This window comes from Humulus lupulus, chromosome 6 (genome assembly GCF_963169125.1).
Source record: "Humulus lupulus chromosome 6, drHumLupu1.1, whole genome shotgun sequence".
In the NCBI taxonomy this organism is placed as follows: Eukaryota; Viridiplantae; Streptophyta; class Magnoliopsida; order Rosales; family Cannabaceae; genus Humulus; species Humulus lupulus.
The window spans coordinates 69,346,172-69,418,260 of NC_084798.1; positions in this window are offsets into that span (position 1 = coordinate 69,346,172).

Sequence of the window (72,089 nt, forward strand, 5' to 3'; positions counted from 1 at the left end):
ATATTCCTCGCTAACACTAATAAGATTGATAAGGACATATATTCTAATGCAATCCAAATTAGCGGGGATTCAACAAATAAAATTCTTCGAAAAATCGAAGGGGCTAAATGAAAGTAAGGCCAAAGGATAAAACAAAATTAAAAAAAACAGGTCAAATCAACCCCGTAAAGTACTATATGTATTTTCTTAAAATAAAATGTGATGATCTCATTATCTTCTTAACCATAAGTGTTCTAAATATAGAATTCCTATTAAAAAAATACTTCAAATAATAATTGATTATTGTGATTTGATTTACTTATTTGGAAAGATAGATAATAATTTTTTGCTGGCTAAGATATCATAATATTGTTGTTGAAACTCCCATATCATATTTATCACAACTTGTTTCACCTCTTCGATTTTGGACCATTATAGTTTTATATATACCTTGAGTATAAGACAAGACGCTATATATTTCAACCATGCATTATACAAACTGCCAATGTAACTTAACATGCTACTACAGCCATTGAAGCTGGTCCAAGGTTCTTTCTCCCTGGAGTCCCTACCATCACATGTGATGGCACCCATAAATAAATGTCCTTATTAAACATTTCCAGTATCAAATTTATTTGGGATGAAAATAAATGTGTACATGGTATTGGGGCCAATCCCATGTGATATATCTGCAATCTTTTATCCCCTTCTCTCCATGATTATAGAGAAGTCTTATTATAACTTATTAGATTAGTTTCTGAAAATCACTAGGAACTTGTGTCTTGTTAAAAATAATATTGATTGAACCAAGGAAGGAGATAAATCAAATAATTGACACAAATAAAAGTCTCAATCTAACCTAGATTATGTTAAAAGAAAAGAAAAGAAGAGAAGAGAAAAAAAAAAAAAAAAGAACCATTAAATGCCCATGTGTACCCTGTTTGGTGGCCATGCCATGATCCACAAAGGTTCCACTGTCCAGTATAATTCATAAGAGCAATAGCAATAATGAAATAGACATATAACAATGGCATGTACCCGTATACTTCTTTTCCATTTCTTTTTGGAGACAAAAAGACATCAAATTGATAGTGAAATGACCCTGTTATGGCTATACCATTCATCTTCCTAAATGATTAGGTATAAATACATTACTACAATCCGTGATTCAAAGGGCAAATTTGGAAGCCAAGTGCGAAGTGTTTCTTGTATTATTGAAGAAATAAAAAAACAAAAAGGGTTCTTTGGCTTAGAAATTATGGGCCACATTAAATAAATGGGCACCCTATAAATAATTGTGAAAAAAAAGTGTTTGATAAAAATGATTGGAGGAAGAGGATAAGATAGGCAGATGTGGATGACTTTATAACTAGGAACCTAAACAGAGATTGCTTAGAATTGAGGAAGCAATGCAAAGGCCGGTCCATGTTATTTTCATGTGAGTAATGTCCCCTTCCCATGTGCATTTAATTCAATGTCTACTCTCTTTTTAGTGGCTGCCATTTCTCACCACCTTTTTTATTTGGCTCTTGTGCTGTATTTTTTTTTTAATGAGGACTAATTTTGTCCTTGAAGAAAGTCACACATTTTTCTTTACTTTACATTATTTGGGATTGAATTTTCCTTTTTATGACTAGGCAACTTCATGATCCCATACTTATACAATTATAAATGTACATTGTGAAAAGAAGGGAACCACTCAAAAGAGGTAAAGAATTGTGAAAAGAAGTGATGAAGAAGTTGTATTTATAAGTTATATGTATATATATACCTATATATGTACTTATGCATTAAAGGCATATAGGACCAGATCTATATGTAGATGCAATAGTTTGTTTTGTTAGTCCAAATAATTAAAATGAAAGAAAAATGTAGCACTACCAGAAAATTTGATTGCTGAAAAAAGGGAAAGAGATTTCAATTACTAATTTAATAAAATTTGTTGCTACGATCAAATATTTGAATTAATTTCAAGATAGTATCATCTTTAAGATTGTGATACATTACAATTTTAGGAGATTATAACATTCCTATTTCAAAGAGGTAGATTATTCATGGGACAATGGTACAATGATGAAATTTTCAACTTATTGCTTAAAAAATTAGTAAATTCACCAAGAAATTATTATATATACATTTTTTTTTCGTTTGTCGCTAGCATTAACAATTATATATTAAATTATATTGACTAGAGCTAGAGATAGCATCCATTCCGAGTGGGTCAAAATATATGAATAGAGTAAGGTTCATATTACTTTCTGATAATTAGGATGTGGATACCCAACACTTCTAGCTTAAGTGGTTGGGCCTCATGGTTCAAACTAAACCCTTTAATTATGTTGTATATATATATATATATATATATTTATCATATATAATATTATTTATTGTATCCTTTTGTGGTGGTGTGTTGTCTTCCTCTGTGGTCGTGTATCTAGTCCTCTTTGGCGCAGGTGAAGAACTCAAATCTTGGCTGTAATTCCGAGTCTCGATATAATCATCACCAGGTCTCATTGTCTGCCTTGGATACATACCTGCTGATTGAATCTGCAGTCAATAACTTGACCCATTAAACATGATGAGCATATTCAAAAGCTTTCCCCACGAGAACAATCTTATCATACCACATTCACAACCCACTGCAGTGCTAAAAACATGCCCATGACATTCATACATCAATTCATAACCCCTGCTCTTCCAACATACATACCATGCCTCAAACTTCAGCATGCAAATAACATATTTATATATTCACTGAGCAGGTAATCATATAATCATATCAATAATCAAGAGTCAGACTCTATCAGAATCTCGTGTTTCTTAATATAATATGCACGTAAAGCATGTACATTCTATTTAAGCAGTTAAGCACATAGCCACATAAATAGTTACCACACCTTGAGTGAAGCTTGTCTTTAGTGACGAGTATACATGCTTAACTTGTCTACAAGAAACCTTAACCTTGGCTCACTCTGATACCAAGTTCTAACGCCCTACTACCTAGGGATCGTTATGTTGTGCATTTTAAATAGTGCTAAACTCACTAACCGAGTCATTTTACCATAATCGTGTAACTAAATGTGATTAACGGGTTAGGGTTAAAAAATTTGGTTAAAGATACAACGTTTCACTAAAAGGTTTACTATATACATTGGGATCCCAAAATATATTTTAAAGGTTAATTACAATAAAATATTTACAACCAGTCGACCTAAGCGGCCAATAGGGTTTAACCCTAATTACTCTTTAAACCCTCGGCTGTGGTGGTCGAGCAGCTGCATATGTACATATCATCACCTAAGCTCTCCAACTCAAGGATAGTCCAGCTTTCTTTTGCCTTTACCTACACCACATAGCACCCGTGAGCTGAGAATCAGCAAGAAAACTTAAACATGCTGATAAGCAGGTAATAGCATGTTACTAAATCATAATAAGCATGCCTAGCAGTAATAGCCCTATTCATGCATGCATGCAAGTCAAAATAAATGAATATGGGCCCTACCCCCTGTATAGATGACTATCAAGTCAAACTGGGGATTTTCTCCCTGAATAGATGACTAACGAGTCTATCTCTAGGGATCTGCTCCCTGAGTAGATGGCCAATGTGTCCATCTCTAGGGATACACTCCCTGAATAGATGGCTAATGAGTCCATCTCTAGGGATTTGCTCCCTGAATGGATGGCTAATGAGTCTGTCTCTGGGAATCCACTCCCTAAATAGATGGCTAATGAGTCCATCTCTGGGGATCTGCTCCATGAATAGATGGCTAATGAGTCCATCTATGGGGATCTGCTCCCTAAGCCATGTGACGTTTCAGTCACCTGAGCCTTTTGGTCTTGACTCTAAGTAACTAGCCTTTAGACCAGACAAGTGCTTTTAGTTTTCTTCGACCTTGGGGTTCGGTCAAGCATTTAATGCTCATGTTGATTAGATCTAATCATTTTGGCTTTGCGTTCAATATGCTTACGCCACTCTTGACTCAGTGGTCAATTCAATACGACCAGTGCTGTTTCTGACTAATGAGTCAGTACCACTCACAAGTAAGCAATGCACCCAGGCATATATCATATGTCAAATATCCAAATATAAGGCATTCAACATGCCTACTTAACATTCCCTAGCATAATTATGATCATGCACATTTACAGAGATTCAAGCTCTGATCAATTCATATTCAATATTCATGCCATGCCCTAATCACATGTATCATATGCATCATATACTGGGAACAGTTTTCTTACCTTTGGTCCAAGCACAAGTTACCAATAAATGACCCTCAAGCACGATCCTGTTTCCAAGCCCCTAGCAATAACCTAGTCACAACCATAATATAAAACCTCATAAAAAATTAGTAAATAAATACTTCCAAACCCAAACCTAGCCTCCAAGACGTCGAATCCTACTCAACTAGGTAGTAGGATCGATCCTAGGCCCTTAGAGTTAAGTTCCCACAATTAAAAACCAAATCTAGGCAAAAATGCACAATCCGGTCGCGACTTGCCCCAAGTCAGAGAGCCCTTGCCTGGGCTCTGGATGTGGGCCGCGACTTGGCCCCTCTTGGATTGCGGCGCTCCCCCCCAGGCTTACTCTTCCTGGCTTCTGGTTCATCCTAATCGCGGCTTGCTAGAACAAGGTCGCGACTTGACCACGAAACCAACCATTTCCTACAATTTTCCCACTTAAAACCTACCCAAACATATCCAAATCTCAAAATAAAAGTTCCCAAACATTCTAATTATCCAACACCAATAAAACCCAAGCTTCAATTCATCCAAAAACTTATCAAAACGTAAAATCCAATCAAAGCCTAAAAACTTAGAACTTAAAACTTGGATTACCTTCGATTGAGTCGTTTCCCTACTAAATCCTCCTGCTAATAAGCTTCTAGTCTTTCGTAGAATCGCTATGCCTCGATCCTGGCTTAAATTTGAGTCCTAAAACCCGAGTTTCTTTTGAAAATGCGAACCAGTGTCGAAAAGGGAACAGGAGGGAGAGAGAACGTTCTGTTATAATTCTGATAGGTTACTTCAAGCTTAAGTAACCTCAAGCAATTCCTAATGGTCGGGGTCCCGAAAACGCCCCTTGGGGTAAAATAGTCAAAACTTCAAACATTTCCCCCTGATCTCACTAACTCCCAATTTATCATCAAATATTTATTCCCATTACCCAATATCCTGGTAATGTGCTAAATACCCCTTAACTCACTCCAAGTCAAGTATGGATCCCGTTGTGACTTTTCCATTGGCTTGCGTCCTAGGATCGTCTCGTGCTGAGTAACCCAAGCATAACTAAATAATAATGAAGTACCACACACACACCACACATATACCAAATATACCCATAAATTGGTCCACATGCATATTTAATACACTTAAACATGCATATCAAGTCATATTATAATATTATTCACATATTCACATAATGATACACACATATATATATATCATATAATCACATAATTCCAAAATTCGCCATCCTGGCCCCGTAATCAAGGCCCTAAGCCTTATTAAGAAATTTGGGACGTTACAGCTTAACTCGTTAAGTGAGTCATTTGGACTCAATAGTGTGATAAAAGTAAAATAGAGGTTTAAGTGCTAAAAAGTTTGGTCAAAAAGTTTAAACTTTTCATTAAAATTTTAAATATTTACAAGGGATCCCAAAATGGTTTATACAATTTGTAATTACATTTAACGTTCTAAAAATAGTCGGCTTAAGCGACAAAAATTGACTTTTACTCGAAGTCCCTCGAATATCTTGACCCTGATAACCGAGGAGGGTAATTACATGAACATGTATGCGACGCTCCAAAGCCATCCAACTCATGGCTGGTCGATTTTTCCCTTGCCCTTACCTGTACCATAGAGCACCTATGAGCCAAGACCCAATAAGAAAACCCAACACGGCATAATAAATATCCAATTAAACATAAACAATCTATAGCATTCTTCGCAAATAATATACAAGCTCATTTCAAAATATAAACAATTTACATGACCTATGCTGAGTGAGGCGCTTTACTGGGGTGCCAAACTTACAGCTTGTGTCGGGTGAGTGTGTAAAACACCTCCATAGTGACCATGCCATCATGGCCTACATTCTGCATGATTATTGCCGAATACGGCCCATGTCGATCAACCATAGGCCTTGGAAGCTCCTTGAAGAGAAAACGAGTGCCCTCAACGTCCCCAGTGAAAGTGAGATCCATGTGTGGGTTGTTAAGCCAGGCAACATAGAAGGCATCCTCGACTAGGGTGCGGGATTTCTTCTCAAGATCAACCACTTTCTTGTGAAGAAGTTCCATCTCTCGAGAAGTTTTCTTCTCACGATCCTCTGCGGCTCGAGCCTTTTCGCATGCCTTGAAATTTTCATCCTCTTGATCAAAAGCTTTCTTAACGGCCTTTACAGTCTCTTGTCGGGTCAGGTAGCTTCCTCCTTGGATTTTCGGGCCTCCTCCTAGGCTTCAATGGCCTTGTCTGTAGCCTCCCACGCTTTCTCTTGAGATTTTTCCACTGCAGCCTTGGCCTCCTTAGCCATTTTGGTCATGGAATCCTCTAGATCCTGAGAGCGAGCCTTCTCCTCCTCCAATGCTTTATGCAGACAGGCCAGCTCCTCCGAGGGGCCCCAGCTGTCCTGGCTCCACTTGAGCTCATAGGACTTCTCCATAATGAAATTTCCAAGCCACTGGGTCACTAGAGCCATCTGAAAGAAAACATAGGACAAATCAGTGGATGGAAAAAGTCACAACACAATTTTTAAAAAAAAAGTTAAAAGGCTTACCCTCACTGAGGTATATCGGAGGGTGGAGACATGAGAAGCCTCATTGTCATCACCCAACTGAGTGAAGCTTCGAGTAGTTAACTCGCACATCGTGGAGCTAACTGCCTGCAAAAGTTTCGCCTCCAGTGGAGCCATAACCTCGCCGAGATTCTTGGTGAATAGAGTCTCCAACTCTGCCCAACCAATGGAGCTTGAGTTGATGAAGAGTCCCCGTGGTCTCGTGGAGGTACTGATTGACCTTTTCCATGCCTGCATCAAAGTGTTGCACCATGGCCAAATACCACTCCAGGAGATCCCCTTCGTACTTCTCTGGATAAACCAGCAAGCAAGGACGTGCACCAACTGAACTTTCCACAGCAAGAGTTCCAACATCCTCGGGATCTCGACTGCCCCTAAATCTCCTGCACCTCCGGAAGGAGAGGGTGACGATGGTACTTCGAGCACGGTCCTCCACCATAGTTTCCTCAACTTGTACTAAGGATATCCATTTTTGTTTTGAGGGAGGAGAAGGTTCCACCCCTTCGTGGAGCCTTTGGGATGATCCAAGCCCCGACCTACTGGCCTCCCAGCACATTGCCTGACAGCACCAATTACTTCAACCTAACACATGTGACCTGCAAGGAGAAACAAAAGTGTTAGTACCAAAATAATCAATAAAAAAATATCAAAGAACGTCGAGAGCACATGAGCTTCTCGGGAAGCCCCACCCCTAGACTGCTCCCCCTGATGGATTATTGAACGTGCAAACTCCCTCACTAGCCTCCCCATCTCTTGAGTTGTTTTCATGTCGTATTGGCAGAACCATTTCGCCTGTAAGGATGTCACGTCATCTACTGGCATAAAACCTTGATGATGTAACTTTCTCTTCGGGTGGTGGAGATACGGGCCAATTAGGTCTTGATAGTCCAGATACTCCTCTTGAGTCTAGGGACAATTCGAGGTGAAATCACACCGAAGGAGTAACAGAGAAACCCAAATGTACTTGGGACTTACCCCATCTCTTACATTCTTGTCAACAGTATTCAAGGTAAGAGTTGAAACCATGATTAATAAATGAAATGACATATTTGGAAGAAATTTGTTCTTCAAGGAAAATATGTAATTGAGATTAATTAATCAATTATTATTTTTTGAAATTATATAAATAAATAATTAATTATAATTTTCAAAATTATGATTAATTAGTAATTATAATTTTTGAAATTAATAAATAATAAAAACAATTCATTTATTTATTTAAAAAATGTGAAAAATAAATCTGATAATTCAAACTGGATTTGAATTGGTTTAAAATTTATTCAGATATTTAAAATATATTATCTGATAAGGTTGGTTATCAATTTTTAGATATTTGATCAATTTTGAATAAATATATTATTAAATAAATAAAATGGTTAAGACACATGCCCTGGAAAGGACATGTGTCACACGTTGTGACTGGCCTGTAAAAAGAGTTTTCCTAGAGACTTCCAAGTTTTTCACAAAATTTTCACATAGTGAGAAAATATATTGTATCTTTTCTCTAAGCCTAAAAACCAATCACATGACTACTCCCAAGATCTCGTGTGTTGAGTACATCTAACGAATTACTAAAAATTCTCACTGTTACTCTACGTGCCCACACAGGTCTTGAGATGTAGAGAACACTTTGGAAGATCGTGGTTTAAGTACCTGCTGATTGCTTGGATTGGATGTTTGTTAATTAAAATACTAAAAGATTGCAAGGACTCTTGATAGATTTCAACTATTATGTTCTTCTTCTTTATCTATGTTTTGATTAATGTATGTATAATAATGCATCTGTTATTTAAAGTTTGTTTAAATAAATTTTGTTGATACCTCTCGAGCCCACCACCTCGTGTGTAACGTCCTCCTAATCCAGGACCATTACACTGTGTACTTTAAATTGTGTCAGACTTGCTAATCAAATCATTTGGCTTAAAACGTGTAACTATGGTTAATGTCAAGGGTTAAGGTTCAAAAATTTGGTAAAAGAAACCAAGGACTTATTTTTAAAAAGTTTCATACATTTGTGGGATCCCAAAATATTACAACTGAATTCTTAAAAAGGTGTATGTATATCAAAAATTACATCCAGCTGATTGGTGGTGAAAAATGCATATTTATTGATTTTAATGGCCAAAATAAATTAAGTTGAATTAATATTTTCATTGAATTAATATAATTTATATTATAAATGAAAATGTTTGATTATGATTTAATTTATGTTATTTTGTAGGAATCAAAGATGCATTTTGTCATAAAGAAAAGAATGAAGAAATAAATAAATAAAGTTGAAGAAAGGAGGAAAAGTTGGCATTTTTGCAAAATTAAAGTCTAAAATTCGGCCCAAATAGCCCAAGCCCAGCAAAATATGTCTCTTTTTCTCCTTGCCCAGCCGCCACCTGGCGACCCCCTGCTGCGCCACCTGTCCGCGTCCCAGCCGAGCTGCCTGATCCTGATGTGCTCCTTGTGACCACCAGCCCAAAGCCTCCTTCAGCCACGCATCAAGCCTCCAGCAGCCTCTCAAGGCCAGGCCCATTAGCTTTCCCCTCCTCCTTCAGCATCTCTCCTCCAGCAGCCTCACCCCAACACAGCTCAGGCCCAACACACAATCCAGCCTTCCCTCCTTCCCCCAGCGTCAACCTTTCCAGCAAGCCCAACAATCTTCAACCCACTGCCCATGTGGTGCACTCCCATTGGCTGGGAGTGGGTCAAAACCCACTTCTGCCATAGCCACCTTCAACTCATATTTTGTGGGTATTGGGCCTTGCAAAATTACCATTTTGAGCTTTAAAGCTCATCTTTTTTGGTGCTTTTGAAAAATGGTATTTGGACCATACACCAAAATAACTAGGTTAATATTTATAATACGATTTGATTTTCAAAATCATATTTTATTATTAATATTTCATATTTATTTTGTAAACCCCATTTTATTGTTTAATTTATTTTTAGTCCTTTTCTCCATCTATAAATAGGGACTCTTCTTTCACATTTTGTATGTAATTTTTAGGTAGCAAAACTCTACCAAATTTTATTCTCATCTCTCATATTTTCTCTCTAGAATTTCATGAGGATGTCTAGCATAATAGGCTAACCTTCTTAGGAAGGTTAGGATGATCCTATATGCACTATGACTTTGTTTGGTATTTTTGATTCACCATGTGCTTAAAGTTTATATATTTGAGTGATTTATTTTCTTTCATCTCTACTTCTTCATCTCTATTTCTTCATCTTGTTATCTATATTTATGTTTACTAATAGTATATAGATTTTGTCAAGCACTTTCTATGTATTATCAAATTAGTGAAAATAATATAGATAATATATTTATCATTTTCTCCATCTCATTCATATATATTTACTTTTGCTAAAATCTATATAGAATTAGTCATGCTCTTTCTATGTATTTTATAAATAGTAAAAGTAATATTTATGTTAGGTTTTATGTCCAATCTTTTATTGCATTATTGCCAATGGTATAATGTCATTTTTAGATTTATCATAAGATTTATGTCATCTTTCCATGGTAAAGAATAATAATCACTTAAATACATTTTTGTAAAACATATTTGTGCTTCAATGTTAAATTTTCCAAATGAATAGTTGGGATGTGAACTTCTCATTTGTGTAACTTTTGCGAATCAAAGATCCAAATAAATAAGTATGCATATTGGTGACTCTTGATCCTTCCTACTTGTTACCTATTGTTACATCACACTTTATTCTATCTTTATTTCTAATCTTTAAATTTCAAAAATAACAAAAATATCACTTGTTCTTTTTTCCTCACATTATTTATCTCTAAACTTTATTTATTGATTAACTTTATTTCATTGCCTCCTTGTGGAATCGACCGCCCGATCTATACTACAACCACCGCTAAGTGGAAGTCACGTTTGGGCGTTAAACACCAGCCGACCTAAGCGGCAAAAACATGGCTACAACCCTAGTTCCCCTAAGATATCCTTGACAGTGGTGGACAAGCAGCCGCATATGTACACGCCGCCACCATAGCTCCCCCAACTCATGGCTGGTCAAGCTTTCCCTTCCCCTTACCTGCACTACAAAGCACCCGTGAGCCAAGGCCCAGCCAGAAAACTCAACATATGCATAAACAAAAAGATACAAATTCCCAGATTCTTATCTAGCATGACCAGCAATAGTAGACTACATATATAGTTGTTCAGTTACAAACAAATGGTCATTGGACCAATTTGGGGTCGATGCCCTAAATAGTTGACCATAGAGCCAATCCCAGGGCCTATGCCCTAGCCATGTGCTCATAGAGTCACCTGGGGCCCTCTACCCTTAGCCCTGAGTAACTAGCCATAGAGCTAGCCCAACACCTTTGGTTTTCCAATGACCATACAGTCGGCCAACGTAATAGTACGTTGCTAGTTTAGGCCTAAGCCTTTCGACCAGCGCTCAGCGCGCTTTTGCCATCCTTGACTAATAAGTCAAGCCCTGATCCAGGAATACAAACCTCGACACAGAAGAAGATATGGATAGGCATTTCCCAACACAATAAGCACGCATGCATGATAATCACATAACACCTTCAAATTTCCATACTCATAATACTAATTATACTAATTTAACGGGCATCAGGCCCTAACCACAGAATTCATAAAACAATCATGAAACATTTAAGTAGGAATAGAATACTCAAGTAGGATCAACCAATATGTGTAACAGTAGCTTAAACATAAATGTTCTCAGGGACCCAAACCCTAATCATAATTATTAATAACAGTCGGGCTAAGCCCTAATCACATATAACACATATTGGGTGCAATTTTCTTACCTCAGGTCCGAGTATAGTGTAATATAAGGATGACCCTCGAGCATGATCCTGGTTTAGATCCCCTAGCGATAACCTAGTCACAACTATAATATAGGATTCCATAAATAACGAGAAAATAAAGGCTTCTGTACCGATTCCTAGCCTCCGAGGCCTCGACTTCCACTAAACTAGGTAGTGGAATCGATCCCGAGCCCTAAGGAAAAGATTCCCATTTTTAAAAACTCCTCAAGGCTAGAAATGCCCAGGCGGGCCGCGACCTGACCCCGAGGGTCGCAGCGTGCGCCTCCTATCCAAGAGCCTCCCCCTCTGTCAAAGGGACGCGAGCCACAACTTGCCCTTGAGGGTCGTGGTGCACCTCCCAGACAAAGACCTCCCAAGGCCTGAGTTCAAGCTGAGTCGCGGCCCCTCAGGAATAGAGCTGCAAATTGGCCCTACGAACCCAATTTTTCACACTTCCCAACAGCCAAATTCAATCCAAACTAACCCAATTTCACCCCAAAACCATAATTCAATTACCACAATAGTTCTAACATCTTCCCAGTAGCAAAACCCCCACAAAAATCCAGTCTTACAACTCATCAAAACACCAATTATATTCTTAAACTAAAAGTTCAAGAACACTCTCTAAATTAGCCAAGCAAACACATAATTTCAACTACAATAGAAAGTTTGAGTGATTACCTTAGCTGTGAATGAAGACCCTCTAACCACAAGCTATCCAAATCTCAACTCCAAGCCTTGAATTCTTTAGTTTCTAGCCAAAAATCCCCTTGGTTCTTCAAAGGTTAGCTTAGTAAAGCCTAGAGAAGATGAGAGGAAGAGAGAGAAAGGGTTGGTTAGTGTTTTTGTTGTTTTTGTTTAGTGACTTAAGCTAATCCTGAGGCTCGGGGTACCAAAAATGTCTCCGAGAGAAAAATGGTCAAATTCCCCGGTATTCCCTCTTAAACTCCCTAACTCCAAATATATCTTCAATTATTCTTTTCCAGTACCCAATAACTCAATTAAATGCCAAATACCCAAATTACCCCCTGATTTGCCCTGAGTCGAGTATTGGGTCCCTTTGTGACTTTCCCGCTAGCTTGCTCCCTAGGATTGTCTCGTGCCGAGTAACTCAAATAAACCTACATAATAATGTGATCTCACACATATATCTCGTATATGGACATAAATATACAATTATGCCCGCAATGGGCCAAATTATCAAGATTGCCCTTCTAATAAGAAACAGGCCCACTTTCATATTTAATACTCCTAAACATGCACCACAAGTTATATTTCACATAATTCACATAATCACAATCAAATATATCAAATAAACATTTAACTCCATATATTGCCATCTTGGCCCCCTAATCAAGGCCCTAAGCCTTATTAGGTAATTTTGGGATGTTACAACTATCCCTTCTTTATAGAAATTTCGTCCTCGAAATTTTACCTGAACAGCTCGGGATACTGAGTCTGCATATCTGCCTCCAGCTCCTAGGTCGCTTCCTCGTCCTTGTTGTTCCTTCATAATACCTTAACTAAAGGTATAGTCTTGTTCCTCAGGAGCTTGTCCTTTCTGTCTAAAATCTGAACTAGTTGTTCTTCATAGGACAAGTCTGCCTCCAGTTCCAGATCCTCATAACTCAGTACATAAGTTCCATCTGACACATACTTCCTCAACATAGAAATATGGAATACATTGTGCACACTAGATAATGCAGGGGGTAAGGCCAACCTATAGGCCACTTGCTTGATCCTCTCCAGGATATCAAACGGTCCCACAAACCTAGGGCTTAGCTTTCCCTTCTTCCTGAACCTCTTCACTCCTGAATCACGTAAAAAGAGTTGTGTTCTTGTGAATGCATTTCATATTTTGGTTTATTATTAAGCATTAATCAATCCTTATTATTTCTTCAATACACTGTAGGTGAAAAACCACGTCAACAGTTTGGTGCTTTCATTGAGAGGACAAAATTAGTGCTTTCATCAAAATCTAGTAAAATCTCATCATGGTGGTCACGCACTCAATGCACGACAATGAGATAGAATAGCCTGGTGGGCAGGAGGCCCATTATACCGCTGTTTCAAACGAGCATGGCCCTGAAGTTTAGCAACGTCTGGGAAAACAACCGGTGGGTCATAGAGATATTGGGAGTTTGGTGTCATTGCCACCGAATCCAAACCCAGACTACTTTACTGCAGTTGAGTTTGAAAATATGCAGTTAAGAAGCCATCTGGCTAAGGCAAATAGGCAGATTGAGGAGGTCTTGGCTAAGTTATTCCCTCTTGCAACCGACGTTAATGTTGGAAAGAGGCAAAGTGGGTCTCATAAGTCCCACAGGAATAACCTATCCAAACCAAGTCGGTCAGTTAGAACTGTACCCCAAATTCTATGCCTACGGCGTGAGATCGTCAAAATGCCCAACCTAGTGGACCTCATAGGGGTCATCAGCACGTCAGTCGATTGGTTAGAACCATGACCCCAAGTTCTATGCCTCTGTCACACACGCCTGGGAATACCCATGGAAACCCACGAGGAAGGGCTAGAATAGGCTCACAGAGGCAGAATGTTCCAGCTAACCCTCCTGCGTCATGATCAGATCGTCAGGCGCAGAGAGCTAGAAATAATGGGGCAGAGCAGAGGCGGGCTAATTTAGTTCGCCCTAATGGGACAAGGATTGCCTCATCAGTGAGGCATCCCCCTTCACCTATTAGACATTCAATGCCACCTCGGCCTACGCAGGACATTCCTGCTTATGGAGACAGTAGGAGAAACCCTCCTCCACTTGCCAATACCTATGTCCCATGGACATGTGTTGAAAATCCAGATCCTTGGCCTCAATTACGAGTTGTAAGCTTCGCAAATGGAAGTTATTGGACTGAAAGTCATCAAAGTGGTAGGTTTGAGGGCAATCTAAGAAATAATCTAAGTTCGGCACAAAGCCTTCGATATGATTCACAACCTGATTTGCGTGATTGCTTGAATTCGCAGAGAAGAAATTCAGCTCAAGATGAAGGTGTTAGTCAGATTCGTCAAGTGGGAGGTCCTTCCGAAGTACGTGATAATGGGAATGCCCCACAAAACTAAGCTCGAGATTGGAGGGACAACAACCCGTCAAACTACGATAGGATGTGAGCTGTTGAACAACCCCAAAATAACCTAAGGACTAGGGATCAAACCCTTGAGAGGTTGGCTCAGATGGCGGAGCTAATGAAGAAACTTCTATCTGAAAAAGACAAAGATGATTGTGACTCAGAGGATGACCTCGAGCTTTTCGCTCTAAATATTGCGGCGGCGGGATGTTTAACACCATGATGATGACCCACAACGTCGGACCCAATTGAAGATGCATTTTATTCCCCTCAACTCTGATCGGGCCAGCTAGTGGTTTAAACAGTACAAGAGGCATTCAATTAGCTTGTGGAAGAAGTTTTCTGTTGATTTCAAGAGAGCATTCAGGGCTTCCCAAACAACTTGAATTAAGGCTGATTCATTGGCTAATGTAGAGCAACAACCTGGCGAACCGTTGAAGGCACATTTAAGTAGGTTTGTCAATGTCACTGCGCGAGTAGAGATGCCAACGATAGCGCCAAGCTCATGGCAATGAGGATAGGAATCCTTGTTGGAGGACACTTGTGGCAAGAATTACAGAGAAAATGAGTTAATAGTGTGGATGAGTTCTTGGCACGAGCTCAAAGATGGGTTAACTTGGATGAGGTGTGAGCTTCTGTAGCAGGAACCAGCTAAGTCCCTGTCCAACTCGTTGGAGTGGTAACGGATGTTGCAGCTATGAATCAATCTGTTACCCAGAATAACCAAGGGGGAATAATAAAAGGAAGGGAAATGGTGAGGGCGACCAGAGCGGAACAAAGAAAAATACGTCCAAGGAAAAATTCAAGCCTATTTATGCAATCTATACCGACTTCACGGATACTAGGGAGCGCATCTTCCTAGCCAATTTTACTCGTCTTCCATGGAAGAAGCCAGAACCATTGAAAAACCAAAGAGCGAAGAGAGATCCTTCAAGGTTCTGCCAGCTTCACAATGATATCGGTCACAACACTGATGACTGTAGACAGCTGAATGATGATATCGAGACCCTAATTAGGGCATGACCTTTGGCCCAGTACGCCCGAAACTGAGTGGTCCCTAGTTAGCCTGCTGGAAAAATCCTCCGTCAGCTCCTGAAGCTCCAATGAATCAAGTCGGAGTTCAAGCAAATCTTGACACCCCTCCTCCGATAATAGGGGGAGATATAGCCACCATTTCGGGAGGACCCCATCTGGCAGGCACCAGCAGGGGTGCCCAGAAGAGGTACATTAACGAACTAAAATCCCATAATGGAGTGGAGTTCATCCCAGAATTGCGGTAATCAAAACAACAACGATTGGAAAAACAAACAATCATATTTACAGGAGAGGATGCTAGTCACGTCCAGTTCCCAGATAATGATCCTTTGGTCATAACCATTCAGCTTGCTAATCAAAGAGTACGGAGGACACTGGTAGATAATGGGAGTTCTGTGAATCTACTTTTTAGGCCTACCTTGGAAAAAATGGGGTTGTCTGTAACAGAACTGAAGGCGAACTCAATGATTCCATACAGATTCTCTGGCGAAGGATCAGCAACCATTGGGAAGATCGAGTTAGTGGTAACATTGGAAGAAGGCTCGCGAATTGTCTCCAAGTTACTCAAGTTCGTTATGATTGACTGTCCAGCTGTATACAATGCAATTTTGGCCCGACCTGCATTGATGCCATTTGAAGCCATAACCTCTATTCGCCACCTAGCAATCAAGTTCCCCTCAGCTGCGGGGATATGCAACGTCAAAGGTGATCAGCTCACTGCCAGGGAATGTTATATCATTTCTATGAAGGGAAAATCACAACCCGGGCAGCAAGCTATGGCCATAAGTGACGGAGGTGAGGAGTCCCAGGAAGTGGAAGACACTTGTGTGACGGACGAACCTCAAGAAGTAAAGGATAGCGACGCCGTCCCACATGATGACATTGACCCATGAATGGGCGAGGATAGGTCAGAGCTCCAGGCCATTGTGGAGCTCGAGGAAGTAAGTATAGACCCCAAAGAAGCTTCAAGAGTTGTTAAGATTGGAAAAAATCTTGATGATAAAAGGAAGAAGGAGCTGATCAATTTCTTTCAAGAGAACCTGGATGTCTTCGCCTGGTCACGTGAAGACATGGTGGGAATAAGCCCGAGTGTAATTTGGACAAGAATGTGCCTACAAAATCCCAAAAACAAAGGCGTTTGGGAACAGTCCTAGCTGAAGCACTAGGGGAAGAAGTGGCCCGACTGTTAATGTGTGGGTTTATTTGTGAAGCAAAATACCCAATCTGGGTTGTCAATCTCGTGCTGGTTCCAAAGCCAAATGGGAAATGGAGGACCTGCATCGATTTCTCCGACCTGAACAAAGCTTGCCCCAAGGATTGCTTCCCACTGCCAATGATTGATCAGTTGGTAGATGCCACGGAAGGTCACGAGCTGATGTCCTTCATGGACTCGTATTCTAGATATAACCTGATTGCGATGAATCCTGCGGACCAAGAACATACTAGCTTCATAACCCTGACTAACACATACTGTTATAAGGTCATGCCCTTTGAACTAAAAAATGTTAGAGCTGCATATCATTGATTAGTCAACAAAATGTTTATGGATCAAATTGGGAGAAATACGTAAGTGTATGTCGATGATATGCTTGTCAAATCAAAGATTGCCGATAACTATGTATCTGATCTGAAAGAATGTTTTGAGATTTTAAGGAGGTATGATATGAGGCTGAATCCCCAGAAGTGTACTTTCAAAGTAGCATTAGGAAATTTTTTGGGATTCATAGTCAATACAAGAGGAATAGAGGCGAATCCTGATAAAATCAGATCATGTTAGAAATTCCCTCGCCTAGGTCGTGTAAAGAAGTTCAAAGCTTGACGGGAAAGGTGGCAGCCCTGAAGCGTTTTATTTCAAAATCCACAGACAAGTGCTTGCCATTCTACAACTTGCTCAGAGGAAACAAGAAATTTGAATGGACTGAGGAGTGAGAGTAGGCATTCCTCAACCTAAAAACACACTTGGCCAAGCCCCCAGTATTGTCTAGGTCGATGTCGGGAGTGTTGGTTTTTATTGATCAAATCAGAGATTATGCGCAGCGGAACAACAATAAAATTGTCAGATTAATCCCATAAGATTTCTAGATCTACTTCTTCACACTCATATATATATTGAATCAAGGACAAGAATAGAAACATTACCTCAGGTCCTTCCTTGCTGCTATCTTTTCGTATGGCTGAATCCTTGAGATCTCACACCAAGATCTTCCAAAATGTTCTCAGTCACCCAAAGAACGAGTGTGGGCTCGCTATACAAATAATAGGCAATAACTATTTATCAGATATTCTCAACACATGAGATCTGATAAAGTTTGGACCTAGGTTTTGTGAAGAACAATGACCTTTGTTTTGTCACGGATCTTTTTCTCTGAGAGAATCCTAGATATTTTTCTATCCCTGAAAACTTACGTTCTGTGAAAACTGATATCCAATATTTAATAATATCCAATATATTAAAATATTTGTTATTTTAAACAAATTCAAAATAACTGATCAGTTATCAGATTTTTGTTTAAATAATAATATTTAAATCAAATCAAAATATCTCATTATTTATTTAATAATTAAATAACTAAAATTGTGGAATCAAGAGACCAAGTCTATCTCTTATGCGTGTAGCACAGTGCATGTGCACTGTGCCACACGTGTACCACATGCATGTGCATGCATGTGATTTTTCCCAATTTTTATTATTATTTAAATACCAAAAATCCCAGAAATAAATTAATTCAAAATTAATTATATTTTTTTTAAATCAAATAATTAATTAATTCTTAATTAATTAATTACACATAATTAAACAATAATTATGTTTGATACATAGAAAATATATTTTACTTATCACATAAGTCCTTTTTGCCCATTTTTGTATTTGCCTTTGACAGTGATTGTTTGAGCCATTCTGGGGACCATGGACCTATAACATTAAGCTCCAATAAATTGAAACTAAATAATTAAACTCTTTAATTATAATAGTTAATTTATTAATTCTGATATTACTCCACTATAAATTCAGAATTGCACTCTTTATGTTATAGATATACTTTTACAGAAATCTTTTTCTTAAGTCGTCCATTGATATAACCATCTTACAATAGTTCAACCCTCTAATTAATTAGTTCATAAATTAGAATGGAAGAATTACCATTTAACCTTTCTAATTTACTTCTTATTCCTTAAGTACCATTAATTCACTAGTGAATAATTAATCTATAATCTAATTATAGATTTGAGCTCAAAATCATTCAGTTCCAGAATTAACCCTTAAGGGAACTAATATACGATCCATTAGGAAAGATTAGATTCCGTGTTGTTGATACATCTTCCCAGCCATCCATGATATTAAATCTCCAAAACAAAAGTCATTAGCCTCATTCTTTGAAGAGACCTTAACGAGTGAATCAAAAGATTTAATAAACATGAACAGGAGTTCATGAACACTCAGGATTTAGGTTGATCTATAAATGATCATCTGTTGTGATATGAATTACAAGTCTTTATTGTTAAATGGTTTTTGGATAAAGACTTTAATTCACATCGATCCATGTCATATATAATCATATTATATAAAGCACCTTTACCGAGATGTCTTACCACATCAATAATCCGAATCTAGATTATTTGTATCATTATGATACTCAGTAAACCGTACTTACAAATCCAATTAAATAATTCCATAACTTTAATTTGTCGTTGTTGACCATTTTTATTCATTCATGTGATCTTAATTCTCTCGTACTAATACAAGATCACATCCTCAATAATGAATATGGAATTTTTCTGATATTTACAAAATTATTCAAACAATAATTTAACAATCTAAATATGACAATAATAATAAACCATTGTATTTATTTATTCACAGAAAAAACAAATGTCTTTACATGCTTTTAGGACACACTCCTAACAATCTCCCACTTGTACTTAAAGCAAGTGAGGCATTTCTCTCAATCTCGTATTACGTACATGACCCTCGAATTGCTTTGCTGGAAGCGTCTTCGTGAATGGGTCCGCCAGGTTGTGTTCTGATGCGATTTTCAGAATGGTCACATCTCCTCTATGTACGATTTCTCTGACTAAGTGGTATTTGCGCACTATATGCTTTCCCCTCTTGTGGCTTCTTGGTTCTTTAGAATTGGCCACTGCTCCACTGTTATCACAGTATAGAACAAGTGGTTTCTCCACTTTTGGAACTACTTCCAAATCTGTGTAGAACTTTTTCAGCCAAACTGCTTCCTTAGCTGCTTCACAAGCTGCTATGTATTCAGCTTCCATGGTTGAATCAGCTATACTGGATTGCTTAATGCTTCTCCAGACAACTGCTCCACCACCAAGAGTGAATACTGACCCAGAAGTAGATTTTCTACTATCCTTTTCAGATTGAAAATCTGAGTCAGTGTATCCAGTAGGTTCGAGGTCACTACCCGAATATACTAGCATATAGTCTCTCGTTCTCCTGAGATACTTGAGAATATGTTTCACCGCAATCCAGTGTTCCAAACCTGGATTTGATTGATAACGACTGACAATTCCTACTGCATAACATATGTCAGGTCTAGTACATAACATTGCATACATTAGGCTCCCTACAGCTGATGCATAGGGATACTTCTCATGTCCTCTTGCTCTTGTAGTGTCTTTGGACACTGATCTTTGCAAAGAGAAATTCCATGTCTGGTTGGTAATTGACCCTTTTTGGAATTCTCCATAGAGAATCTTTCAAGCACTTTATCTATATAATTTGCTTGTGAAAGTGCTAGGAGCTTGTTCTTTCTATCTCTTAGAATTTTAATGCCTAGAACATAGCTCGCTTCTCCCAAATCTTTCATTTGGAATTTGTCAGCCAACCATTTCTTTACATTTGATAATGTCTCTACATCATTCCCAATAAGTAGGATATCATCAACGTAAAGAACTAAGAAAACCACAATTTTTCCTTTGATGTATTTATAAACACATGCTTCGTCAACATTTTGTTCGAAACCATATGTTTTAATAGTTTCATCAAATGTTAAGTTCCAAGATCTTGATGCTTGTTTCAATCCATATATGGATTTCAACAATTTGCATACCTTTTTATCTTGATCCTTCTTTATGAACCCTTCTGGTTGTTCCATATAAATGGTTTCATCAAGGTGGCCATTCAGAAAAGCTGTCTTGACGTCCATTTGCCATATCTCATAATTATAAATGGCAGCTATGGATAAGAGTATGCGAATGGACTTAAGCATGGCCACAGGAGAAAATGTTTCTTCATAGTCCACACCCTCTCTTTGTGTGTAGCCTTTGGCCACAAGCCTTTCTTTATAGGTTTCTACCTTTCCATCTGCACCCCTTTTCTTCTTGTAGATCCATTTGCATCCAATGGCATTAACATTGTCAGGCAGATCTACAAGTTCCCAGACTGAATTGGAATACATTGATTCCATTTCTTGATTCATGGCTTCTTGCCACTTATCAACATCAAGGTCTTCCATTGCTTCTTTAAAAGTCAATGGATCGTCCTTTTCAGTATCTGATACAAGAACGTGTGCCTCATGTTCGTAGCGAATAGGTTGTCTCACAAACCTCCCACTAAGACGTTGCTCTGGTTTTTCCTTTTTAGGAATTGTGGTTTCTTTGGTTGTGTTATCATTAACTGATGAAGAGGATGGATATGAAATATTATCTGTCATTAGTTCCTGTAAAACTACTTTGCTCCGAGGTTTAAAATCATTCATATAGTCCTGTTCTAAAAAGGTTGCATTTGTCGAAACAAATACCTTTTGATCACTTGGGCTATAGAAATATCCACCTCTTGTTTCTGGAGCATAGCCCACGAATATACACACTTCAGACCTAGAATCCTGTTTTCCAGATTTAGGTCTTAGCACATGAGCAGGACAACCCCAAATACGGAAATGTCGTAAACTAGGTTTACTTCCATTCCATAGTTCCAGAGGTGTCTTTGTAACAGCTTTGGACGGGACTACATTCAAAATGTAGTTAGTCGTTTGTAGTGCATATCCCCAAAACGATAAGGCAAGTGAAGAGTAGCTTAACATAGACCTGACCATGTCTAACAGAGTCCGGTTTCTTCTCTCTGAAACTCCGTTTTGTTGTGGCGTTCCAGGTGCTGTGAGTTGGGATAGAATTCCATGCTCCAGCAAGAAATCTTTGAATTCAGAATCCAAATATTCACCACCACGATCAGATCGAAGTGTTTTTAAAGATTTTCCTAATTGCTTCTCAGCTAAAGCTTTGAAGTCTTTAAACCTTTCAAAGGTTTCTGACTTCTTAAGCATTAGGTACACATGACCGTATCTAGAATAGTCGTCAGTAAATGTGACAAAATATTCATAACCACCACGAGCTTGAATGTTAATTGGACCACATACATCACTATGTATTAGCTCTAGTGGTTCTTTGGCTCTATTTCCCTTCGAAGTGAAAGGTCGTTTAGTCAATTTACCTTCTAAACAGGATTCACAAACCGGTAGGGTTCCAACTGTTAGTTCCCTTAGAGGTCCTTCTTTAGTTAACCGGTTTATCCTATCTAGACTGATATGACCTAATCTTAAGTGCCATAGATACGTGTCATTTTATTTAGAAACCTTCTGTCTTTTGTTACTTTTCGGAACGGCTACTTTAAATAATTCAGAATTATTGAGCGATTTTTCTATTGGATCAAGCATGTACAGTCCGTCCTTTTGTTTTGCATGACAAATATTGTTCCCATTCCTTGAAATAAAAATCATATTATTATTAAAAGAAATGTTAAAATTTTGTTCATGTAACAAAGATAAAGAAATAATGTTTCTAGTAATTTCAGGAATAAATAGCACATTATTCAAAACTAAAAAATTGTTCTTAAAATTCAAACGGACTGTTCCACATGCTTTGGCTGAAACAAGCGCTCCACTTCCCACTCTTATAGTCATCTCTCCTTGCTCCAACTGCCTTGCGGACTCAAGCATCTGCAAACAAGAACAAACATGGTTAGTGGAACCAGAATCAACTATCCATGATAATTTATCTTGTTCCACCATACAACCTTCGAGTACAAGTAAATCTGATTTACCTTTCTTTTTCTCTTTTAGCTCGGCGAGATACTTTGGGCAGTTTCTCTTCCAATGACCATCAACATTACAATGGAAACATTTTCCTTTGGGTGTCTTTTGTTTGGGGTCATTGTTCTTTTTGTTCTCGGGCGCTTTGGATGACTTCTTTGCCTTTTTCGGATTGTCCTTTTTAGGTTTGCTGTCATTGTTATTGCCTTTTCTTTTCTTCTTTGAAGAAGATGGTTTTGCTTCAGCAACATTTTCTTCAGCCTGACTTGAGATGGTCTTATTCAAAGACTCAAAAGTTTGTAATTCATTCAGCAATTGTGTCATGTTATAATCTAATTTGTTCATGACATAATTTGTTGTGAATGCAGAAAAGGCAGGAGTTAAAGACTCAAGTATAATGCTTACTTGTGTCTTTTCATCCATGACTGCTCCATGCGTCTCAGCTTCATGAAGTACACTGATCATGTTCAAAACATGCTCACACACAGATTGACCTTTCTTCATCTTAGCATTCATGTAGGTTCTAGTAGCCTCATGACGGCTTTGCTCAGATGGGCGTCCAAACATTTCCTTAAGAGATTCTAGTATCTCAAAAGCAGTTTCCATGGATTCATGCTTTGTTCGTAAGACATCACTCATGCTTACAAGCATATAGCATTTAGCTTTGTTATTGGATTGAATCCATGCATCAAATTTGTCCCGAACATGTTTTGGGGCATTTGCGCCAGGTTCTTCAGGACATTCCTCATTTAGGACAAACTTGTGGTTTTCACTAACCAACAACAGATTCATATTTGATTTCCATTTTATGAAGTTATCACCAGTTAATTTTTCTTGTGCAATCAAAGCAGTGATGGGATTTCCAAAGATAGACATATTCTGAATAAAATAAAAAAATACAAATATATTATTATTATATTTAGAAAAATAAATATCAAAGTTTCGGAAATTAAACGTGATGCATGAGCACAATTAAAACACATAAAATAAAGATTAATTTCCACGATAAAATTTTCTAACAATTAAAGTGCCGCCTTAGGGTCGGTCAAATTAATTTTAGAGAATTTATAAGACATTTTTATCATTATTGTTTAATACTTAAAATAACTCTTTATTTTCTCTTTTAAACATTAATGTACCGCTTTGTTTGGTCAAGTTATGATTATCCACTCTCAAGCTTAATCATAACTTTGTGAGTGTAACCCATTATTTCGGAGTTCATGACTTAACTTAGGACATGCCGCCTTAGGGTCGGTCAAGCCTAAAATACATCATTAGTTCCTATCTATATAAGAAATATAACCTTGCTATTGATATGTCCAGACACCTTCCTTAGGGGGACGAAAACAAAGCCGTCGCGAGGCGCTATTCATATCTCACGGTGTTATATTAATAATGGAGACCATGGGTTATGTTTGAGATATCAACCCTCTCCCACTCACTATTTTGAAATAAGTGTTTTTAACCTAATTAATTCCAAATTAATTATAGTTTCTTTAAACTTTATGAACACAATTAAAATTGGAAAGAAAGCGAGTTTCTAGGTCCATGTCCAATTTTAAATTACCAATCATGTTCATCTAAACTTTACTAAAACACTTTTTAAAATAAAGTTGGTTTAAAGAAATTAAGTCATAAAGACTTAAAAAAATTGGTGTGATATTTTACCAAGTTTTCAAAATAAAACTAAGTAATTTACATGCAATTGATTTCACAAAACAATTCATATAAACATATAGGACAATCCTAATAATCATGTTTCTACTGATGAGATGCATGATTATAACTGTGTGGGTTTTTATGTATGGCATACAATGCATGAACATGTTATCAATCACATTAACCACATGAAAATAATTATTTAAATAAATAAATAAGCAATAAATGTTGAACCGGGTGCTTTTGGGTATTTCTAATTTTACAACCACTTTATAAAATTAAAATAAATAAAATAAAATGCCTTGATCTCCATCGGGCTTCTTTACTTTACTGTCGGTAGGATTTGTGGCATTGTTGGTCCAGAACAATAATAAGAAAAAAAAATTCAAACTATTTTTGATTAATTAAAACAAACTTTTAAATAATCAATAATTTTCTTTTTCTTTTTAATTAAAACAACTTTTAATTAAATCTGAAATGAATTTAAATTAAAATCTGTTATTTTGTAAAAAATAAATTTTAAATAAGATATTCAAAAAAGTTTGTTAAGACAACAAAAATATCTCATTATTTAAATATCAAATTTCAAAAATAGGATATTTAAACATTTTAAAATTTTAAAAAATAACAGATTAATTTCAGAAAAAAAAAAAAAAATTCTGGACCGACAGGCGGGGACACACGGCGTCAAAACGGGGTCGCCGGGCTCGGACCGTACGGATCCGTACGGACACGTCCGTACGACGTCGGGCAGCGGCTCGGAGGTTGGCCTCGGAGGTGCGGTGGCTGATTTCTGAATTCCGGGCTCCGTTCTGACTTTTGTGTGATCGGAATTACAATTTTATGGTATCAAAAACCAAATAAAATTACATAAATCCTATGCCCTTTAATGGCTTACACAATGATCTAATCATAAACAAATCCTAACCCAAAAACACCATACAATTAACGATTCAACATTCCCACGCATTCAATCACATTAAGCCATCCATTCATAAATAAATGCATAAAATTAAACCCACACAGATTCAATACATATATATGTGAAGATGGCTCTGGTACCATTTGTTGGTTTTTATTGATCAAATAAGAGATTATGCGCAGCGGAACAACAATAAAATTGTCAGATTAATCCCATAAGATTTCTAGATCTACTTCTTCACACTCATATATATATTGAATCAAGGACAAGAATAGAAACATTACCTCAGGTCCTTCCTTGCTGCTATCTTTTCGTATGGCTGAATCCTTGAGATCTCACACCAAGATCTTCCAAAATGTTCTCAGTCACCCAAAGAACGAGTGTGGGCTCGCTATACAAATAATAGGCAATAACTATTTATCAGATATTCTCAACACATGAGATCTGATAAAGTTTGGACCTAGGTTTTGTGAAGAACAATGACCTTTGTTTTGTCACGGATCTTTTTCTCTGAGAGAATCCTAGATATTTTTCTATCCCTGAAAACTTACGTTCTGTGAAAACTGATATCCAATATTTAATAATATCCAATATATTAAAATATTTGTTATTTTAAACAAATTCAAAATAACTGATCAGTTATCAGATTTTTGTTTAAATAATAATATTTAAATCAAATCAAAATATCTCATTATTTATTTAATAATTAAATAACTAAAATTGTGGAATCAAGAGACCAAGTCTATCTCTTATGCGTGTAGCACAGTGCATGTGCACTGTGCCACACGTGTACCACATGCATGTGCATGCATGTGATTTTTCCCAATTTTTATTATTATTTAAATACCAAAAATCCCAGAAATAAATTAATTCAAAATTAATTATATTTTTTTTAAATCAAATAATTAATTAATTCTTAATTAATTAATTACACATAATTAAACAATAATTATGTTTGATACATAGAAAATATATTTTACTTATCACATAAGTCCTTTTTGCCCATTTTTGTATTTGCCTTTGACAGTGATTGTTTGAGCCATTCTGGGGACCATGGACCTATAACATTAAGCTCCAATAAATTGAAACTAAATAATTAAACTCTTTAATTATAATAGTTAATTTATTAATTATGATATTACTCCACTATAAATTCAGAATTGCACTCTTTATGTTATAGATATACTTTTACAGAAATCTTTTTCTTAAGTCGTCCATTGATATAACCATCTTACAATAGTTCAACCCTCTAATTAATTAGTTCATAAATTAGAATGGAAGAATTACCATTTAACCTTTCTAATTTACTTCTTATTCCTTAAGTACCATTAATTCACTAGTGAATAATTAATCTATAATCTAATTATAGATTTGAGCTCAAAATCATTCAGTTCCAGAATTAACCCTTAAGGGAACTAATATACGATCCGTTAGGAAAGATTAGATTCCGTGTTGTTGATACATCTTCCCAGCCATCCATGATATTAAATCTCCAAAACAAAAGTCATTAGCCTCATTCTTTGAAGAGACCTTAACGAGTGAATCAAAAGATTTAATAAACATGAACAGGAGTTCATGAACACTCAGGATTTAGGTTGATCTATAAATGATCATCTGTTGTGATATGAATTACAAGTCTTTATTGTTAAATGGTTTTTGGATAAAGACTTTAATTCACATCGATCCATGTCATATATAATCATATTATATAAAGCACCTTTACCGAGATGTCTTACCACATCAATAATCCGAATCTAGATTATTTGTATCATTATGATACTCAGTAAACCGTACTTACAAATCCAATTAAATAATTCCATAACTTTAATTTGTCGTTGTTGACCATTTTTATTCATTCATGTGATCTTAATTCTCTCGTACTAATACAAGATCACATCCTCAATAATGAATATGGAATTTTTCTGATATTTACAAAATTATTCAAACAATAATTTAACAATCTAAATATGACAATAATAATAAACCATTGTATTTATTTATTCACAGAAAAAACAAATGTCTTTACATGCTTTTAGGACACACTCCTAACAGGGAGAACCTCTTTTCCTTTATTTGGCCGTGACAGAAAATGCAGTCAGTGCCATGTTAGTTCAAGAAGAAGACCGTGTTCCAAAACCAGTGTATTATGTAAGCAAGAGACTTCTCAGAGCTCAATCACGGTATCCACTGATGGAAAAGATGGCGTTCTGCCTTAAATTGGCTTCCAGGAAGCTCCGACCATATTTCCAGTCCCATTCAATCTACGTCATGACTGACAAACCTTTAACGCAGGTATTACGAAAACTTGAAACGACATGACGTCTTTTAAAATGGGCAGTTGAGCTCAGCCAATTCGAGATATTGTACGTACCATGGACCTCAATTAAAAGTTAAGCCCTTGCTTATTTTGTGGCTGAATGCACCAGATTTCAAGAGAAGCTTTAGAAGGAACCAGTGCAAGAGTTGTGGAAAATATTCGTAGATGGATCATCGAACGAGAACGGATCAGAAGCTGGGATCATATTAATCTCCCCAGAAGGGCATTGATTCCATACAACTCTGAGATTCAGTGCGAAGCATCTAACAACGAAGCCGAATATGAGGCCTTACTGGCTGGACTGTGAGTGGCGAAGGAACTAAAAGCGAAGGCCGTTCAGTGTTATAGCAATTCTCAGTCCGTGGTTAATCAGGTGTTGGGGGAGTATCAAGCTTGAGGCACCAGGATGGCAGCTTACCTAGCTAAGGTGAAGGGGGAGCTATCCAAATTTGAATACACTATTGTCGAACAGATACCTCACGAGCAAAACTTTAATGCTGATGCTTTGGCAAGGCTTGCCACCACCAAGGAAGTTGAGACTTGAATGTAGTGCCATTAAAGTTCTTGGAGAGTCCGAGTGTGATAGAAAAAATGGTAGAGGTCAAGATGATTGACACAAGGCTGACCTGGATGACCCCCATAATCGAATACCTCACAACGGGAAAGCTACCTGAGGAAAGAAAGGAGGCATGAAACATACTCTATCAAGCTCCGAGGTATGTGATAGTGGATGGTACATTATATCGACGCGGGCATTCATTGCCTCTCCTACGATGTGTTCTGCCCGAGGAGGCCAAAACCATTTTGCAAGAAGTGCATGAAGGCTTTTGTGGAGATCATGCTGGGGGAAAAACCTAGCATTGAAAATATTGAGGCAGGGCTATTTTTGGCCCACTTTAACGAAATAATCCATCTCGTATGTTCAGAAATGCGAAAAATGCCAGCACTTCGCCACAGTTGCTCAAGCTGCTCCAGTCGAGCTAACGATGATCTCATCCCTGTGGTCATTTGTAGTCTGGGGAATCGACCTAATAGGACCTTACTGATGGGCAAGGGAGGAGTTCGTTACGCGGTAGTGACAATCGATTATTTCATGAAGTAGGTAGAGACCGAGCCTTGGGAAACCATCACTTCAAAGAGGGTCCTAGACTTCGTGGTTAAGAATATTGTATGTCGATTTGGGCTTCCTGAAAGATCGTGACGAACAATGGGACCTAGTTTGACAGTGATCTCTTCACTAACTTCTGTGAAAAATATAGCATTTTTAAGAGTTTCTCCTCAGTAGCATATCCACAGGCCAATGGGCAGGTCGAGGTTGTGAAGAAAACCCTAAAGGTGAGCCTTAAGAAGAGGGTAGACGAGGCAAAAGGAGTATGACCCAAACTGCTCTTGCAAGTACTTTGGGCATACCAATCTTCTCACCGAACCTCCACGGGAAACTCTCCATTCTCCTTAACTTTTGGAAGTGAGGTCGTCCTTCCAATCGAAGCTATGGTAACCACTCACAGGAAAAAGACATTTAGCCAGGAACGGAATGACGAATTACTTAACGCATCTCTCGACTTGATTGATGAGAAACGAGAGGATTCGCAGTTACAGCTCACCCATTATCAACAAAAAATCACTCGTTACTATAATTCTAAAGTCAAGAGACGAATTTTTGGATTAGGCGACCTGGTTCTCTGAAGGGTCTTTCTGGCGAATAAGGATCCCAAGGACGACGTTTTAGGCCCGAACTGGGAAGGAGCATATCAGATCGTTGAAGTTGTGCGTGAAGGAACCTTCAAGATAGCTCGGATGAATGAGGAGATAGTCCCACAGATCTGGAACGCCATGCATTTAAAAAAGTATTATCAACAGTATGGTCATCCATGTAAGGCTTAATTATAAAAGCCATTTAATTAAATGATAGATGGATTATTAAATAATTTTTCTTTCTAAGATGGTTTTAAATAATTTTTCTTGTTATGGTTGTATTAGCTCGTGCATTGATGTTTGTAAAAGCAACCAAGAAAGTATCTACATTCTGGTTACTTGGGGGGGGGGGGCATATAACCTGAGGTGGATCAGAATAAGATTACTTAAAACCCTGAATACAACCAAGTACAAAACTACCATGGATACAACCAGGTCAAAAACTTAGAAGCTTAGAAAATTGATTATTCGATGGCCTTTTAAGAGCTTGAGATGTCAATAAACCTAGCACGAACTAAGTTTGAATCACTTAAAACCCTGGATGCAACCAGGTCCAAAACTTAGAAGCTTGGAAAATTAAAAATTTGATGGCCTTTTTAAGAGCTCGAGATGTCAATAAACCTAGCATAAACTCAGTTTTAATCATTTAAAACCCTGGATACAACCAGGTACAAAACTTTTAAAGTTGGGAAAGTTGTTTTTAAATCAAAGGCTTTTTAAAGCTTGAGTTATCAATAAACCAAACACGAACTAATTTTAAAATATTTAAAATCCCGGATATAACTGGGTCCAAGGCCTGATTCTTAACAGGTATGATATAAATCAAAACATAAAGTTTGGATATAACCGATCTTAAAATATCTATCCCGATCTAAAAATGGATTCCTATAAACTCGAGTGTACGAGTCTAAGGAGTCATAAACATGAGAGATAATAAAGGGAAGATGAATAAATAAAAGAGATTAGATATATAAATTGAAAATTAAATTGTCTCGAGGAGAAAAACCTCGAATTGAACCTAAGGGCAATTGTTTACAAATAAATAAAAAAAAAACAAAAAGAAAAAGATTGTCACTGAGCTCCTCCAGGCTGCTCTGAGGATGTGACCTCATCGCCTTTCTGCTCGCCCGCCGCATAAGCATCCCTCATTTCTGATGGTTCTAGCAAGATCTGAGCCTTGAATTTTTCATGGTACGGTTCCCACAACGCGGGAGCCATGAAAGAAAAGTTACCATCCTGGTAAAAGGCCCAGCAATGGTAAAACATATCTTCCATGGACGACAATGAGGCCGCCTTTTCTTCTTTGACTGCAGCCTCGACCTCGAGTAGCTTTGCCTTGGCTTCATCAACCTCAGCCTGGAGTTGTGCAATTTGATCTTGGAGAGCAGCCAAGGAAATCTTTGCAGCTTGCTCACTTTCTTGGGACGAGGCGAGGGCAAACTTGGCGTCATACTCACACTTTTGAGTAGCCGCAAAGGCAGCTTTGGCGGCTTGCTCGCTTTCTTGGGCAGCTGTTAGGGTGGTCTTAGTGGCATTTATTTTGACCTGGAGCTCATCATTTTTTGCCCTAGCCCAGGCAATGCTGCGATGTTGAGCCAGGGCAGACTGCAAAATAACAAGGCAAGTTAGATGTATCTTTTGACACGATAAAAAGAAAGATGTCACCAAGGAATGATAACTTACTGTAAGGGCATCCCCAAGGCTGACTCCAGGACATTTTCCGGGCTCCGCTCCTCGAATGTCCTTAAGTCCCACGAGCTGGCCTTATAAGTGTACCCCACCATGTGGCTCGCCGTCTTGTACAGGATCCCCCAAAAAGCTTCAGGGATCCTCTCTAGATCTTGGGGATCCACTGGTATTCAGACGGTCGCAGCTGGGGCAGGAGGAGCTGGAGGAAAAGCTTGTATTACTTGATCTTGAGAAGGCGCGAACTGAGGTGGAGGAGGTGGAGGAGGAATCCTCCTCTGAGTAACGAAAGACATCGGAGCTATCAAGCTTGTGCCTTTTCCCTTAGCAGGAGATTTGGAGACATTTCCCGCAGCCGGAGGGGCATTCTTTGTAAGTCCGGGCCTCTTCACGACAGGGCCCGAGCCAGTTCTCTCGACCTGGAAAGCGGTATGGAGGTCAGGAGCTCCAGTTTGTTCCATCTCTTCGCTTGAAAAAAACAAAAAGGGACTAGATCACAAATAAAGTAAAAAACATACATAAAGAAAATAAATAAAGATCCTACCCTCCAGGCTGGGGGAGGATTATATTATCACGACCTCTGGCCTTGGGATTACTGGAGGAGAAGGAAAGTCTACAACTAGTATTTCTTGGATCCTAGGAGGTTTAGGTTTCGGTTCTACCTCAGGGCTAGACTCGTCAACGTAATGCTTAAATCTAGGGGCAAAGGCGCTCTGGAGAAAAGAAGGCCATGATCTACAGTTTGTTCCGTACTCCTCAAAGAAGGCAGGCCTAAAATTTAAGGTGCTATCTACAACAATGGTGCCTTTAGGGTAACTATTGTCACGAGGCACCACCAAGTGGTCTACACACTGGAGCAGGGAGATATTATGGTATGGGTTGTGGGGATGACGGTGGACAAGCTGATTTGGGTTAAATATAACTAACCTAAAATCGACAACAACCTTATCTAGTTCCCTATAAGGATATGGGTTACCTTGGATAGAGGGGTCGGCTGCTGCTCCTGACGCAACTCACTCTCAATTGGGTTCCTGAATAGCCTCGATAACCTACCTCTTTTGCACAAGAGGCACCTCGTCCTCTTCCTCATCCTCACCTTCGATGGCCGGCAAGGCCTCTTCTTGAGAGCGAGGGAGCTCGTGGACTACCGGAAGAGTAGCTCGGGTCCTTAAGGCAAACGTCTGGCCTTCACCAATCAACTTACATGCCAGCATTGTGACGTCATTCACGATTTGGCGGTAATCCTTCTCACTGGGGGCGGCCCAGATAATTTCTTGTACTGACCCCCAAGGGTCACGGACTTCGCCGTCCTTGCGAATATGGCTGAATGAGAAATAAACTCAGTTAATACAAGTACAAGGGAAATATCTCAGAAAGAATAAAATTTCACGAGTTGAGGTCAGAGAATAAAGAACTTACGAGGACCACAGAAGTATTTGTGTTCATAGTTTCGAAACCCGTTCGACATAAAGAATAAGTCTTTATAGTCATTGGGGTGGTTTGGGAGCTCGATGACCGGAGCAGAATTCAGGAATCTAGTGAGGTAGTAGAACCTGTCACCTCGACCTCTTTGCTCTGGGCTGGCCTTGAGGTAGAAGAAGTATAAAATATCTGCTGGAGTGGGGACCTCCCACTCATGATTCAAAAATATCTGCTGGAGTGGGGACATCATGAAATTTAGAAAATCCTCAAATTATTGATCCAAGGGAAGGAAGGCACTTGCCTTCAAGTGTTCATCACTTCAGGCCACGAAATCGTCCTAGAGAGGGGAGCAGCTCCGTTCCTCTTAAAATGCACGTCGGGAAATGAGGACTCCGGTCCTGACCTCGATGTTGTGGCTCAGCATAATCTTGTTTATCCTCCTCTGGGTCATGATCTTGGAGACGATTCTTTCCACCTCAAAGTAGGCGTTGGGGTCAACCGCTACTTCCTTTTCCACCACTAGATCAAAGTGGGGAATGGGAGACTCAGGGGTTCCCTCCTTCCCCTTTTTTGTTTGTTGAGAGGACGAGCTGGGTGCATTCTTCTTGGGAGCCATCAGATTGCCTAATGAATAGAATGACCTAATTAGTGGGCGACCTAAGAGTTTTTAAAGGTTATAGTGCAGAAGTACGAAAGGGAATGGATTACTTTTGATGTACGAGCTGAGTTAGCCTCGGCCCGATCGTGTGATGTCACGCTCTACCCTAAGTTACTCGCCTCAGTTTCCTAATAGACCCTGATGTTTAGGGATCTGTGTGTCAGAATATCAGACCACTACTTTCTTGGGGAGGTGGTTTATGCAAAACCACCCAAGAAGCGTGACCCCTAAGCAACCTAGTTTGAACCCTAAAAACTTTTCATCTTCTATATCCTGAATGGGTATTTTCTAAATTCGCCATGAGTTACCCAACTTTACCCAGAAATTACCCAGTTTTATGAATGTCGTAGTTCTAAGGATATTTTAGGACCTATTCATTGGATCTAAGTTGAAGCCTATTTGCTAAAAACATTTGTGAAATAATCTAATGTTGACTATGGTGAAGTGCGAATGAGCATGGTGAAGAAAAAAAAGAAGACTAGTAAAAGAAAATTTTCTTAAAAACCAAAAGATGAAGTACTTACAGTATGATCTTCGATGAAAGGAGGTAGATTTTGCAGGGGAAAGCTCTTGGAAGACTCCTAAGTAATTGAGTGCAACAATTGGTTTTTGGGATTTTTTTAGAAAGAAGGAGGACTCGGAGATACAGAAGAGAGAAACACATGGAAAAATTTCAAATGAAAGGTGGTGAAACTTGAAAATTGCCTACCTTATTTATACATAAACGACAAATTAATTTGGGCTATCCGATTTGGTTAGTACAAGATCCAAAGGCCATGGTTAGAAAGACAAAATGATGGCAAAAAGGTGACAAGATAATTATTATAGGCCTCGAAACTCGAACAGACGCCAATTGTGGTATACCACGTGTCCAATACTCGAGTAGTGGGCAGGCATGGTTTAATGCAGCAGAAGTCTAAAAGTCCCTATTGTGAGGGTCAGAAGGTGACGTCATGAACCACAGGCAAGGACTTGGGAGGCAAATGTTGTACCCTAATTTTAGCACGAGTCCTTCACTCAGCTCGGGTATAGTTGGCAAATAAATATACAGAGAAATAACCAAGGAAATAATATTTGTTTATTATCCATGTAAGCAACTCCAGTTTCACATGAGCACGTGTGGTGGTAGGCATCCTGGGTCTAACCCGAGCTATAGACATGAAGGTTGTGAAGCACGAGCTCATGATATTCAAATGGTTGTCGAAGAACGAGCTCAGATAGATATCCAGCTCGTGATAATTCAATTATATTGCATACCTGGGGATCTCCAGAGTCTCGGGTACTTTTATACGATTATTTATGACCAGCCTGTCATATGTAATGTCCCAAATATTAGGAGACCATTTATGTTGTGATCAAATTATATCCCAGTATAAACGGGAATTGTTTGTATTAAATGTAATAAATTTGTAAATCTGTGATTGACTCACGCGGTTACCCAAACCTGTCCATGGAATTTCTCTATAAATACTGAGAATAATGGATAGGGAAAGGGATGATTATTCTATAATACTGAAACTCTGCCAAAATAGAGAGAGAAGCATCAATAATATAAACTCGTGGACTAGGTGGATTTTCACCACTGAACCACGTAAAAAGATTTGTGTTCTTGTGAATGCATTTCATATTTCGGTTTATTATTAAGCATTAATCAATCCTTATTATTTCTTTAATACACTGTTGGCGAAAAACTGCGTGAACAATCTGGATAGTCCTCTCAGAATGAGGATGATAAGTTGTAGTAAACTTCAGCAGTGTACCCATCGCCCTTTGCAAACTTCCCCAAAACTTGGAAGTAAAGATAGGATCTCTATCAGACACGATAGACCTCGGAGTCCTATGAAGGTGAACTATATCTCTCACACTGATATCTGCATACTGGTCAACCATGTAATTTGTCGTCACTGATAGAAAATGAGGTGATTTCGTATATCGATCCATGATGACCCAAATAGAATCATGCTGGCCCACTGTCCTGGGAAACCCTACCACGAAATCCATCGTGATATCCTCCCATTTCCAATCTGGAATATCCAGAGGCTGTAACAACCCTGCCAGCCTTTGATGCTCAACCTTGACCTGCTGACAGGTCAGGCACCTTGCCACATACTCAGTCACGTCCCTCTTTGTAACGCCCTACTTCCATAGAGTCGTGAATAAGTGAGTTTTAAGCATGCAATTAACTCGTTAATCAAGGATTTAAGACAAAAGTGTAGCTAAACAATAAACAAAGTCACATAAGTTAAAAATATATCCATTCATTGAAGAGTATAAAGTGTTTAACATTTGGGATCCCAAAATACTGTTTAGAAATATTTACAACTCAAAAATATAACTAAAGTCAGCTAAACGACAAAATTTACGTTTAATACAAACATCTCCCAAAAATACCCTTGGCCGTGGCAGCCAGGCAGGCCAAACATGTACGCGTCGCCTCACACTCTCCATACTCATGGTTGGTCGACTTTCCCCTTGCCCTTACCTGCACCATAGAGCACCCGTGAGCTAAAGCCCAGTAAGAAAACTCGCACAAGCAAATAACATATGCATATCAATCATTCAACATATAATCAAGCCGCCAACAGGCTAAACACATACGGCCATGCCGTCCCAGGTGCTTTACCAGGCCCTTGGTTCGTGGTCTACACCGTGAAAATATCCCAGGTATCCTATAGGATCTCGCCCTGGCAACTCGCACTCTGCGTGCTAAACGCTGCTCCCAGCCCCCTTTTCGTACTCGGCCTTGCCGTACTCGGCCTTCATCGTTCTCGGCCCTCACCATTCCCGACCCTCGCCTTTCCCGGCCCTCGCCGTTCTCAACCTTCGTCGTTCTTGACTCTTGCTGTTTACACACATATATGCACACATAGCATAACTAAACAAATACTTAAACATGTATAAACAAAATCGATGGGGCTATGCCCTGCAACACAATCATATAGAGTCGTGCCCTGCAACACAAGCTATAGAGCCTTGCCCTGCTATACGGGTACAAAAATTTTCTTACCTGTGTCCCGAGCTTTCCAAATATTGATGTCCCGTGCACAGTCCCCTAGTCCGAGCCTCGTTGAAACCCTAGTCACAACGCATCAACAACATCCATCCATCAAGTTCTAATATATTAAATAGCTTTGGATCATAATTCTAGTCTCCTGGACCTTGAGTTCTATCATTCCGAGTGATAAAATCCATCCTGAGCCTTAACTTTTGGATTCCCGAGCCTAAAACCTCCTTGAAGCTCAAAAACATACTAAGTGTCGCGGCCCCATGAACCCATGCCGTGACCCACCTCAACCAGAAACCCCCAACCCCAAAACAGGGCAGGCGCGCTGCGGCCCAAGCTATGGTGTGTCGCGGCCCGCCCTTCATCCAGGCCTCAAATTGTTCTAGAGGGTCACGACTCAGCAAGAACAATACCGCAGCCCAACCCTTCGAACCCAGAAAAATCCTCCATTTTCTCCACCAAAACCAAGCCAATTTACCCCAAAATCAACCCAACAATCCAAATCATTCATCACAGAAGTTCTACTACAGTCTCAGCAACAAAACCTAACAAGAATTAACCCCAAACCTCATCTAAAACTCAAGAATGATTTCTCACTTAGCTCACATGCATAACTCTGAAATATCAGTAAAAATTCAACATAATTCATCAAGTTAAGAGCTTACCTTTGCTTAATTGAATCTCTGAGTTAATCTCCTAAGCTCCAAGCTTCAATCCCCCCAAGCTCCAGCCTTGAGTTCTGAATTTCCTAGCTTAATCTCCTCAAAGTTCCCCTTGGTAAGGTTGAGAGAAAACAAGAGCGAGAGAGAGAGAGAAAAGATAGTTTTTTGGGTCGGTTCCTTGGTTTCTCAGTGTTTCCTCAATTTTATTTTATTTAACTTAAGTTTCTAAGGTTACCTCAAAGGCTCGGGGTACCAAAATGTCCCAGAGGAAAAAATGGTAAATTTCCCCACTATTCCCTCCTAAACATTATATTTTCAAATATATCTCAAAATATTTATTTTCATAACCCGATAACCCCATAAAACATCTAATGCTTGAAATACCCCTCGACTCGCCCCGAGTCGGATATTCGACCTCGTTGTGACTTTCTAGCCAACCGCTCCCTAGGACTGTCTCGGATCGTGCAACACAGATATATCACAATATATTACAATAATTACATGTATGCCCTCAATGGGCTAAAATCACAAACATTCTCCTAACAACCAAACGGGGCCCACATGCATATTTAATTCACCTATACATGCATTTCTAATCACATACTCATCAAAATTCACATATTATAATAATAAGCCACTTATTGCCCTCCAGACACGCTAATCAAGGCCCTAAGCCTTATTAGCAAATTTGGGACACTACAACTTCATCCCATGCCACCAATATAAAGCTTTCAGATCCTAATACATCTTTGTGGTGTCCGGATGTAGAGAATAAGAGGTGGTATTAGATTCATCCATAATCTCTCGCCTAATCCCGGTGTCCATCCAATTGCAAATCCGATCCTTGTACCACAATAAGCCCATACTTGACACCGTATAGTCCTTACCTATTCCAGGTAGGACATCTCCTCTAATCTGCCCCAACTGCAGGTCTTCTAGCTGCTTCTCCTTGATTCTCTCCAAAAGAGTAGACTATAAAGTGATGTTGGCCAACTAGCCTACCACTAACGTAATTCTTGCTCTAGTCATGTCATCAGCCAACCTCCTCGATATCTGCATGGCACTATATAACTGTCTTGGACCCTTCCGACTTAAGGCATCTACTACCACGTTGGCTTTCCTAGGGTGATAGATGATCTCACAATCATAATCATTTATCAGCTCTAACAAACACCTCTGCCTCATGTTCAGATGCTTTTGTGTGAAGAAGTATTTCAGACTCTTATGATCAATATATATCTCACACTTCTCACCATACAAGTAGTCCTGCCACACCTTCAGGGCAAAAGCAACAGTTGCAAGTTCTAAGTCATGTGTGAGGTACCTTTGCTCATATTCCTTCAACTGACGCAATGCATAGGCAATCACCTTCCCTGCCTACATAAGTACATAACCCAGACCCTGCCTCGAAGCATCACAATAGCTACAAACTTGTCCTGATCTATTGGAAGGCTCAAAACCAGAGTGGTGATCAAACTCTTCTTGAGCTTCTGGAAGCTATCTTCACACCTGTCTGACCATTCAAATTTCTAATTCTTGTGTGTTAACTCTGTCAGCGGTGATGCAATCTTGGAGAACCCCTTCACGAAGCGTCTATAATACCCTACCAATCCCAAGAAAGTCTTGATCTCTGAAACATTCTTCGGTCTTGCCCAATCTCTGACCGCCTTGATCTTTGCTGGATCCGCCTTTATTCCACCCTTACTGACTATGTGACATAAGAAAGTCACTTGTGGCAACCACAAAACTCGCATTTCTTGAACTTTGCATACAACCTGTGTTCTCTTAACCTCTGTAGCACCAATCTGAGATGTTGTTCATGTTCTGTCTCCGTCTGAGAGTATATCAATATATCGTCAATAAAGACAATCACAAACTGATCCAAGTAATCTTTGAACACCCTGTTCATCAAATCCATGAATGTTGCTGGGGCATTAGTCAACCCAAAAGATATCACCAAAAACTCATAATGCCCGTACCTAGTACGAAAAGCTGTCTTCGGTATATCTTCCTCCCTGATCCTCAGCTAGTGATAACCAGATCAAAGATCTGTCTTAGAGAATATCGTTCTACCCTACAACTGATCAAACAAATCATCAATCCTTGGTAGAGGATATCTGTTCTTGATAGTCAACTTGTTCAGTTCTCTATAGTCGATACACATCCTCAAAGAACCGTCATTTTTCTTAACAAATAGAACTGGTGCACCCCATGGCGAGAAATTGGGCATGATAAAGCCCAAGTCTAATAACTCCTGTAGTTGAACCTTCAGTTCCTTCAGCTCAGCTGGAGCCATCCTATAAGGTGCCCTAGACAATGGCTCTGTCCCTGACGCAAATTCAATTACAAAATCAATCTCCTTGTGTGGAGGTAACCCTGGCAGTTTCTCTGGAAATTCGTCTAGAAACTCACAGACTAATCGGGTCTGTTCTGGTCCCACTGGCATGACTTGAGTGGTATCCACCACACTAGCTAAGAACCCTATGCATCCACCATGCAATAGGTCTCTAGCTCTAATACTGATATAATAGGTATACGGGGTTTCCTTGAATTCATAGGCTTGACCCAATGTTAATTTGTCTTTTAAAATTGAGGAAATTACATATTTTACGGGTTTTTTTTACCAAGTTTACAAAAATATGACTCTTTTTTTCAAAAAAACTTATTTCATGGTTTTTTTAAGAATATAAAAAAATATGGATTTAGTTTCCCATATTTTTGTGTAAAAGTTGGTTTTTGTCATAATTTTACTCTTAATTAAGTTTATTTAATTTAAGAGGTTATTGTAGTCATTTCAGTATTTTTTATTGGGTAATTCTATTTACACTCCAAGAATATATATATATATATATATATAGGCACTCCATTAATTAAATAAAATTAATTTTTAAAATACTTTTTAACATTCTTTAATTTTTTTTATTTTTGTTAATCTCAATAATTTTATTCAACTTGTAGAAATCAAAATCTTACTTTAACAAGTTTTAATATATATTTTTGTTTTAATTATTTAAAATATATATTATTTATATGTATTTTTTAGAATACGAAAAAGAAAAAAAATAGAAAAATGTGATAATAAGTTGAAAAAAATATATATTACATATTATATTTTTATATAAAAAAAAGGGTGTCTTAATTAAAGTTTGAGGTGCAAATATAATACCCATTTTTATTTGATTAATTTTATATTAAGTTTATTATACAATATTAGTTTAGTATTTTAAAAAGGGAACTTAATCTATTTTATTATTTTTGTATTATTTAATATTTATTTTTCATAATTTAATGTTACAATTCAAAATCACAAATACAATTTCACTTTACCATTTTCAGTTTTCATCTCTTCAACTTCTCTTCTCTATGATGTCTTCTTTCTCCTCGCTCTTTCGTCGAAGCTTTTTGGAGAGAGCCTCCTATTTAGCCATCTCGCCTTCAACTCAAATTATTTCATTATTTATTATTGTACCTTTTTTTTACTATATTTAAAAAAAAATCAAATCAATTTTTTGTTCCAACCTTTCTCCTTTGTTTTTTTTAAAGATCATGTAACGTCCCAAATTACCTAATAAGACTTAGGGCCTTGATTAGGGAGTCAGGATGGCGATATATGGAATTATACGCTTATATGATATATTTGTGTATGATTATGTGATTATGTGAGTTATATGATAATATAACTAGTTATGCATGTTTATGAGTATTAAATATGCATGTGGGCCCATTTATTATTAGAAGGGCAGTTTTTGTAATTTGGCCCGTTATGGGCATAATTGTATATATGTGCATATATATGAGAGACCACATTATTATCTGAGTTTATTTGGGTTAATCGACACTAGATGATCCTAGGGAGCAAGTTAGCAGGAAAGTCACAATGGGACACAATACTTGACTCGGGGCAAGTCAATGGGGTATTTTAGGTATTTAGCTTAGTATCAAGTTAATGGGTAAAGGGAATGAATAATTGAGGATATATTTGGAGTTAGTGATATTAGAAGGGAATACTGGTGATTTTGACCATTTTTCCCTAGGGGACGATTTTGGTACCATGAACCTCGGGATTATCTTAAGTAACTTAAGCCTTATAAAAAACAAACAAAAACACTCAAACACTTTGTTAGCAGCAACTCCCAACCGACACACTCTCTTTCTCTTATTCTGTAACCAGCCGAATTTACTGTTAAGGTTATGTGCCTGGATCACAGTGCCTTGAGGGCATAATGGGATATACATATTGAATTAATTGAATAAATGTGTGACTATGTGGCATGCATGATTTATATGATAATATGGATTTAAGTGTATGTTTTTGTGTATTAAATATGCATGCAGGCCCATTATTGATAGTAAGGACATATCTGTAATATTGGCCCGTTGTGGGCATAAATATGACTATATGTGTATAAATTATTGAGACCACATTATTATGTAGATATATTTGCAGTATATGGCTTGAGGCGATCCTAGTGAGCGGATTGGCAGAATAGTCACAATGGGATTTAATACTCGGCTCGAGGTGAGCCTAGGAAGTTTAATGTATATTTGGGATTTATTGAGTAAAGGGCAAGTACTTGATAATTAGTTTGACATGTCGAGATTAATTGGGGATTTGTAGGATGACTCGAGGAATTAGCGGGAAACAGGGAAATGACCGTTTTACCCTTGAGAACAATTAGAGGGCTAAGCTATCTTGAGGGGTATTTTAGTCTTTAGGTTGAAGTGTATATTCAACTGAGGTTCCAGGAAACAACCAAAATTGTTGGGAATACTCTAAAACACTTTCCCCTTATCTCTCATACATGTTATCTCTCATACATGAACTCTCTCACCCTCTCTAGAGCCTATGAAGACTTTGAAGTTTTGAAGGGAAAAGTCAATGAATCAAGCTTGTGGACTGGGGAAATGAAGCTAGAAACAACTAAGCAATCTCTGAGGATTTAAGCTTTAAATTGAGGTAAGGATTATGTTTGGTTTCTGTTGAGAATTCAGGTTATTAGGATGAATTTGTTAGGTTTTGAGTGATGATTGATTGATAATTTAGGATGGTAAATCTAGTAGGATTTTGAGTGTTTTTATGCTTAAGCTATGTTGTTAAGAGTCCTAGACTTGATTCTGGGTTTTGGATGAAAGTTTCAAGAGTTATTTATTGATTGGAGTTGGGAAAAGGTTGAGGAAACCTAGGGAGTTGTAGGTTCACGGGGGCGCGCTGCGACCCAGTTCATGGGTGTTATGGTCCGTGTGCCCTAGAAGGCCCTAGGAGCTTTCTGTTCTGCAAGCGCCCCGCCTCCCCCTGAGACAAGAGGCAAATGCCTTTGAATTGGGGCGCGCTGCGGCCCTTAGGGACAATTTGTGGCCCACTTAGGCAGCCCTAACTAGCATTGGTCTTAATGCTCAGGGTCGCTCGGGGATCTAAACCTAAGTACTCGAGACGATTTTTACTACCCGGTTTAGTAGAAATTGAGGTCCTAGAGGCTTGTATATTATTCCAAAGCTTTTAATTGGTTTAGGATCTTAATATTTATCCATTACCGCATTGTGACTAGGTTATATTGCAAGGGTTCAGAACTAGGGATCGTGCTCAGGGCTGTCATACGCTTGTTGCTCGGGACCTGTGGTAAGAAAACTGCAACCGAGTTATGATGGGGGCTTAAACCCCCTTACATGAATATACCTATATCTGGAATATATGGATGGGCATGCTTTGTATACACTGCCATTGATTATGTGTTGTGCATTGTGTATTGTGAATATATATATATATGTTTGCAAACCGGTCTAAGGGTGCCGGGGGCCGATAGTAAGCGTGCTGAACACAGTCCGACCTAAGGATGCCGGGGTCGGCTAAGAGACCAGGGGACTCAGCCTAAGGGCGTTGGGGCTGGGTATTATACGATAAACAAAAGTGTAGCTCACACTTAATCATTTTTATTGACTGATGAGCTTGATTTACATACATGACTGAATTAAATATTACTACTGGTTGGTTATTTATATCCTATTGTTAATTGAGTTTGATTATTAATATTTGCTATTTTTATACTATTGCTTAGTTATGCATGCTATTTTAAGTTTTCTTGCCGAGCCTTGGCTTACGGGTGCTATGTGGTCCAGGTAAGGAAAGAGATAGTGGGACCAGCCATGAGTTGGAGAGCTTCAGGGGCGGTGTGTACATATGCGGCCTGCTCGATCGCCACGGTAGAGATAGCTTGGGAGAAACTAGGGTTAAACCCTCTTTTGCCGCTTAGGATGGCCAAATTGTATTCTATTTGTCTTTTATGAGTCTGTAAACTGATTTTTGGAATCCCGTGTATTAACTTAATATTTTAATGAAAAATAACCATTTTGTAAATAAAAAAATTTAATACTTGACCTTGATTTAGTCTTTAATTACACATTTGGGTTCAAATGGCTTGCTTAGCAAGTCAATCACTATTTTAAACACACAGTGTAACAGTCTTGGTTATCCAGGGTGTTACATATTCTCTCTTAACTTTTCTAAGGGAATTATCTTAGAATTAAGGAGAAATTTTTGGCTGAAGCTTGAGAGATAAAAGGCCTAACTTGAGATTGGATTAGCTACAGCTAGGGAGACTTAAATAACAGCTGAGGTAAGGTTCTAACCTTTGTTTTTAGTGAATTCTGTTAGAGTTTTTGATGTTATTTAGCTTGTAGCTCAAAGTTTGGATTAATGAGTTTTGATGAGTTTTTCATCCAGTTTATAGTTGGGTTTTGTTGTTGGGAAGGTATTAAATCTGTTATGAGAATTGAATTGTTGTTTTAGGGTGGAATTTGGGTGGTTTTGATTGAGTTTGGCTGGAGAAAAATGGAGAAATTCTGGGTTCGCAGGGTTAGGTCGCTGCGACCCAACCGAACCCAGGGCCCTTGGGGACTTCTGTCTGGAAGGCGTGCCGCGACCCTCAAGGGCAGGTAGCGGCCCATTTCCCATTTCCAAGAAGAAAGGGGCCTCTGACTTAGGGGGCGCACCGCGACCCTCAAGGGCAAGTCGGCCCGCCTAGGTTGTTTTGACCACCGTGGGTTTCTAACGATAGGAATTTAAACCTAAGGGCTTGGGATCGATTCTTCTACCCGGTTTAGAAGAATTCGAGGTCCCAGAGGCTAGACTCGATCTGAAAGCCTTTATTTGCTCGTTATTGATGAAATCCTAAATTATGGTTGTGACTAGGTTATCACTAGAGGGCTCAGAACCGGGATCGTGCTTGAGGGTCATTCTTATTTTACACTATACTCGGACCTGTGGTAAGAAAACTGCACCCAATATATATGTGATTATGGCTTGGCCCGACTGTTAATTATAATTATGAATTGGGCTCGCCTCCCTGAGAATGAACATGTTTGAGTTATCGTTTCACTTGTTGAGTAAACATACTTGAATATTTTGTACCAGACTAAGTGTTACATGATTGTTCGCATGGTTTGCGTAGCTAGGGCTTGGCCCGTTAAGGAGCATGGTTATTACTATGTTTGCGATTACTTGATGATGTTATGTTATTAATATGTATGCATACTTGTATTGTCTAAAGTATGCTTATCTATATCTGTTTTCGTATCTGTATCCGAATACCTGGTTCAGGGCTTGACTTATTAGTCAAGGACGACAATAGGCCCAAATCAGCAACTTACTATTACGTTGGTCAACCTATTGATCATTGGAAAACAAAAGTGTTTGGATAGGTCTATGGCTAGTTACCCAGAGCTAAAGGCGAGGGCCCCAGGTGACTCTATGGTCACATAGCTAGGGCAAAGGGCCCCGGGGTTGACTATATGGTCAACTATTTAGGGCAGCGGCCTTGAAATGGTCCAATGACCATTTATTTGTAATTGTAGGCCTGTATGAGTAGGTTAGTACTACTTGGCACGTTATATAAGTATATGGAAATCTGTATTTTTTGTTCATGCACATGTTTAAGCTTTCTTGCTGAGCCTTGGCTCACGGGTGCTATGTGGTGCAGGTAAGGGAAAAGGAAAGCTTGACCAGCCTTAAGTTGGAGAGCTTCGGTGGCGGTGTGTACATATTTGGCTGCTCTTCCACTACGACCGAGGATATCTCAGAGGAACTAGAGTTGTAGCCCTAATTTTGTTGCTTAGGTCGACCGATTGTAAGTTTTTATGTATATATCTCCTTTTAAACATTTTTTTGTGTATGAAACTTTTTAAATAAAATGTCAACAGTTCATTTGACCAAATTTTTTAACCCTTGACGCTAACCTTAGTTACATGTTTATAACCAAATGACTTGATTAGCAAGTCTGATACAATTTAAAGTACACATTGTAACGATCCTGGATTAGGAGGACGTTACAGATCGTGACTATTTTTTTCTTTGTCTGGTTAAGTAACTGATTACTTTCACATTTACATATATATATTATATTTGGATGTTTCCATCAAGGTAAATAGTTACCCATTCACATTTTCATATCAGATATTTTTTTTCTTCAGAATTAAATGTTCCCATCAAGGTAACTGGTACTCATTCACTTTTCCATATCTATTTTTTTCTTTCCAATTTTTGATGTTCCTATCAGGGTTACCGGTTACTTATTCAAGTTTTCATATTTTTTTTTTCAATATTTGGATGTTCTTACTATGGTAACTGATTACCCATTCACATTTTCATTAGATATATATTTTTTCTTTTAGATATGAATGTTCTCATCAGGGTAACTGGTTACCTATTCACATTTTCTTATCTATTTTTTTCTCCTCCCAAATTTGGATGTTCCTATCAGGGTTATTTTTTACCCATTTCAAGTTTTCATATCTATTTTTCTTCTTTTAGATCTGGATATTTCCAAAAGGGTAACCGGTTACCCATTTACGTTTTCATATCATTTTTTTTTTCAGATTTGAATGTTCTTATCAAGGTAACTGGTTACCCATTCACATTTTTATATCTATTTTTTTATTTCCAAATTTGTATGTTCATATCAGGGATACTTTAAAAAGAAAAGGCTGAAAATTGATTTGAAATTTTCTACACATATGAGAAAAATATACTAAAAAAGTACAATAATAAATAGCAAAATAATTATGTAATATTAAAATATATGTGAAAAAAAGAAGAAAAAAGAAAATGGACGGAGAAAAGAATCAGAAGAAAAAACATTAGTAAAAAATGAAAAAAAAATAGAAGGAAAAATAAAGAAAACAAAAAGGAGGAAAGAAAATTGAAATTTTTTTTTTATAAAAAAATCAAATGATGAAAGAAAACAAAATATAAAAAATCAAATGATGAAAGAAAAAATCTAAATAAATAAAAATAACAAATGATGAAAGAAAAAAAAATATGAAGGAAAAGAAATGAAAAAATGGAAAGAAAAAAGAAGAAAAAATAGAAAAAAATTAAGGAAAAAAAAGCTGGAAAAATAATAAAATAAAAATTTAAAACAAATAAAATAAAATTACTCTCAAAATTAAAAAAAAACTTAATTATCATTTGAAATATGACATAATCATATATTTTTCAAATATATGGGAAAAAAATTCTATAATTGTGAACTTCCTCATCAGAAAAGTCATAAAATAATGAAAAAGTTAAATATTCATATTTTATAAATCAATCTAAGAAAAGCCATATATATATGAAAAAATCCCTTTAAAATTCTAATTAAATTTTGAATTAAGTGTCCCAAATTCAAACTGAGCCTAAATAACTAATGTGGCTTTCATTAGCAAAGTTCAAATTATTTCAAAAAGATTGTTTAAAAATAATTGAAGTTATTTAAAATCCAAAATTGAGCTTGATTGCATAAAAATGAAATTTAAAAAAAAAATAAGACTTATATACCATCAATGTGCAAATATATGAGAAAATTTATTAAAGAAAAAAATTAAAGTATGAGAAACATAATTAGTAGCTAACTAAAATATGAAAATGTCACTTTTTTTTTTTTATCATAATTATGTCTTCTTTGATTTTGAAGGTTTTTTTTATTTGACTTTTATCAATTTTTTATTTATCCTTCATTTTTTAGTTGTTTTATCTTTCTTTTGTTCCTTATTTTTTCTTCTATTTTTTCCTTTTTCTTTTTTTTTCCTACCAATTTTTTCCTTCTTTTTTTTTCTTTCCATTCTTCTTCTTCTTCTTTTCATTTTTATTCATATTATCTATTTTTTTCTTTCATTTGTATTGTTTTGTTTTTTTTTTTCATATTTTTTCAATTTTCTTTTTTTTTTTTAAATTTTTTTTACTTCTATTTTTTCTTCATTTTTTATATTATTTTTTCTTTCCATTTTTTTCTTTTTTCACACATATGATCTTTTTTTCTTCTTCTTCAATTTTTTTGCCAATTTTTTCATTCATATTTTTTTCTTCCCATTTTTTCTATTATTTTTCTTCTTCTTCTTTTCATTTTTATTCATTCATCTATATTTTTTTCCTTCACCATTCTTTATGTTTTTTTTCTTCATATTTTTTTTAGTTTTCTTTCCTAAGTTTTTTTTCCTTCTTTTTCTTCATTTTTTGTTCTTATTCTTTTCTCATTTCATTTTTTTTCCTTTTTTCACACATATTTTAACATTACAAAATTATTTTACTATTTTTTTTATTTATTATTGTAATTTTTTTTATAGTTTTTCCACTATATGTAAATTTTTTCAACATTTTCTTTTTACTATAACCCTTATAGGAACACCAAAATTTGGAAAGAAAACTAATAAAAATATAAAAACGTGAATGAGTAACCATTTACCCTGATGGGAACATTCAAATCTAGAAAAAATAATTATATGAAGAATATGGGAGAGATGGGAAATGGGGTAGATCTGATTTTTTTTTCTATCTTCAGTTCTGTGGTAACTGGTTACCTTCCCGTTCTTTCTGTGTATATTTATGGGGGTAATTGGTTACCTTCACATTCTTTGTGTATATATTTTTGGGGGTAGCTGGTTACCTTCACGTTCTGATGTGTGTGTATATTTTTGGGTTCTCTATGGTAACTGGTTACCTATGTTACTAAAATCATAATTACTTCTTCCTTTTTTAATGAAGTGTTATTCTTCTTTTTCCTTCAAATTTGATGTTTCTTTTCATATTTAATATGAGTAATCTGTTACCCCTCTTATGGTAACTGGTTGCTCCTCTTATGGCAGAAAGTTACTCCTCTTAGGATAACTGGTTACCTCTCCTAGTACATGTTATTTAACCTAGCACTAGGATTTTTTTTACATAATTGTCAAAGATCAATGAAGTAACTAGTTACCTTACCCAGGTTTTGAAAAAAGAAATGTACAATCTAAAAAAAAGGAAAAAAAAAAGTTTACAATAAATAAAAAATAATTTTAAGCACAATTCATATTACAAAAAAAAAAAAATTGTAAAACAACCAAAGAAAAATTTAATATAAATTAGTAATGTAAAAATAATATTAAAAAAACAAATAAGCTAAAAAATAATATTCAAACTACAAACATACCCTTCCAAATTAATAAAACTTGATTAAGAGTAAAACTATGACATAAACTAACGTTTATACAAATATATGAGAAAATATACTCATAAAAGTGAAAATTCTTAAAAAAAAAGCCATAGATTAATTTTTTTTTTTAAAAAAATCATATTTTTGCACACTCTATTAAAAATCCCATATAAAATGTAATTTCCTAAAAAATAAATGAAGGCCTAGAAGATGCAGATGGAGATTCTACATGAAGCCTTGATTTTTGTTTTTTTTTATTATTTTGTAAATGTGTTTAATAACATTGTCATGTATTGTAACATGTCATACATATTACCCATATAGAGTATTTAATTTAAGCATGCATCTCATATGAGTAGCAACATGTTTTAATTAGGAACGTCTTATTTGATTATATGCTTTTATTTGATGAATTATATAATAAATCTAGTTTAATCTAGTAAAAGGTGGTGAATTGATTTTAAAGAGTTAATTTAAAAACTATTTGATAATTTATTTTTATTAGAAGGACAGGTGATATTCTTAATAATCAGAGCATTTATAGATAGACTAAATAAATTAGTTGCCTGTTTAGTAGTTTTATTAAATTTGGTTTCATATTTGAATGCATAATGAGATTAGTAATTATTAGAATATCATTTGGTAAATTAATTTAATTAATTAAAAAGCATCAAATGTTTTGAGAAAACACATATTATAATGTAGTGAGTGGGAGAAGGAGATATAACAATAACTCCTATGGTCTCCATTATTAGTTAACACCAATGTTTCATGGAATAGGTGAGACACCTTTGTCCGCGTTACCCTAAGGAAGGTTTGTGACTTTGTTATTTGCAAGGTTCACTTTTTTTTTTAAGAATATGATTGAATGATGTATTTTAAGTTTGACTGACCCTAAGGTACACTCTTGAGTTAAATCATTAATCTAATATAATGGGTTACACTCACAAAGGTTGACTAGGCTTTCGAGCGGACTAGTCAGTCTTGACCAAATAAGCAGTTGTTCATAAGTCAAAAGAGAAAATAGTTGATTTTAAGTTTTTACTTATGAATTTAAAAGAAGTGTCTCAAAATTAATTTTGAAATTAGTCTGACCTAGCCTAAGGTTGGTCAATTAATTGTCAAATTAATTTATCGCGATTTAGTAATAATTATTTTTTGTGTGTTATTTAAATTTGTTGCATTCATGCATCATATTTACTACTCCAAAATTATTGATATTTATTAGATATGTTAAATTCATTTTATGTTATTAATTTATTTTAGCAATTATGTCTATCTCAAACTATGTTACTGCTTTAATTGCAAATGGGAAACTTACTGGTGACAATTATATGATATGGAAATTAAACATGAACATTGTGTTGATTTGTGAGAACCACAAGTTTGTCTTTACTAAGGAATTTCCTGAGGTCCCTGTTGTCACTGCTCCCAAAACTGCTAGGGAGAAGTATGATGCTTGGATATTATCCAACAACAAACATGCTTGCTAGTATGAGTGATGTACTCAGAAAGAAGCATGAAGACATGGAAACTACATATGAGATATGGGACTCTCTACAAGCCATGTTTGGGTAGTAGTCCAATCAATGGAGACATGAGGCTACTAGAGCCTGTATGAACATGAAAATGAAGAAAGGTGTTTCTATCAGATAACATGTTGTAAACATGATCAATATCATGAATGATGTGGAAGTTCATGGATCAATCATTGACGAGATAACTCAAGTTAGCCTGATACTTGAATCACTCACAACAACTTTTCCACATTTACTACCAACTATGTTATGAACAAGTTGGAGTATAATATGACTCAGCTGTTAAATGAGTTGCAGAATTTTGAATCACTCAATAAGAGTAATACAAAAGTAGAAGAAGCAAATGTTGCTTGTTGACGACAATAATTGGTCAATGATGTTAGGTCGGAAAACTCAAAGCTTATTAAGAAAATAACGTAGAAGGAACTTGAACAAGAAAAATGCAGAACAACAATGGAACAAGAACTCATGTATTGCTTAATAGCCTAAGTATACAATGAATTTTCCAACCTCTTTCTCTGAGGAGTGAGGATCTATTTATAGCAGAGCTCTGATGGCTCCTGGTATATAGTGTTGAGATTGGTTCAATACATGGTGAAATTGTTTAGGCACGAAGATGTCCTAAAACAATAATGATTTCACAAAAGTCAACATGTGAAAGTTGACTTTCAATATAGGCATTTATAAATAATCTTTTTGGGTCCAAAATGTTTATCTGGAGTATATAAGAGTACCTAAGAAGTTTGGGAGCATTTAGAGGTGTTTTGAGACAAGTCTTGGAGTGTAAAAACAAAGCGTCGACTAAGGGGTGACACGTCGCCAAAAGCATGAAACCCTTGGCTGAGATGGAATCGCCTGGTCATAGGAGATACATCGCCTAGTGTTAAGCGATGCATCTCCTATTGTCAAGCGATGCATTGCCTAGTGCCAGGCGATGTGTCACCTGGGTGTTACGGAAAGTCCATACAGTTACGTAAATTACCTCCAAAACTCCAATTTAAATGCTCTAATCTCATTGGTTGAGCCTAATAAGGATCCTATACTATTTAAAGGGTTTATGTGAGTTAATTGGTGAATTTATAACTCATATATCCCTCTCTAGCTCCAAGATTACTAGTTTTCTCCAAGAATCCTCATCAAGAAAGCTTGTCTTGTATGAAGGATCAAGGCTTGTGTATCCCAATCTCATTCCATTTTTGTAGCTTCAAGCATTTCCATAGATAAGGCTAGGAATAGATATTTTTGGACAACAAATTTTCATTTGTGTCAAGCCTTGCAACTCTTGTGTTTCACATAAAATTATAGCTTGTGATTTTATGTTCCTAGGGTTTATTCTTCAAGGAAGGTCCTCTCTAAACTCTTACCTTGTTGTGTTTATGTAATTTGTGTTTAAATACTCTCAAAAATTATTTTTCATGTATCTTTTGTCTTCAGTTGTATCACAAACCAAAGGTTTTCTATAGCCTAATCCCTAACAATAAAAAATCTCTTTCTCTAAACCTTTTTTTTTTGTGTGTCAAAGTTTGTGTATTTCTTAAGATTTTTGTGCTAGTTAAAGTCATGGAAGAAAGCTCATCAATCTCAGCCATCAAGCTCATGTCTCAAGATCTAGTTAGACTAGATAGGTTTGATGGTTCAAAATTTGTATGATGGCAAGACAAGATCAAGTTTCTCCTTACAACATTGAAAGTTTACTACATTCTTGACAAAGACTTGAAGACTTTGGAGCCTTGAAAGGATGGTGATTCTCAAGAAGTTATCAAAGAAAGGAAGGAAAGGTAAGATGATGAATTCATTTGTAGAGGCCACATACTCAATGCTTTTTCGGATCGCCTCTATGATTTCTTCACAAACTCTACATCGGCAAAGGAGATATGGGAAACTCTTGAAAATAAATATAAAAACCAAAGAAGAAGGTACCAAGAAATTCCTTATCACTCAGTATATGGAATTTAAATTCTTTGATGCTAAACCCTTACTTCCCCAAGTACATGAACTTCAAGTTACTGTGAATAAATTGTTTACTCTTAAGATAAGATTGTCGGAACCCTTAATTGTGAGAGGGATTATAGCTAAACTACCTCCATCTTGGAGAGGCTAGGAAGAAGATTCTCAATAAGAATGAAGAGATATCTTTGGAAGAAATCTTAAAACACCTAAGGATTGAAGATGAGTCTCGGTCTAGAGACAAGAGCATGGATGAGTCCAATGTTGGGACATCCAAGGCTTATTCCATAGAGAAACCCTCTCAATACAAAGGGAAGACTCACAAGAAACCCTAATCAAAGAAAGATACTCATCTAGCTCCAAGGAAGAATGAATGGCAATCCAAGGGTATGAGAGGCCCTTGTTTTGTTTGTGGCAATAGTGGTCACATGGCTAGAGAATGCAAGTATCGAAAACCCCATAAGGATGGATCAAAAATCAACACAACCGAAGAGGAGTTGGTTGCAACTTTGAGTGAGGTGAATGCCATCCAAGGAGAGGTGCAAGGGTGGTGGTATGATACTTGTGCAACCAATTATGTAGCATATGTAGAGAGGTCTTCAATACCTTTAAGGAATCAAAGGATTGACATGAGATCCAAATGGAGAATGAGCAAAGGTCCAAGGTGTTGGGCAAATGGAATGTTGATCTTTACTTCAGATCCGGAAAGAAGGTTCTCTTGATCAATGTGTTGTATGTTCCGAATATGAGTAGGAACCTTGTGAGTGGGCATTTATTGAGCAAACCGAACATCAAAGCGGTGCTTGAGGCCAGTAAGCTGATTTTATCCAAGGTCAATTACTTTTTGGGAAAAGGGTATGTGTGTGATAGGATGATAAAATTGTGTACCAAAGACAATGGTTTTGATAATAATGCATGCTCATCTTCCTCTTATGTGCTTGTTTTGATTCTATTACTTTGTGGCATAATAGACTTGCTCGTATGGGATTTAGTACAATTAAAAGAATTTGAAAATGTGGTTTAATTGTATGAAATGATGTTGAGCATGATAAATGTGAACTATGTGTTAAATCCAAGATGGTAAAGAAATATTTTCCTAGTGTTGAAAGGAAAACTAACTTGTTAGATTTGATACATAGTGATTTGTGTGAATTGAATGGAATAATTACTAGAAGAGGACATATGTATTTTATTACCTTTATTGATGATTGTTCTAGATTCACATATGTATACTTGCTTAAGAATAAGGATGAGACCTTTAGCATGTTTAAAATCTATAAAGCCAAAGTTGAAATTCAATCGGAAAAGAAAATAAAAATGATTAGAAGTGATAGGGGCGATGAATACTTCTCCAATAAGTTTAATGTGTTTTGTGAGATGCATGGTATAATGCATGAATGCACAACCCCTTACACTCCCCAAAAAAATTGTATAACGGAAAGAAAGAATAGGACATATGTTGAAATGATTAATGCTATGCTATTACATATGAATTTGAGTTTTGTGTTATAGGGAGAAGCCTTGCTTACCGCTTATCATATTCTAAACCAGATTCATCTAAAGAAGAATCAAATTTCACCATATGAGATATGGAAATAAAAGAGGCCAAACCTAGGGTATCTCAAAGTGTGGGGGTGCCTTGCTTATTGCAAAAGCACAGAGCCTAAAAGGACCAAGTTGGGTCCAAGGGTCATCAAATGTGTGTTTGTAGGCTATGCCTCAAATAGCAAGGCCTATAGGCTATTAGGCTTGGAGTCTAATTTAATAATTGAATAAAGAGAATTGGAGTTCTTTGAGAGTTTGTTGTACAATGAAAATAAGCCTCAAGAACCAACTCATTAGATGGAACTCAAGCGGAGTTGCCATCAATGGTTGTAGAGAAACCGATATTGCCTAGTAGAAGTCAAAGGCTTAAAGAGATTGGATCACAAAATAAAACCTCTCAATTGGAGACTCTTTACCTCATAGAGGAAAACCATAAGGGAGTTACTTGGAAGTGTCCTATGGTACTATAAGTGGAGGATGATCGTAAAACTTTCCAAGAAGCAATGTCCTCAAGAGACTCTAACTTTTGGAAAGAGGCAATAAATGATGAGATGGATTCAATTATGTCTAACCACACTTGGGAGATTGTTGATCTACCACAAGGATCTAAGCCAATTGGTTGCAAGTGGCTATTTTGTAAGAAATACAATACTAATAGGATCATTCAAGCATATAAGGCAAGATTGGTGGCCAAAGAGTTTAGACAAAAGAAGTGCATAGATTATTTTGATACATATGCACTGGTAGCAAGGACAACTTCTATAAGATTGTTGTTTGCCTTATCATCAATACATAATATATATGCTCATCAAATGGATGTCAAAACAACATTTCCCAATGGTAACATCGATGAGGAGGTGTACATGGAACAATCAGAAGGGTTTGCCCAAAGGGGGAAATGAACATAAGGTGTGTAAGCTTGTTAAATCATAATATGGTTTAAAGCAAGCACCAAAACAATGGCATGAGAAGTTTGATGAGGCCATTGTTTCAGATGGGTTTAGACACAATAATGTGAACAAGTGTTGGTATTAAATGATCAAGTCAGAGGTACGCAACAGAATATATGGACCTTTTTTAAAATTATTAATACTAGCCAGAATCATACGCATATATAAATATTAAATAACATACAAAACAAATCATAAATTAACTCTTGTAGCCTATCAAGTTTCCTTGAATCTTTTTGAATAAAATCAACAATCTTCCTCTCAGTGTTCTGAAAGCTCACACATTGATCTTCTAGACCAATTCTCAAACACACAAGGATGCGTGTAGACACTTAGGATTCAAAATGTTGATTTATGTGACTCTCTAGATGTACGCAACACATGAGATCTAGAGAGGTTTGACTGAGATAAGAGGAATTGAATAGTTTTCAGGTTTCTAGAAAACTATCGCTTTTTTTAGAGAGAGAGATAATCTAATTTTTAATCGCTTAAAAATTCCTTAATGAGAAAACTCTTTTTTCTGAAAGTATCGTACTATCAAATTTATGAAGATAATTAATCTAATTAATTAATGTTTATTTTATTAAAAATAAAATTCAAATTACACTGATCTGATATTTATATTTAATTAATATTTAAAAAGAATAATCAAATATCTGATTAAACAAATAATTTGAAATTCAAAATTCAAATCCCAGGGATGGGGAATCCTTGTATGTGGCTCCACACACTTAGTGTATAGTGAGTGTGTCACCCACATAAATTAGGGTTTTCCTAATTTTTCTCATTTGTTTGTTTAATAAACTTTTAAGACAATATATTTATCTCAATATAAATATCAGTTAATTCAAAATTAACTTTATTTTAAAATATCAGTTTTAAATTAAATAAATATCATATTCTAAATAAGGTATTTATTATTCTATCTCTATATATTAATTCAAACAAGATTAATATTAATTTTAACCTACAATTTTTCAAAACAAGAACTATATAGTTAAATAAATAATTCATTCATAATTAATCAATTACCCATAACTATTTCCTTGCCATGAAAAATTAATTCCATTGCAATTAAGTCATTCTCTCTACAAATCTTTCTTTTGACATCCTTCCCCTTGATAGTGCAGGACAGAGGTGATCTGAGAACCATGGACCTATAATACGAAGCTGCAATAAACCAGATTATTAATTAAACTCTTTAATCTAATAATCTTATTTATTAATTTGATGATCACTCCACTATAAATATGGAATTGCAGTCTAGGTATTTATAGAATTATATTTACTGAGTTTTCTCTTGTAGACCATTGATATAATCAATAAATGTAGTTATATTCTCCATTTATTGGTTCGTTAATTAGAGCTGGTCAAAAATACCGTTTTACCTTTCTAATTACCTCTTGATCCTTGTGGATGCTAAAAATTCCACTACAATGAAAGACCTACATCTCAAGTCTAGCGTCCCTTGAAGGTCCAAGGCAACCATGTCTGAAGCCTCGTTAGTCTCTCGAAGCAGTACTAACACTATGACGGGTGGAAACATAAAGTGAAGAATAGGCAAAAAATGCATGAGTATCCTTCATGCATTAACCACCTCGTGCGTGCTCGCTCCGATGTGCCTCGTGCAGGCTCACTCCGGGTGCACATCTCGCAGGTTGGCCTTGCTCAAGGTGCGACTTGCCTAGCCTCGCACGCACCTCCTAATGCCTTGGGAAGCCCCTGCGCCTTGTACACCTCTTGGCGCCTCACGCACCTCCCATGGCCTTACGCGCACCCCAGCGCCTCGCGCACCTTTTGGCGCCTCTCGTACCTATACAGTTATATGCAGGGCATAGCCCATTGATTATGTTAATACATGTTTAAGTGTTTGATTAATTGTGCTATGTATGCAAATATGTAAATGATCAGTAAGAGCCGGGAATGGTGAAGACCGAGAACGGCAAGGGCCAGGAACGGTGGAGGCCGAGAACGGCAAGAGGGCCGGGAGCAACATTTAGCATGCGGAGTGCGAGTTGCTAGGGTAAGACCCTAAAGGATACCTAGGATATCCTTACGATGTAGACCGCGAACCCAGGGCCTGATAAAGCGCCTGGGACGGCACGACCGTATATGTTTAGCCTATTGGCGAATTTGTTATATGCTGAGTGATTTATATGCATATGTTATCTACTTGTGTAGGGTTTTCTTGCTGGGCTTCGCCTCACGGGTGCTCTGTGGTGCAGGTAAGGGCAAGGGGAGAGCTGACCAACCATGAGTATGGAGAGCGTGAGGCGACGCGTACATGTCTGGTCTGCCTGGCTACCACGGCCAGGGATATTTTTGGGGGATGGTTTGTACAAAATCCTATTTTGTCATTTAGTCAACCTAAAACATATTTTGAGTTGTAAATATTTATAAACAGTATTTTCGGGATCCCTAATGTTGAAACATTTATAATTTTCAATGAATGTTTTCATTTTCAAATTATGTGATTTTAATACAGTTTAGTTACACTTTTGAGTTAAATTCTTGGTTAGCTAGTTAAGTGCACATTTTAAACTCACTTAGTAACGGCTCTAAGGTAGTACGGTGTTACACACACTAAGACCACATGTGCATTGAAGGCACCATACCGAAGAGTCTACGAAAGCGCCTAAAGGCCCTCTCATAGAATGGGCGACAAATGTGGGTGCTAAAAATTCCACTCCAGTCAAAGACCCACATCTCGCATCTAGGGTCCCTTGAAGGACCAAGGAAATCATGTCCGAAGCCCCGTTAGTCTCTCAAAGTAGTGCTCAGACACTATGAGGGCTGAAACATAAAGTGAAGCTGTAACGCCCTGGATAGCCAAGACCGTTACACTGTGTGTTTATAAAGTGCCAGACTTGCTAATCAAGTCATTTAATCAGAATCGTGTTACTGAGACTATAAAGGAACTATGGTTAAAAATGGTTTGGTCTCAAAAGCCACATTTTCATTAAGAAGCATCATCTGTTTACACGGGATCCCAAAAAATATTAAGTTTAAAGACTGTTTACAAAAGACACAAGGTTTATATACAATATCAAGCCATATTAAGGCAAAACAGACAATTAGGTAATCCCTGTCCTGACCCACTCCTCGACCATGCCGATCGAACAGCTGGCTATGTACATTCAGCCCCGCAGCCCTCCAACTCAGGATTGGTCCAGCTTGCCCTTGCCTTTACCTATACCATGTAGCACCCGTGAGCCAAGGCCCAGCAAGAAAACACAACAACATAGCATAAGCAATCAACAGATAAATCAATATCTCACGTTGCATCTCAAGTTCTCAAACATATGATCACTCAGTAAAATCAAGTATTCAACATACTAAACATATAAACTCATATCATACATTACTGCACAAATGATAACTAGGGCTAGCGCTCTCAGGCTGCTCCCTCCGTTATCCCACTGACTACGGCCCGCTTATGCCGAGCTTAGTGAATGTTAAGCTGTCCTCGGCTACCAGTGGCCAAGTCGCGCCCTGTGCGCAAATATTATGTACGACACTCTTAGGCCGCTTTTACATGTCCCATGGCATAATACCATCATTTACACTATACAAGTATCGAGAGCACTTAGTCCCATCACAAACACATAACCGAGTGCATTTTTCTTACCTTTCAATTCACTAGCTTTGATCCCTCGACTCCTTGAGCACGATCCCCCTCGAGCCCTAGCGCTCACCTAAACACAACCATGGCCAAAGTCATCATCAATCCTCAAGTCCAAAGCCTAGCCTCGGGGCTAATCCCGAGCCCCCGGAAAGTCCTAGTTCCATCAAACAAGGTGGTGGAAACAAACCCCAAACCCTTGGTCAAAAACCCTTGCAAATAACCCTAAAATCCTCCTCAGAAGGCAGGGTAGCGCTACAGCGCTCATGGGAGGGCGCTACAAACAGAAGCAAAATCCCTCAACAAGCTTGGCCTAGCGCTACAGCGCCCAAAGGCTAGCGCTGTAGAGCTAGTCACAGACTAGTAAACACCAGTTTTTCCATCCTGCGATTTTCTCGAACCAACCCCAACCAAAACTCCTCCAAATCTTTCCCAAACTCAAAAAAAACCTTATGACCATACTCCACTCATCCCAAGCACCCCAAATACCTAGAACTCAAGCACATGCATCCCCAAACTCAAAATTCACCATAGCCACTCCTAAACACTAAAACTCAGCAGAAACCAGTTGAACAACAAATTTAGAGTTAAGGGTTTATACCTTTGGTGGAATTTCGACCACAAGTTGCCTCAAGACTTCCTTGGCTTGCTCCTCCTCAGCCTTAGGCCTGAATTCCCTAAAGTTTCCATCCAATTCAACTTAAACACCATAACTAAAAAACCAGAAACAGAAACTGAAGAACTCCAAAGTCTTACCTCAAGTGTTGATGAACTCTTGCTAAACCTCTGCCAGTTTCTAAATCCTAGGTTAGGATCCTTGATGCTTAGTTTATCCCAGCTCTCCTCTGAGCTTTACTCCAGAAATCCTCAAGAAACAGATGAAGGAAATATAAACCGACCTAGAGAACTCTCTCTGTTTTTCTCTCTTTCTTTTCCCTTCCTTTTCCTTCCTTTTTTAGACTTCTACACTTCTCTACAATTCCCACTAACATAAAGCCTTGGTAATATTTAACTCCTGTAAGTCAAATGAATATTATGCCCTCCCTATTAAGTCTAAACCCTTTAACCCACTTAGGGGAATTTTAGTCATTTTACCCAATTCCCGCTAACTCCTCGAGTGTCTCTAATATTTCCCGCTTAACTCTTGATACCTAATTAACCACTAATAACATTCCTCAATGTCAAGATAAACTCCAGTACACTCACTAAATTCCCATTTATACCCTTAGGCTCACCCCGAGCCGGGTATAAATCCTCGCCATGACTTTTTCGCTACCTTGCTCACTAGGATCGTCTCGAGTCACAGATCACAGATATATCCACATAATAATGTGGCCTCGACAATTATCACATATATCAAAGAAGTTATGCCCATAATGGCCAAAATTACGATTATGCCCTCTAACCTAATCAGGGCCTACATGCATACTAATACACATAGTCATGCATCTCAAATATTCAAGTAGTCATATAACATGCTTTAAATCATAATCATGCATCTTAATCATTAAAGTCACACATAATTCCCATTATGCCCTCCAGGCACACTAATCAAGGCCCTTAAGCCTTATTAGTGAATTTGGGTCGTTATAGAAGCATAGGCCAAAAATGTATGAGTATCCTTCATGCATTAACTGCCTCGCATGGATTGAACTTGCTCAAGGTGCGCCTCGTCCAACCTCCTACGCACCTCCTAATGCCTCAGGAATCCCCAACGCCTCGCACACCTCCTGCGGCCTTGCACGCACCCCATCGCCTCACGCATCCCTAGTGCCTCGTGTACCTCTTGGCACCTCATGCACCTCCTGCGGCCTTGTGTGCTCCCCAATGCATCGTGCATCTCTTGGCGCCTCGCACACCTTCCGCTGCCTTACGTGCAAGGTCATATCTCCTCGAAGTCACATATCAGCCTTGTCAAGTGCTAGGAGATAAAAAGACAATGCAAATCTAGCCCAAAGTCTAAGAGGAGGAGAAAGCCTGAGTAGGGAGTTTGTCAGGCTAGGTACGTACGTGCTTGGAAAAGCACAAAGTACGAACTGAGTGCCCACGCCGGACAAGTAGTGGCAATACAAAGATAGTACGTGGTGAAACCCCTACTATTACATTCCAGACATCTGTACCATACAGGTAGTGGTGGTACAAACTAATACAAAGACTGGGTATTACCTACTGACACCTGATATGTACTTGACCCGACTGCCGCACCTCCAACACCACTACCACCTGCTCCACAATCACATGTGGGTTGCAGATGAGTCTTTTTGTCCCTTCAGGACCACTATATACTAGGAACCAATAGTGCTCACCTATAAATAGGGCCTTCCTTTACCTGAGGGAGGGGTTGGAAAATTAACTGTCTACAAAGGCTATTGAGTAAGATCATTTCTCCATTGTTGTTCAAAGCTTTTATCCTTTAAGTTTTCTCTAAGTTCTTTCTAAGTTCATCATCCTCCAAGATATATTTTTGATTTTTCTAACCTAATATCATTGACGAGTTCTCACCGTCAACAATCAGTAAGTACCATTAATTCACTAGAAAATAATTAATCTATAATCAAATTATAGATTTGAGCTCAATAACTATTTAGTTCCAGAATTAACCCTTAAGGGAACCAATATTCGATCAGTTAAGAAAGTATGGATTCCATTATTGTAATTCTTGTTCCCTGCCCTCCATGATATTGAATCTCCAAAACAAATGTCATTAGCCTCGTTATACAAAAATACCTTAACTAGTGAATGAAAAGATCCAATAAACATAAATATGAGTTCATGAATACTCTAGATATAGAGTGATCTACAAATGATCATCCATTATGATAAGAATTAAATCTTTATGTGAAACGAAAAGTTTATAAAGATAATGAATTCTCATCAGACCTGTCATATATAATCTCTATTAAATACAACACATTTACTAAGATGTCTATCCACATCAGTAATCCGAATCTAGATTACTCGCATCTCGTATGCCTAGCAAACCGTACTAGTAACCATTCATTAAAGATTCCATACTTTAATATGTTACTGACTATTTTATTCATTATATATGATCTTAATTCTCTCTTACTAATACAATGTCATATTTTCATGAATGAATAAGGAATTTTCTTGAAATTAGCATATAATTAATTCAAACAATAATTATAACATTCAAATAATATAAAATTGTCCTTTTATTTAAATTCAATAAAATGTCTTTACATGCTTTTAGGACATTAATCCTAACAAGAAGTGCTTATATTCTATGACTGTGATTACTATGTCATCTTAGTGTGTCTATATATTGATAATATGTTGACATTAAGTAGTGACATGAAAGGCATAATGGACACGAAGAGGTTTCTATCTTCTAACTTCAAGATGAAGGACCTTGGAGAGGTTGATACTATATTAGGTATTAAAGTTAGAAAGAATGCTGATGGATATGCCTTACGTCAAGCTCATTATGTTGAGAAAATGCTTGGCAAGTTTTGTCACATCAATATCAAAGAGGCAAACACACCCTTCGATTCAAGTCAAAATCTTGAAAAGAATGTAGGGAGTGTAGTGGCTCAACTAGAGTATGCAAGTGCAATTTGGAGTTTGATGTATGCCGCTCATTGTACTAGAGCGGACATTGCATTTGCGGTTAGAAAAATTAGTAGGTTTACTAGCAACCTAAGTATCTTACATTGGAAGGTCATTGAAAGAGTATTTGGATACCTTAAAAGGACCAAAGAGTTACGCCTCCAATATTCTAAGATTCCTAAGGAACTTGAGGGATATTCTGACGCAAGTTGGAAATCTGGTGTGGGAGATAATCTCTCCACAACCGGTTGGGTGTGTACCCTTGGTGGGGGAGTGGTTTCTTGGGGTTCTAAAAAACAAACATGCATATGTCACTCAACCATGGAGTCTGAGTTTGTAGCTCTAGTGACAACTGCCAAAGAGACCGAGTGGCTAAGAGATCTCATGTTGGAGATACCAAAAACAACAGTTGATGTATCAATGATTTCGATACATTATGATTATCAAGCCACCTTGATTAGAGCTTACAACAAGATTGATAATGGGAAGTCTAGACATATAAATATAAGACATGACTATGTGAGGGAAATGATTGATAAGAGTATCATATGAATTTTATATGTGAAATCATGTGAGAACCTAGCAGATTCGTTTACAAAACCTCTTGGGAGAGATTTGGTTAGTTCCACAAATAAAGGGATGAGACTAACACTACTTGATATATGGATTCCCCAATGACGGTAACCCAATTCAAAACTTGTTTACATCAAGTGTAGAGTTCAATGGGTAAGAACAAGTCATTCGATAAGGGAGTATATTCAATATTAACAACTTAAAAGTGTCATCAAGGTTGAGTTAATGTTGGTTGCTACCGAAGTGAGAATTAAGTCTTAGGCTTTTAATGAAATTTAGTTAAAGAACAGCAAGCATCTCTAAAGGTAGCAAAGATGCTCCAAGATTTCACCTATGTGAACCTAGAGGTGGGTTGCCTCTCAAAAGAGTAGGAGTTTTCTCTCCAGATGGTTCATGAATGGATCATGCACAATTCCATTAATAGTGCTAAGCATGAACAATGAGAACTAGATAAGTAATTTGATAGAGGTGTGTGAGACATTTCCGATTTTTATCACTAGGAATGTTGGGTTCAATCTTTTAAGAATACCTTGGCATTTTGATTTAAGCATTGTAGTGTTTTCACTAAGGTAAAAGTTCAAACCGAAAAGGTACATTGCTTTATGCACTAATAATTTTTGATAGAGAAGTGAGGATGTATTTAACCAAGTGAGGGAATGTTGAGATTGGTTAAATACATGGTGAAATTGTTTAGGCACGAAGAGGGGCTAAAACAATAACGATTTCACATAAGTCAACGTGTGAAAGTTGACTTTCATTATAGACATTTATATATAAACTTTTTGTGTCCAAAATGTTTATTTGGAGTATATAAGAGTACCCAATAAGTTTGGGAGCATTTGGAGGTGTTTTGAGAAAGGTCTTGGAGTGCCAAATCAGCGACGTCGGCAATATGTCTCCCCTAGGAGGCGACATGTCGCCAAAAGCATGAGATCCTTGGCTGAGACAGACCAGGCAATGGGTGATACATTTCCTAGTGATACGCAATGCATCGCCTAGTGAAATCTTACGCAATGCATCGCCTAGTGCCAGGCAATGCATCGCCTAGTGCCAGGCAATGCATCGTCTGGGCTATTATGGAAAGTCTGTACATTTACTTAAATTACCTCCAAAACTTACATTTAAATGCTCTAATCTCATTGGTTGAGCCTAATGAGGATCCTATACTATTTAAAGGGTTTATAAGAGTTAATTGGTGAATTGATCACTCACCTCTCTCTCTCTCTCTAAAAGAAAAACTTCTATTCATCTCTAAAAATTTATCTCTCTCTCTAGCTCCAAGATTCGTAGGTTTCTCCAAGAATATTAATCAAGAAAGCTTGGCTTGTACAAAGGATCAGGGCTTGTGTATCCCAATCTCATTCCATTTGTAGCTTCAAGCATTTCCATAGAGAAGTCTAGGAATAAAGATTTTTGGACAACAAAACTTCTTTTGTGTCAAGCCTTGCAACTTTTGTGTTTCACATAAAATCATAGCTTGTGATTTTTTGTTCCTAGGGTTTGTTCTTTAAGGAAGGTCCCCTATAAAGTCTTACCTTATTGTGTTTAATTAATATCAAAGATTCTTTTACGTGTATCTTTTTTCTTGAGTTGTATCACAAACCAAATGATGTCTATATCATATTCCCCAACATATAGTGGTCTTGGGGGACAAGAGAGTACATAGGTATATGTCAGGATAGTTACACATATCGCAGTGGTGCTGAAGGGTGTGGTGTTGGCCCTGGTGCATGGTCAGAGGTATGCAGGTAGTGTCTCCATTCTATGTACTAATTTTTACCACCATTACTTGCCTGATATGAATGTCAAGGGCATGCCTCTATCCTCCTTAGGGTCGTACATCCTATACCCATACATGTACCTTGTACCTGATGGTTGTTCTCGCATTTCCAAGATATGCCTCTATTCCAAGTTTCTTTATATTTTGCAAAGTCTAGGAAAGCTTGTGATTTATCATGAATGACATGCTCAGGCATCTTTATTAATTCTAGTTTGACACCAAATGATTTTTGGTTCATTTCTAGTGTTCCTCATATGCATATTCAGGAGGTTTTAGACTATACATGTCGCGAAAAGCTGAGGTTAGGGAGGCTTCGCTAGTGAAACCTACTTCAGGAAGGGAAGTAGGGCCTCTTCAACGAGGCATAATGTGCATATGACGAGACAAGACGTCTCACGCGGAGGCACAAAGGTGAGACATGGTGCCTCACGAACTCAGCTCTTATCGATGTCTTGTGGTCTCGACAATTCTCAACAACTTTGCATTTGGGCATCCTAGCACATCGGGCCATGCGCGGGTCGTGCTCTTAAGCACTTAAGGATATAGGGCCTCGCTATATGAGGCCCTCCTTCATGCTGAGTCACGTGAGCGGCCCTAGGTGCCTAGAGATGCTACGAGGCACTCTTTTGCACCGAGTTATGTGGGATGCCCTAGGCGACGGAACCTAGGCAGGGGTGCTGTAACGACCCAAATTTCCCAATAAGGCTTAGGGCTTTGATTAGGGGGCTAGGATGGAAAATCTTGGAATTATGTGATATATATGTGTATCATTATGTGAATATGTGAGTTATATCATAGTATGACTATATATGCAGGTTTAGGTGTATTAAATATGCATGTGGGCCCATTTCTGTTCAATTGGGAAATTTTCATATTTTGGGCATATTTGGAATATATGTGGTTAAGCTAAGGTTACTCAGCACGAGACGATCTTAGGAAGCAAGCTAGTGGGAAAGTCACAACGAGATTTATACTTGACTAGGAGTGAGTCAAGGGGTATTTAGCACATTACCGAGATATTGGGTAATGGGAATAAATAATTGATGATAAATTGGGAGTTAGTGAGATCAGGGGGAAATTATGGGATTTTTGACTATTTTACCCCCAGGGGCGTTTTCGGGACCCCGAGCATTAGGATTTGCTTGAGGTTACTTAAGCTTGAAGTAACCCGTCAAAACATAACAAGAACGTTTAGTACGTTCTCTCTCCCTCAAAGTTCCATTTTTGACATCCAATCGCATTTTCAAAGGAAACTTGAGTTTTAGGACTCGGATTCAAGCGATGATCGAGGCATAACGATTCTAGGGAAGATTATAATCTTTTTAGCTCGAGGATTTAGCTGGGAGACCACTTAATCAGAGGTAATCCAAGTTTTAAGTTCTAAGTTTTTAAAGTTTTTAAGCTTGGATTGGATTTTTTGTTTTGATGAGTTTTTGAATGGATTGAAGCTTGGGTTTTATTGGTTTTGGTTAATTAGGTTGTTTGAGAACTTTGATTTTGGAATTTGGAGATGTTTGGATAGGTTTTTGGAAGGTTTTTAAATGGAGAAAATGAGGTATTTGGGCATGTTCGTGGTTGGGCCGCGGCCCTGTTCTTGGGCGTCGCGGCCCAGGCTTAAAGAAGGGGAGGCTGGCTTCTGTCTCGAGGCGGGCCGCGACATAGGGTTTGGAGGGTCGCGGTGCTTAAGGGAAAATTTTACCAGATTTGGTTTTTAGTAGTGGGAACTTAACTCTAAGGGCCTGGGATTGATCCTACTACCCAGTTGAGTGGGATTCGATGTCCTGAAAGCTTGGATTGGGTCTGGAAGTACTTGCTTACAGATTTTGATGAGGTTTTATATTATAGTTGTGACTAGGTTATCGCTAGGGGCTTGGAAACGGGATCGTGCTTGTGGCTTGTTTATTGGTAACCTGTGCTTGGACCAAAGGTACGAAAACTGCACCCAGTTTGTGATGCATGTAATGCATAAGATACATGTGATTAGGGCATGTCATAAATCCTGAATATGGAATTGATCAGAGCTTGAGTCTCTATAATTGTGCATGATCATAATTATGCCAGTGATTATTGAGTAAGCATGTTTAATGCCCTACATTTGGATATTTGACATATGATATATGCCTGGTTGCATTGCTTACTTATGAATGGAACTGACCTATGAGTCATGAACCAGCAATGGTGTCAGTATTGACTGTGAAGCTGGGACTTACTAGTCAAGTTTGACAGTAGTACTGAGCACTGGTCGTATGGTATTGGCTTATGAGTCAAGAGTGGTATTAGCATGTTTAACGCAAGCCGGAAAGATTAGATCTAATCGACATAAGCATTATCATCATAAGCATGAAATGCTTGACCAACCTTAAGCTCAATGAAAAAAAAAAGTGCTTGTCTAGTCTAAAGGCTAGTTATTTAGAACCATAGCCAAAAGGCTAAGGTGACCCATACGTCACATGGCTAGGAGGGTATGGGACCTCAGAGATAGACTTTTCAGTCATCTACACAGAGATAGACTTATCAGTCATCTATACAGAGATAGACTTATCAGTCATCTACACTGAGATAAACTTATCATCATCTAACAGAGATAGACTTTTTAGTCATCTATACAGAGATAGACTTATTAGTTATCTATACAGAGAGTTATTAGTCATCTACCTCAGAGATGGACTTATTAATCATCTAATAGAGAAAGGCTTATTAGTCATCCATACAGAGATAGACTTATTAGTCATCTATACAGAGATAGACTTATCAATCATCTACATAAGGATAGACTTATTAGTCATCTATACAGAGTATGACGTATTAATTGTCTATTTAGAGAAAGGCTTATTAGTCATCTACCTCAGAGAGACTTATTAGTCATCTATCTCAGAGTGAGAGACTAATTAGTCATCTACTCAGAGCGCAGGATTCCACAAATGTTTATTTGTACCTGCTTGCATGCATGAGTAGGGTTATTACTGTTATATTATTTTATAATATAATGTAATATTATGTTATATTATAATATAATGTTTTAGATTAAATAAATGTGACAAAGAGTGTCACATATTGTAACATATAATAGAGAGTTACAATATTTAGATATATGTGATATATCCAAATCTGTAACATATTTGGTGTTACAAATTTGTAACTTCCAAATATTACCCTTTATTGTGTAAATTTGGTGTAACACAATATTGAGATGAATTTCATAAAGTCATATGTGAAATGGATGTTAGAGATATGATTTTAACCCCAATAATGTGTTTTAGGAGTTACAAAATCAATTAGGAGGGTTTAGACCCGTTTGGAAAAACAACACAAAAATGTGTGCTGAAAATGGTCAGTGGCCGCGGCCTGTGGGACAGAGAGCAATGGCCGCGGCCACTGATGTCCCTGGTCGCGGCCACAGGTGCATTTCAGGTCATTTTTTTTCATTTTTTTCAATCTTTGTTGAACGGCTCAAAAAACCCAAAAAACCCAAAAAACTCCCAAATCTCATTTTTTATTCCATATTAATCCAATTAAACATTGGTAACAACCATAGTGGTTGATGGAATTTGAAATTCAAAGGGTGTCTCTAAACTCTATAAATAGAAGCCTATAGCTTACTTGAAAGACACAACATTTCTATCCATTAGAGCACTTGGCTAGAAACACCTTGAGGCTTGATAATTCCAGAAAGCATTTCCTTTAATCTGAGAGAGATTCCTTAGTGCTTGAGTTAGGGGGAAATAAGCTTTTGGACAAAGGTTTTAAACCTTGTTCAAGTTGGTGATCCCCAACCCTCTTCACTTAGGTTGTGTAAGTGAGAGTTTACTTGTGTTTCTGTTCTTACATTTTATTCTATTGCTTTTCTTCTTATTCTCTTGTTCTATTTACTTGTAACTTTTGTTTAGAGTTGTAAGCTTCTCTTTTGCTTCAAACACCTTTACTTTACTTGTAATCGTTTGCTTAGAGTTGTGTTTTTCACTATTCTATTCTTCTTCTCTTCTTCTACTTCTTCTTTTGTTTATTTGTACTTTCAGTTATAGAGTTGTAACCTTATTTAATCAATCCTTGTCTATTTGTAATATTATTGCATAGAGTTGTATTTTATTACCATTTCCATTGAGGCAAATACTATTTTTCCTAACAATTACAGCTAGGCATGCCTATTATGATTCAGCGACATGTTATTACATGTTCATGAGCATATTGAGTTTTCTTGCTGAGCTTCAACTCATGGGTGGTATGTGGTACAGGTAAAGGCAAAAGAAAGCTAGACCATCCTTGAGTTGGAGAGCTTAGGTGAAGATGTGTACATATGCGGCTACTCGACCGCCTTGGTCGAGGGTTTAAAGAGGAACTAGGGATAAACCCCATTTTGCTGCTTAGGTCGGCTGGTTGTAAATATTCTATAGTAATTAACCTTTAAAATATAATTTTGGGATCCCAATGTATACTTAGTTACACGATTATAGCCAAATGGATCATTTAGCGAGTTTATCACTATTTAAAATGCACATCGTAACCATCCCTGGGTAGTAGGGTGTTACAGGTGCATTGGGCACCTAGCCTCGCAAAGCGAGGCCCTTAGTAAAAGGTGCCTTGTGCACATCTTCATGGAGACCTCGCGAAAGAGGCAAACAAGTGTGTTGGGCGTCACTATACGAAGCCCTTGGTGGGGGGAGCCATGTGGGCTTGGTGCGAGGTTCGTAATTCCTCAGCGGCAGCTATACGGGGGTGCATTGTGCACCTAGCCTTGCTTAGTGAGGCCCTTATATCTGGGTGTGTTTCACCTGGCCTCGCATGACAAGGCCCTTAAGCGTAGCGAGGCCAAACTTCGTTGCTTAGTGTGTGATGTTTTTTGGGATAATTTTCCCATATTCACATTGCTGATTCTACACCTTCCGATTCTAAAGGGAAAAGTAAGAAGAGAAATAAATCTTTTGAAAAGGAAAATGACAAATAGGGAAAGAAGCCTAAAAATTCCTGTAAAGGCAAGAAGAAGAAAGAGAATAAGGATAAGTATCTCTCAGACCTAAAAGAGAAGAAGAAAGGTAAATTTGATCTACTTGTTATAGAAGCCTGTTAGTGGAAGATGATACATCATCATGGATAGTTGATTCTGGTGCCACTAATCACGTTTGCTTCTTTACATATTTTTAGTTCTTCGAGGGAGCTTGTTGATGAGGAGGTGACTATGAGGGGTGGGAGTGGTCAGGTCATCTTAGCCAAAGCAGTTGGAACAAGCAGTTTAAAATTTGATAAAAATAAATTTCTTGTTTTAGACAATGTTTATTTTATTCCTAGATTTACTGGAAACTTAGTTATGTTTCTGTGTTGCATGAACAAGGTTTTTATTTCAAGATCTGGTATTGAAATTTGTTATGAAAAATACATTGATGGGTTGTATAAACTGAAGACTAAAGAACAATCAATCTATACTTCTGAAATGTTAAAAGTTGCTAATCCTACATCTATTAAACATCAAAAGATGGATTCCGATAGTTCTACATATCTTTGGCACTTGAGATTGAGACGTATTGGTTTGGACAGGATAAACAGGTTAGTAAAGGAAGGGCCTTTAAGAGAATTAACCGTTGGTTCTCTTCCAGTTTTTGAATCTTGTCTAAAAGGAAAAATGACCAAAAGACATTTTTATGCTAAAGGTTCAAGAACCAAAGAACCACTCCAACTTGTACACACCGACGTTTTTAGTCCACTAAATGTAGAAGCACGATGAGGGTATGAATATTCTGTCACTTTCATTGACGGTGATTCAAGATATGGTTACCTATAATTAATGCAAAGAAAATCTAAAACTTTTGGAAAGTAAGAATTTCAAGCAGAAGCTAAAAAGAAATTAGGTAAATCATTAAAAGTTCTTTGATCTGATCGAGGAGGAGAGTACTTGGATTATTAATTCGATGATTAATTTGCATGAGCATAGAATTCAATCCCAACTTACAACACCTGGAACGCCACAATAAAATGGTGTTTCAGAAAGAACGAACATAATGTTACTAGGTATGGTTAGATCAATGATGAACTATTCATCATTACCACTGTTGTTCTGGGCCTATGAAATTCAATGTGCAATGTACATATTGAATATTGTTCCTTCTATGTTAATCTAGAAGACACCCTAGAACTATGGAATAGTAGTAAACCTAGTTTGCACCATTTTCGTATTTGGGGTGTCTAGCACACGCGCTAAAGGGAAAGATTTGGAAGCTTGACTCACAGACTTATTTGTTCATGTTTGTATGGTATTCAAATGAGATTAGAGGTGGTATATTCTATAGTTCAAAAGTAAACAAAAAAAATTATATCGACAAATGCAACTTTTCTTGAACATGACTATATTAAAAACCACAAGCCTCATAGTAAGGTTGTACTGGAAGAAATGGTCTCGGATCAAACAAATAAACCACTTACTATTCACAATGAACAACAATAAGAAGAAGCCACAAGTTCTAGTCAGAATAATAGAGAACCTCTTCGTAGTGGGAGGGTCGTTAGGCAACCAATTCGCTATGAACACGAAGTTCAAATGCTTATGTCTGACACAAACAAAGATTATCCATTGACATACAAAGATAAAATGAGGGATTATGACAAAGAAAAATGGCAAGAAGCCATGAACCTGGAAATGGAATCAATGTATTCCACTTCCGTCTGGATTCTTGAAGATCTACCAGAAAATGTTAAAAATAGCAGTTATAAATGGATGTTCAAAAAGAAAAGAGGAATGGATGAGATAGTAGAGACTTTCAAAGCAAAGCGTGTATCCAAAGGCTATACTCAGAGACAAAGGGTTGACTATGAAGAAACATTTTCTCCTATAGCCATGCTAAAGTCAATTCGGAGACTCTTGTCCATAGCTGCCTGCATGGATTATGAGATATGGAAAATGGACGTAAAGACAACAATTCTAAATGGATATCTTGATGAGACCATTTATATGTCTCAACCAGAAGGGTTCAAAGTCAAAGGTCAAGAGCAAAAGGTTTACAAGCTTCTTAGGTCCATTTGTGGACTCAAACAAGCTTCAAGATCTCGGAATCTAAGATTTGATGACACAATAAAAATGTATGGTTTTGAGCAAAACGTTGATAAACCTTATGTCTATAAACAAATCAAAGATGGCATAGTGATCTTCTTAGTTATTTACATTGATGATATTATACTAATTGGAAATGACGTAGAAACATTAACAAAAGTAAAGAAATGGCAACTTGAACAATTCTAAATGAAGGATTTGGGAATTCAGATCCTTAGTGATTGACAGAACAAAGTTTTTACATTGTCTCAAACAATTTATATAGATAAGGTACTGAAACGCTTCGATTTGCAAAAATTCCAAGATGGGTGACATGCCAACCTGTCGTGGAATCGACACTTCTAAAGAACAGTGTTCTAAGACACCTCAAGAAGAAGAGGACATGAGATAGTATCCCTACACCTCTACACTAGGTAGTCTTATGTACGCCATGTTGTGTACAAGACATGACATTTGTTATGCAACAGAGATTATCAGTCGTTGTCAATCCAATCCAGGATTGAGTCAGTGGGTTGTAGTAAAGAATATTCTCAAGTATCTTAGGAAAATTAGAAAATATATGCTTGTATATTCAGGTGGTGACTTGAACTCGACTGGTTACACTGATTCTGATTTTTAATCCAAAAGAGATAGTCGAAATTCGACTTTTGGGTTAGTGTTCACACTTGGTGGAGGAGTTGTAGTCTGTCGTAGTATCAAACAAACCAGCATTACAGATTCTACCATGGAAGTCGAATACATAACGACTTTTGAAGCATCTAAAGAGGCTGTGTGGCGAAAAAAAATTCTATACTGATCTGGAAGTTGTTCTAGACATAGATAAGCCACTAATCCTATACTGTGACAACATTGGGGCAGTAGCGAACTCAAAGGAACCAAGGATTCATAAGAAGGGAAATCACATCAAGAGGAAGTACCTCTTGATCAAGTATATAGTCCATAGAGGAGATGTAGTAGTTATGAAATAGCTTCAGAACATAACCTTCCAGATCATTTCACTAAGACTTTAGCTACTAAGTCTTTTAAGGATCATGTTAGAAACATGGATTTGAGAGAGATGCCTCGTTTTCTTTAAGGCAAGTGGGAGATTGTTAGGAATGGTGCTCTTGAAAGCATATGTAATGGACAATGTTTTTATGAAATAAATAATTGAGGTGAGTTTTTGCATATATTGATTCTTTATTGTTATTATATGAATATGAGAAAATTCCCAAATTTGTTATTGTGATTACAATTTTGTATTTATCTGAGAGGATTAAGATTGGAGGAAAAAAATTTAAATAGTTCACAGTAAAACAAAGTTATATGGAGTTTTTGAATTAAATAATGTTAGTAC